Source organism: Zingiber officinale, chromosome 10B (genome assembly GCF_018446385.1).
Source record: "Zingiber officinale cultivar Zhangliang chromosome 10B, Zo_v1.1, whole genome shotgun sequence".
Taxonomy (NCBI): Eukaryota; Viridiplantae; Streptophyta; class Magnoliopsida; order Zingiberales; family Zingiberaceae; genus Zingiber; species Zingiber officinale.
The window spans coordinates 15,385,819-15,457,907 of NC_056005.1; the positions used below are offsets into that span (position 1 = coordinate 15,385,819).

The following is a 72,089-nucleotide window of genomic DNA, read 5'->3' on the forward strand; positions in this document are numbered from 1 at the left end:
TGTAGTGGGGAACATGGGCCACATTCCCCACTATCCCCATTTCCAATAGTCCGATCGACATTAGTGGATCTGAGTGTGATAGAGAGTAGAGTCTTATAAGTAGCTTATCGGGGAGCTGGGCCCTAATTGATATCTGAGTGGAAGTTGGACCCTTAAGATGTCTGATCAATATTAGTTGATCAAAGTATGATGGAAAGTAAAGCCCCGTAAATAGTTGAGCAAATAGCGGGATCCCGATTGATATATGAGTGAAGAGTTGAGCCCTGATTGATATTTGAGAGGGCTAGATTGTGTTGGTACGGGAAGAGTGTGTTGATCCCTTGGCGATCAACTAGGGGGGGGGGGGGGGAATAGTCCTATAAATAAAAACGAATCTTTCTCGAACTTTACAACTTTATTAAAACATACACTTGCATAAAAAGAAATAAGAAGTAACTAGAGACAGAGGCACAAATGGAATTACTTGGTTTGCAATCAACGGATTACTAATCCAAGAAAATTAAAGTTCACTAAAGTCTCTTTCGGACGGAGAAGCCTCTTACAGCAATCAAAACTTACAATTACAAAGCTAAATTTAAATAGAATCAATTACAAGTATTGATTTGAGCTTCTAGGTTCAGGGTTGTATTTATAGTCCTGATCGGGGCACCTAGAAGGGGTTAAAACTTTATGTTGGAGCAATCCCAATGGTCCGCGGGACCATGTGTTTTAGTGTTTGGGCAAAGGGTTTAAGTTAGGTTTACCCTTGTTATTTGATATGTGTACTTGAGTTGTGCAGGACTACAGATGACACATATGACTCAGGTTGACGACTTCGGGTCCGGTGAAGGATGGAGCATCCGAGGGACCGTGGACAAGGCAGCGAGGACAAGGGCCGAGGGAAGCGACTTCGAGGCATACGCGAAGGATGGCATTGGGGACGAGCCGCGGGCTTGGATGCATTCGAGGGACGAGAGCCAAAGGAAGTAGGCTTGAAGGCAAGAGGTCAAGGCTGCAAAGAAGAGTCAAGTGAGTCGTGAGGGTCCGAGTGTGAGAGAAATGTACTCGGGATGGGAAACCCTAAGTTTAGGGTTGTACCAATCGACTGGTACTGGGACCAGTTGACTGGGGGTGAGCACAGAGAGGTTCTGTGCCCGAAATGGCTGGAATCAGTCGACTGGTCTTGGGACCAGTCGACTGGTAGATAGCCGTTGGAGAGCCGTTGGGCTGGCATCAGTCGACTGGTGCAAGGACCAGTCGACTGGTAACGGGCAAATCAGGTTCTGATTTGTTCCAAGCTCTATAAGAAGGAGCTTGGTATGGCCGGCCAAGGTGACGAAATTAGACTTGGTTAAAGCATAATTAGTAGTCACCAAAGTGCTCAAGGTTCCCTTATGTCCAAGTGTTGTTGGTGAGTGTTGTGGTGAGGTTTCTCCACCCACAAGGAGGTTGAGCTAGCCGGAGTTTCCAGGGACTAATCCATCGACGGATTGAGGGATCGTCCACCTTACGGACACGTCGTGGAGTAGGAGCATCATCTCCGAACCACGTTACATTGAACGTGTTAGCGGTTTGGTTTGCATTTCCTTTCTTTGTCTTGTATTTAGTTTAGCTTGTTTGTTTTTATTTGTATTCTGCTGCGCAAGCTAACAATAGTGTAGGAAGCTAACGATTTGGGGGTGCCGTCTATCCAACCCCCTTCAAGCCGACCACTGATCCTCCAACAAGTGGTATCAGAGCGAGGTCGCTCTCCGTCGGACTAAGCGCCGAGGAAGCAAAGATGACCGGCTTGATAGATCCGCCAAAGTTCGAAAGAGGAAGCTTATGGGGCATCACCTTTTGGATGGTGAAGATGAAAAACTTCTTCGAGACGGATTGGGACACAATGATGGTGGTGGAAGAGCCATTTGAAGTTCCTAAAGACAAGAAAGGGAAGAAGCTACGACCACGACATTGGACGGAGGAACAAACCACACGGCCAAAGGCAAACGATAAGGTAATATCAATTTTAATTGATATGTTGCCTAATAATGCTGTGAGTCGTGTAGGTAAATATGAGAATGCCCATGAATTATGGAGCAAAGTGAAGAAATTTCCATGGGAGGAATTTTCACCTGCATAAGAAGAAGAAGAAAAATCCGAAGAAAGTGATGAAGTGGTCCAAGAGGAGAAGAAGGACCAATCGGATGTGGAGCCCAAGGAGATGGTTTTAATGGCTCAAGAAGAGGAGGAGGAGCAACCGGAAGTTAACTCGTGCTCAACTTCCGAGGAGGAGAAGGAGGATGAAGAAGCATCCTTAACATCCTCAAGGGTTGAAGAAGAATCCAAGACGGAGGAAGAAGAGATCTTGGAGGTCAACCTAGTGAGCACCTCCACCGAAGCAAAGTCAAAGGACCACATCATTTGCTTCGGTTGCAATGAGAAGGGACACTACAAGAGTAGGTGTCCAATGAGTAAGAAGAAGGAATCTCCTAAACTCAATTCAATTCCTTTAAAATCTAATTTGAGTTATAGGAAGAAGAAGGAGAAGAAGCACATTAGATGCTTCACGTGTGGAGAACTTGGACACTACCACACAAGATGCTCAAGGAAGGGAGAGTTCAAGAAGTTGGAGCATCTAAAGAAGTGGGAGAAGAAGAAGAGGAGCTCAAGTCAAGGGGGAGCTTCAAGGGTAAGGGAGGTATACCCTAATTTGAAATGTAATTCAAATTCAAACTCTTATGTTCCCATGCATGTTAGGAAAAATAATGTTAATCATTATATGCCCATGCAAAATTTTGGTTTCAAATATCATGATAGGAGTAGGGTAATTGTAGATCAAAACCCTAGGAGACCCATTCATGAAAAATCTAGAAATGGTAGACCTAAGGAGACCCAAGGCATTAATCCCAAGAAGGGGAGACATATTCCTAGAAAGGGTAGGTCTAGGAATGTCCAATTTGGACAAATTAACTCTAGGGTTAGGAACCTAGAGAAGGAGAATCAAGCCTTAAGGGGAAAGCTTGATAAGTTAGAACAATTCCTTAAGAGATTCACTATTGGATCAAAGGGATTGAGTATGGTGTTGGGGAGCCAAAGACCCAACAATGATAGATCGGGTTTGGGATACCGATCTAGTCCCTCCAAGGCCAAAAGGAGACCATGTCCTAGGGTGACACATGATCATGGCAAGGGAGAGTCCTCCAAGGCTAAGGGAAAGTCTTATGCTAGGGTTGCATATGACTATGGCAAGGAAAAGTCATTTAATGGTAAGAAGAAATTAACCAAGGACAAGGTGTCCAAGGTTAAGAAAGTTACGTTTGTAGGCCAAGTGTCACCGGGGGTGGACTGATGTGGCCTAGCCATTGTGGATGAGTCACCTAGGGAGGTGACTAAGGTAAAGAGCTCTAGGGGGAGCTCCAAGAGTCAATTTGGGACCCATGGCCAATGGATCTCAGGTGGGTACTACTTGGGAGTCTAGAGGAGCCATGGAGTGTGCCAAAAGGTTTGGAGATGGATTTGAGTCTCAAACCTAGGGATTTGGCACACATGGTTTATGTTTCATGCAAGAAATATGACATTTGAGGGTCATATAGTATGATAATTGGTTTTGGATGTATAGATGCCATATAAACTAATGCTAGGGATGCATTGTGGGTTGGTATGGGCAAATACATCAAAAGGAAGCCAAAACTAGGACTTTAGGTCAATGTTCAATTGAACCATTTAGCTAGTTTTGGATTTTATGTCAATCTTGGAATTGGTAATAGATACATTTTATAATATATTTTTCCCAAGTAGACAATGGTACAATAGACCTCTCCACAAAATTTGAGAATTTTTGGAGATCTAGGGAATTTCTGGTGCATTTCTGAAGTTGGCCTGAAAAGGCTGATTTTTTCAGAAATAGGGTGCCAGTCGACTGGTACATATACCAGTCGACTGGTAACAGTGTTTTTGAGCACAGAATGTCTCTGTAAGCTCATTTTGTCGATACCAGTCGACTGGTGATGATACCAGTCGACTGGTAACAGTGTTTTTCGACCACAGAATGATTCTGTAAGGTTGTGTCGAAAGGGGCAGTCGACTGATACCAGTCTGAAATTGTTTTCAGTATTAGTTTGTGACCATGTCAACTCGCTTAGATGTATGGGATCCAAGGGGGATTAATACATGAGTTTAGGGTCAGTTTGGATGATAAGTTTTCAACAATTGGGATATTGTTGGAGAACTTTTTGGATGTTAGGTAAAGGGGGAGAAGTAAGGTTTAGTTGGGAAAACCTTTGGTGCCTTTGCGTAGGGGGAGCCTTATGATAGGTTCTTAAAAAGCCTTGTGATAAAATCCTAGCTCAACGGGGAGCTTAGGTGTAGGGGGAGCCTTGTGATAGGTTCCAATGCTTGGTGCATTGTTTCGACGGTTGCCAAGTGTGTAGCCTTGGCAATGTAAGTCCATTCAGCATTATAAGTCCAAGTGTGTAGCCTTGGCATCGTAAGTCCATTCGGCGGAGTAAGTCCAAGTGTGTAGCCTTGGCATCGTAAGTCCATTGTATTAGCATGTTTATTTGCTATTTGTTTTCCCTAACTTAAACGTATTGCCAAACACCAAAAAGGGGGAGATTGTTGGAGCAATCCCAATGGTCTGCGGGACCATGTGTTTTGGTGTTTGGGCAAAGGGTTTAAGTTAGGTTTACCCTTGTTATTTGATATGTGTACTTGAGTTGTGCAGGACTGCAGGTGACACATATGACTCATGTTGACGGCTTCGGGTCCGGTGAAGGATGGAGCATCCGAGGGACCGTGGACAAGGCAGCGAGGACAAGGGCCGAGGGAAGCGACTTCGAGGCATACGCGAAGGATGACATTGGGGACGAGCCGCGGGCTTGGATGCATCCGAGGGACGAGAGCCAAAGGAAGTAGGCTTGAAGGCAAGAGGTCAAGACTGCAAAGAAAAGTCAAGTGAGTCGTGAGGGTCCGAGTGCGAGAGAAATGTACTCGGGATGGGAAACCCTAAGTTTAGGGTTGTACCAGTCGACTGGTACTGGGACCAGTCGATTGGTGGCGACTGATGCACTGTAGCAGAGAGCCGTTGAGATAGCCGTTGGGCTGGCATCAGTCGACTGGTGCAAGGACCAGTCGACTGGTAACGGGCAAATCAGGTTCTGATTTGTTCCAAGCTCTATAAGAAGGAGCTTGGTATGGCCGGCCAAGGTGACGAAATTAGACTTGGTTAAAGCCTAATTAGTAGTCACCAAAGTGCTCAAGGTTCCCTTGTGTCCAAATGTTGTTGGTGAGTGTTGTGGTGAGGTTTCTCCACCCACAAGGAGGTTGAGCTAGCCGGAGTTTCCGGGGACTAATCCACCGACGGATTGAGGGATCGTCCACCTTACGGACACGTCGTGGAGTAGGAGCATCATCTCCGAACCACGTTACATCGAACGTGTTAGCGGTTTGGTTTGCATTTCCTTTCTTTGTCTTGTATTTAGTTTAGCTTGTTTGTTTTTATTTATATTCCGCTGCGCAAGCTAACAATAGTGTAGGAAGCTAACGATTTGGGGGTGCCGTCTATCCAACCCCCCTTCAAGCCGACCACCGATCCTCCAACACTTTATTCCCATCGCATCGGATCGCGACAGCGCGCGTTTGGATAATCTTTCTGGTCCTGACACCTAGAAGGGTTCCGGGCGCCGGACCAGGTCGACACAGCCCCCTGAGTGAGTCACCCAGGGGGCTCCCAGGTGATCTGGGCGCCCAAACCAAGTCAACCTGCATGTTGACTTTTTGGTTAGGGCTCTTGCTCCGGTTCCGCTCGCTTGGGTTCGGGACTCCTGCTCCAGCTCCGCTTACTTGGGCGATTCCTGAAATCTAGAATTGCGTTCACTCGAATCTATTTTCCGGCCTTCTCGAGCAACCTTCCGCTTCGTCTTCTCGTCCATCGGAAACGTCGCGCGCCTCCTCTCGTTTGGCAGCATACTCTTTCGCAGCACCTCGTCCCTCAGACGCATAGAGCCCGCCGACTCTCTCCCGTGTCGTCCTTCTCGCTAGCTACGTCCTTCGCTCGATCTCTTGTGCTTTTAAGTTTCTGCACACTTACCCTCTGTTTGGATGGGGTGAGCGAAGGTTCATTAACGGAAATGGAAGGGAGGGGAATAGGTGGAAAGGGAAGGAAAGTAAAATATTTATATTCTCCTTGTTTGAGAGGGAGAGAAGGTTTATTAACGTAACATGTGTTACCGTGTTTGGGAGGAAAATGTGGGTAATGGAGGTTAAATATATAAAATTACAAAATTACTCTTACTTTTATTAAAACTTAATCGTTCAAAAACCTAATGTATCTTACATACATTTATCGGTTAATAGTCACGCATTCAAATAATTGTAACTCATTTGTTAAAGTCAGCATCGACGTCGAAGTCAGCGTCGACATCGAAGTCGGTGTCGACATCGAAGTCGGCGACATCGATGTTGGAGTCGGCGTCGGCATCGGCGTCAAAGTTGGTATCGGCATCGAGAGAATGTGAGCGTTGGGCAGTGTGAGTAGGACGATTCGAGTGTTTTTCATCGTGATAAAATATACCTAAAATAATAATTTTTAAAATTAATATAATAAAATAAGGATAAAATTAAAACATCATTTTTTTAATTCCATGTACCCTTACTTATATCCTAAATCAGAGCATAAAAAATTATTTCATTTCATGGATAAGAACGATTAAAACTTATTCTTCCTTATCTTTCTTTTTCGTAGCTCACTTCCTTTTAAACATGATTTTAAATTTCCCTTCTTTTTTATCCTTCGCTCCCCTTCGTCATGTCGTCCCAAACAATCCGTTAGACATAGGATATTAAAATATAATAAGATCTAATTTAATCAAAATTATTATAGATACTTATCAAATAAGTTATTTGGACTTACTAACTTATCTTTTGACTGTCACCTGTTCTCGCCAGTTGACGTTTGGACTCCATCTGAGCTCCTCCTCATCCATCATCCACCGTATCAGTGAATCTTTCGATCGGAATACGGTCGAACATACCGGCACGATGGCTGCGATTCCAGTGGCTGATCAGAGCAGAGATCGGCCGGCTGCAGCAAGAGAGAGAGAAGGGGCAAGTGAACGATCTCGCCGACTCAAGGACGGTCGATAGATACGATAACTTTTGGGTTTTACCGTCAGTATCAATTTGGAGAGCAAACTAGCACCATTGGAAGGAAATCCTGTATGCTGTTTGCGAGACACACGGAAGGAAAGTGTAAATGGTCGCTCGGTTGCCGTACGAGCGTATGCTCTCTATCCGACGGGTGGATATGCCCCTGGAGGCCTGGACCCAACATTAGGATTAGGGCGAGGTTTAATCATAGACCTAAACGGCAGATACGCCGCTACTTAAAGCGGCCCACGCAACTCTCATCGCCGACTCTGCCCTTCTTACTTCCTTTCCGGCTACTTGAGGAGGTAGCGGAGACAATCGTCCTAATTTGTCTATATTGCTTCTTTCTGTTTTGATATCTGATCAATGTTTTCATCATTTTGGTCGATGGATCGATCAAAATCGGGTTTTGACGTTTTGATATCTTTGGTTGACATGCAGATATCGTCCTCGAAAGGCAACATGTCGGACGAAGAGCATCATTTTGAGTCGAAGGCAGACGCTGGGGCATCCAAGACCTACCCGCAGCAGGCCGGAACTATCCGCAAGAATGGGTACATCGTAATCAAGGGAAGAGCGTGCAAGGTTGGCATTAATCAGACTTGACCTCTTATTTATTGCTTCGATGTCTTTTAATCATGTTCGTTTGGAAGCACAACTTACTTTTTTTTTTGGACTTACGGTGCTTTTTATACACAGAATTATCTGTTCTGAGTTTGGTATCCTTTTTTTTTTCCTTTTTTTTTTTTTTTTTTTTTTTTTTTGTTTGGTTGATTTACAGTTAACTTGTAATGCTGGTTGCTTGTCTTATATGGTAGAGGATTGTATTGTTTTCTTTTTTTATTCAAATCAGTAGATGTAACTGATTGTTTTAAGAAATTGAAACAACAACAGCTTTTACAATTTTTTCCTTTTTTACTTTTTAATTATGAAGAACGGTTACTTGCATTTCTAGGAGTTACGTTGGTTTAAAGCTTGAGTGTACCATATAAGTTAATATACAAATCTATCCTAATTATTTAACTACAGAAGAAGGGAATAAGTGTTATAGTTTTCACTTATCCTCTATTTCTTATAGTCACAGTAACGAGAAATTAATAGAATTGGCATAATTACATGATTACCCTTTTAAAATTATATACAAATCTATCCTAATTTATAATATTATGTATAAAAAATAGTAAAAAATTCCAACCATCTAGGCTGTGCCTACGCAGCTGAGGTGGTAGGCAGTCATTGTCCGCTCCGTCACTGTCTATTGTCATTTACAACACTGTCTTCTAGGAATGATCCCAACTGTTTTTTTTTTTTTTATGAATGAGGCTATTCAGCCATATCAATCAAATCAACAACAAATTGACATCTGCACCATGTAGGAATTTTTTCTCAAAAAATGTGCCTACAATATGCATAGTTACTACCATCAATGAGTCCCTGCAACCATGTGAATTCAATCAAGTGCATACCAAGACAATTTAGTTTTCCCCACACTTCCTCTACGGGATGTTACCACATGCCTAGTCACATGCATATGCATATGATTATCAAACAGTATTGCATTTGATACCACATTTCCACTGCAGAACATTACCTAGTTTTTATGTGGTACTGGTAGCAAGTAACTTGTCTGTTTAGGAACTCCTTTAAAACTTTGGTTTGAAACATTAAAGTACGATGAACTCGGAAGGAAGACCTAAATGTTGCACTATCCTTTAAATGACCACATATTTTACTGATTGAATCCGGATCAGTCCTAAACAACACCTCAAAACAGTCTTCAGTATTCATGATGATTACAAAGGATTATACAAAAAATATATATTTGAAAGGAGTAGGATATAGAATTTATTGTGCAACAGATTGGAGGCCAACCTTTTAACAGTACTTTTTACAAAAAAATTAAAGTACTCCGCTTATATATGTGGAGAATCTTTGCACGAGCATGATTTTTGAAGACATACAAGGCATCTTTAACTCGAGAATTGTCCTTTTTTGTGAAAGAAGTGGATATTTTGTTTGTTAATATCTGTAACCTTTGGAAATTTGGACATATTTTCTTGCTTGCATATGAGGAAATTGGATGAATTTTAGCAGTTCACTCAGTTCTCACAACAAGAATAGCAAATTTATGTGATTATATCGTACAAATTCTAAGTTGTCTATTCAATTTATATATTCAGTGATTAGTTATTATTATTTTTCTTTTGTTTACATTGTTGATTGCTGCACTAGGTTGTTGAAGTTTCAACTTCCAAGACTGGAAAACATGGTCATGCTAAATGCCACTTCGTAGGTATTGATATCTTCAATGGAAAAAAACTAGAAGATATTGTCCCATCTTCTCATAACTGTGATGTACGTGTCTTCAAATTTTCATCTCTATAAGTTTTTTGCCTAAGAATGCTAATGATGTTTTTCATTCAATTATAGGTTCCTCATGTCACTCGTACTGATTATCAACTTATCGACATCTCTGAGGATGGATTTGTATGCCGTCACTGTGCTTATTATCTCTTGTTTAATCTGTTCATTGGTTAAGCTTGAAGTTTTCCTTCTGCAGGTTAGCCTGTTGACTGACAATGGAAGCACCAAGGACGACTTGAAACTCCCAACTGATGAAGCTTTACTTGCTCAGGTTTTTTGTGCTTGCATTATCAATGTGTTCCTTATTCACTAAGCATTGGCCATTTAGTTGGAACTTCTATGAATCTTCTTCACAAGAGCGCGTCTTATTCTATATTTGTCAATTCTCATCTCATTGCTAATGGCTAGTAGCAATTTTTACCTAGTTTAAACATGGGTTCGTTTGTTTATTTGGAGTTACTTCTATTGTTGCTCCGATATTATTTTACAGTTGAACTGAGTGATATTCTAAATAAAGAATAACCAAATCATTTGGAGCTCTAGAAGCGTAGCTTTTGTTTTAGAATTGCTGATGTTGTGAAATTGTGCTTTATCCTATCATTTCAGCATCTTTTGATTTGGTTGTTCTAGATTATTCTCTGTAGTTTATGCACAAATAACTTGAACGGGTGAATTTATACAAGAGCCAGTTTTTTTGCCCCTTTCTGTTATTGGCCACTGGAATATTTTGTTTATGCATCAATAGTAGCAAGTTGATACTTCAAAGCACACACCATTCAGAAGTATACCGTAATTCATGTGAATTGCCTCACCTATAGAAGACAGAGGTGGTAGAATCAATGATACATCCACAATGTTTTACAGTGCTTTTATTTCTGAGAAGCATGCCATAAGAAAATATAACATCAATTCTGTTTTAATCGACATACAACAGCGAGCAATTCCATGGTTAGGATTAGGAGTGTCTTTGTGGGTTTTTAGTGGTCATATTCCTTGTCATCTAGCGGTTGGAATTTTCTCGTGTATATTTTTCCGAGTAATGTTTTTGTGGATTAGAAGATAACTATCAAATTGTCACCAGTAACTGGACAACTGTGTTGGTGTTTGCAGAATTTCGAACAATAGCTTCAAATGTTCTGAAATACTTGCTACAAAAACCAACTTAAATCTAGCTTGGCCCTGCTCCCTAATTGTAGTTTTTTGCATGATGCAGATCAAAGACGGTTTTGCCGAAGGGAAGGACCTGGTGGTGTCTGTCATGTCTGCAATGGGCGAAGAGCAGATCTGTGCGTTGAAGGACATTGGTCCCAGGTAGATCTCATCCTATAGTGCTTTTGCATTTTAGCAATTGCTACTCTGAGCAACGAAGGCAGTTGTATTGCGGGAGGAACAAATGCCTAATTGCTGCAAGGATTTTAATTCATTCTATCTTGTCTTTTTTTGGATTATAACAATTTGAAGATAAATTAATTATTATTTCTTATCGGATCCGGACTGTAGTAGTCAATCATCGCAATAGAATAGGGGTTGATGCGTAGTACTAATATGGCTGTGGGTCAGGAAAAGGTTAAACGGAGATGTGTTGGACACTGTTCCTTGCACATTTGAGATGAGCATTGCTAAAACAGTGCGTACCAAACTCTTCAATGTATCAATGGTTCTTTGCTTGGTCATTGAGTCATGAATACCGTGAAGTACATGGCATGGGTCCGCTTCGATACACAGATCACCAGCTTGATGCTGTTGCGCTAGCAATTTCATTGACTCTTCTACCAACAATGCCAAACTGACAAGAGATAAAAACTGGCAGTCTGCAGCAATTTAGCCTCTAATAATAAAATGAAACCAGATGTTTTTAATAATCCACTTCTCATAATGTTCACGTGAAACAAATATAAATTGGATTTGCAGAGACCGTGCAGCAGATACTTGGCCACCCAGTGAGACTTGAATCACATGTAGTTAGCTGAACGCCTGGACCTAATTGGCGATGGTCCCCTTTCTTCATAATTGTGAAGGGTAGAAAAGGAGGAACAAGAATTCGAAGTCTCACTTTAGTCAACTCAAAGCATAGGCACTGTGACCCAAGCATGCACTCTAAAGTTGAAAAAAATTGATTGCATGTGATTGATTATGTCTTAAAACTCGTAAAGACTTTGAATTAGGCAAAAAAAAAATAAAAAAAAATTGAAAAGAGCAAACATGATGTCAGCACTAAAAATTAAGGGAGGAGTTCCTGACATAGATTTTCCGATACTCAAATTAGTATATTGGCCGAGCGGAAATAAAAATAGTAGATAAGTATGGATAATCGAGCGTAATTGAGAGTAAATGTGATTTCATGTATCTCGCTAACGGAAAAAACTTTACCTTTATATATTACCTTTCATAATCTTTACAATCATGAAGTGACAGAGAATGTCGAATGTCAGAAGTTGTAGAGTAAAGGAATGTGTACAGCTTGGGAGGCATATTATCACTTCTGTTATTCGTGGGCACCCCTTTTGTAATTTACGTCATTAATGAGGCAGTTGAAGGAATATGTTATCATAAACTGATGGAGTGTAATCATTTTTGAAGAATGTTCTAATGAATGCTCATATTACAATAGAGGAATATTTTATGACAAAACAGTAGTTATTTTGACAGATTATTGTGATTCTTTGACCATGTTGTCTGCCAAATGTATCTTGATCGGATTTTTAAACCGACTGATTGTGTAGTCACCCTTCCCTTAAGCCGCTTGGTTGTGTACTAGGTGATGTCGGAGATCTACTCTAGAAGTAATACGAAGTTAAGTCCTCTAAGTCGGTCGGTTCTTTAGCCGACCATCCATATACTCGGATACTTATCTCTGAGAAATGGAAAATTGAGTCCCAGGAGATTTGATCGGTACTTTAAGCCGATTGTCTAGATGATCGAAGACTTGCCTTTGAAGTGAGAAACTAAGATCTAGAAGTCCGGTCAAGTTTATAAGGAGAGTTGCTTTATATTTATCTTCTGTACGTATAAGAGACTGACACACTGAGTCGTATAAATGACCTGAATTATTACTGATCGATTATACAAAGGAGGATTAACATGTGAGAAAACTCATAGGGTGGACCGGCAGCAGGGTCGACCGGTTACATACTGAGAGACTTGTACTGAGAGGGGAGCTGGACCCTTTTATGTCGGCTAGACGTGTGACCGGTCAGCTCTATGATAGGTCAGACATCCCTTAAATTCGATCGGCTATCGAATGATTTGAGATAGAATAGATGTCTTAATACAGGAATGAAGTACTCGGTCCCCTAAGTATGACCGGCTCACAGGCAGGTCGTCCTACCACCTCCTTTTGACTTTGACTATCACATTACCTTGATTTTGACTGCCATGTTATATTAGAGTCTGTCCGATTATATGCTGAAAAACTTATACTAAGTGGGGAGCTCGACCCTCTTACGTCGATCGAACGTGTGACTGGATAACTTTATGGTAGATCAGACATCCCTTAAACTTGATTGACTATCAAATGATTAGAGATATAATAAATGTCTTAATACGGAAATGAAGTATTAGATCCTCGGACTGATCAACTAAGTAAAATCTTAACTCTTTTTAACTTTAACTATCATGTTATCTTACTTTGACTATAACATCGTATTCGGATCCATCCGTAAGATTCCATATCAGTATGCATATGGTCCACTTGAAACAGAGATAGTATTCATTCTTGTGGATCCTGATTGCTGACTTGTCAGAATTTGTATGGACCTGTTGAAAAATCTCAATTATTTAATCAATCAGTTTAGAATTAATTCAATGGCGAATATAGGTTGTCGATCTATTCACTCAACAAACACTAACGATGTGTATATTTGATCCTTATCCAGATTATAATTGATTCAAATCTGAACAAATCGTTGTCCGATGGTACACCCACACGTGAGTCTTTTGGCTGTGGGGACAGTTGCGAGAGACGTATTTTGAGGTATCAAACTGCACTCAATTTCGCACTGCGAGTTAAACAATTCACAGAAAAATGCCAAAAATTACAGCTTAAGTCTCTTAAACAATGCAGGGGACAGAGATAACATAAGACGGCGTCTCATCTCTGTTCACAAAAATAGAGATTCCATGATTAGCAAGCAACGGGAACTACATGAGGAAGAGTTCCTCTTTTTCAGACATTTTTCACTAATTTAGAAGGGAAGAATCTTGTCTATGAATGAGTTCATCTGGAAGGGATACAGCACAAGCAGCGGCAGCTATGGATTTGTGCTCAAATGATTGAGGAAACGTGGACGCGACAAATGCAAGATGGCTTTTAAATAGGGGCAAAAGATTTCCGCAATTACAGGGGTGTTTTGGTTCCCCACACGTGGGACGATGGGCTAGGAAAATTTCACTCGCTCATCTTTTTTCTTATTCGGTTTGAAAACATTGTATTGTAGTTTTATTTCTGAGAAATAAAAGAAAGTTTTAGTATTATTTTAACTCATTTGAATTTATTGTGGTGAATAATATGATAAATATTTTTATAAATCTAGAATACTAATCCAAGTAACTATATGGTCAAAAGCATTTTGCCCATCCAACACGTTGACACTTTTTGGTATGAAATGCTTAAAAACTTCTAGGAGATTTCAACCATTTGTTCTGGCTATGTCTTCGGAGATTGTATTATCACGCTGATGAAATATGTTTGTGGTTTTAGACCTGCCACTTAGGCAAGTGTCCCTTAAGTGTGCATGCGGGCGCACACCTGAGGCCACGCGGCGCAATAAATATGTATTTTTGGGATTTTTGAGATGTGATTTTTTTTTTATGTTTTTCATTTTTTTTTTTTTAAATTCTTAGTTTGAAGAAGATGTCATAGGGTTTGAAATTTATAAAGGAGCTAGGTTAAAGTGAAAGGACGCTCGTTCTTATTTACTATTTAGTTTTTTCAATGAACCTCAACTATTAAAAAAACTAACAGTTAATCGTAGCCCTGACAATTTTTAGGTGTTAGACTGATAGCGTGTCTTGGTTAGTAAAGTCTTATGAAATTTGAATATTATTTTTCTTTATATAGTTATCGTTCACAATAAAATTATCTAACGATGGCGGAGGAAGATTTTAAAAGAAAATATAATCTACCTAGAACATCCACAATCAATAATATTGAATATATATTTTTTAAATATCTATAATTCTACATCTATATTATTAATTAAATATCTTACTCTTTGAATACTTCAAATTTCATAATCAAATATTTCACAAATAAATATTTATAAAAGATACAAGTCAAATATCTTAAATATATATATTTTTAACTTTTTTTATTAAAAAACAAAGAAACATAAGTCCGGTGATTTTAAATTCCCTTAAAAATATTCTCTTCCAATTAAAATATTTAAGACGAAGATATTTCCATGTCTTTGGAATTTTTTTTACTATATAAACATTGTGTGTTGAAATTTTCAAGAAAAAATATAGATAGTATGTGGATGGTCCAGAAGTCCAGTATCATTTGATTATATATTTATTTGGAAGAATTTTTTTTTATAAATTTATCATAATTAGAGGTCGGATTCTCTAGTTCATATTTTACATATCAAGGATGAGCCACTTATATAAATTGGCAGGAATTGATAATTTCCACTTATTTTATAGGTGAGAGCCATCAATCACTACTAATATATACAAAAGAATCATCCTTCTATCCATAAAAATAGACTAGAGGATCTCAATACCCATAGTTAAAAATTAAATCCGATCTAACTGTGAGTATGTTGGTGAAATCTAAAAATTCCACCGCTGCATATAAATCCGAGAATAAAGTATACACAAGAAAAAAAAATTATGTTAGCTTCATTGACAAAGTATACCCAAGAAAGAACACAATAAATATTTTGTAAAAAAATTACATAAGAAAATTTCGTAAGGAATTTTACCACAGAAATGTACCGAAAGCTCTTTTATTTGGTTAACCCAAATCACGGCCAGCTGCGCTCCAGTCATGAACCAGACAGAGAAAAAGAGACCGGTCTGAGAGAGAGAGAGGTCACACTCTCACAGCGGCATTTTGTAGGCACCCAGCGCCCGCCCCATGTGCGTTCAGCCGTTGCCAATTGTCATCTCTTCTCTCTCCCATCGGCCGCCTGAACCCTGACGCGATACGACAGGTCCTGACATGGACCCGACTGGGGATGCCCAAGCCCCAAGGGCAAAAGGGGTCTGCTGACAATTAAGTGAACAACGGTGGGCGTAAAAAGCAGCACGCCCTCCGCTGTATCTTCCCATCGATGACTTTACCTCCAGAGCATCAACGAGATCTTTTGGCAAAGCTTCACAGGAGACGAACAACCAAACAGCTCATTGCTTCCCCCCATGTCTCTGTACCTGCCACCGCATTTAAGCTCCTGAGGCAGGAATCTCCTTTCGCACTCTCTTTGTCAATATCATCGCTTCTGGGATTGTAGCGCTAGAGGCTTGTGGGTTGCAGCAGGATGCGTTGTAGTTGGATTTGGTGTCGTAAAATCTGAAACTTTCAACATATCGGCTTGGGGAACAAGCAGTGAAAGATGAGGAAGCATGGATGGCAACTTCCTTATCATCCTCTCCAGGTCTACATATATTTTCTTTTCTCTATTTCTGGTTTGGTTGCGATTAGTCTTATTTTTTCGCTTGGCTCTCTACAGGTGGTAGCGATAGCTGTTTTTCTTGCTCTCGGATTTGCTTTCTATGTGTTCTTTGTTCCTTTCGTGGGGAAGAAGCTGTTTCAGTATGTCGTAATGGGGCTCTACACTCCTCTGGTATGACATACTTTTCACGAACTGTTCCTTTCTTTTGTTTTCTCACTTCTTGATAAATCTCTCGATTTTATATCTCCATCATTTGTTTTCTGAGTCCTGTCGTTTCCATCAATTAAATTATTCCATCTAGTTAGGTACAATGTGTTAGACAATCTTCATTGCCCGTCGGAGAATACAAGGAGAGTTGTTGCTGAATTGAAATATACTCAAAGTTTAACTTAAGAAGATGACTGAGCTGATAATCTCATACGGCCAAATAGGAAAGAAGAGTGGCTTGAAAAGCTAGGCTGCCTCGAAAACTTGGCTGAGCTGAGCTATCTGAGTCCGAACTGAGCTTAGGCCGAGCAAAACTACCCAAGTCCGAGCTGAGCTGTCCGAGGCTGAGCTGAGCTGTCTGAGGCCAAGCTAAGCTGTCCGAGTGCTCTTGAGTGAATCCAAGTCGGCTGAGTACTCCCAAGTGGAGCTGAGTCGCCGAGTTGTCGAGTACGAGTCGGCGGAATGCTTCTGCCGAGTCCGAATTCGGTTGAGTTAGCTGAGCGGAGTACTCCTGTGTCCTAGTACTCCCGAATCTGCCGAGCTGAATACTCCCAAGTTTGCTGAGCCGAGTACTTCTATCAAGTCGGAGAGTAAGATGCTAAGGCCTAATTTTGACGCACTTTCCTTAAAACAGATTCGTCTCATCTCCGGCTATGCTTCGAGGTTGTTGTGGGTCGTCTGTTTCCCAAGATACAATGATACACCACGAATATCACCAAGCACTGATGGTCGCAGCGAATTGAATTCGTACCTGAATGCTACCAACATGATCCATCGAATAGAGTGCTCAATAGAGAGAAAGGACGAGGGGAATGCGATGGACATATTTCTTTGCTTCTGGCTCTTCTTTTCTTGCTCTTGGTTACAACCTCCTTATATAGGAGCTTAGACCTTTGCAACATTCAAATGACCGAATAAAAGCCATTTATTGCCATTAATTTGCCCAATTGGAAATGTATGTTGGTTATGGTTTTTTTATTAATTATCGATTAATGCATCCATTTCATTTGACTAGCAAGCAAAAGAATTATTCACATGACAAAATGTTGGTTGATCTATATGGAAAATTTTGCTTTGACCTGTCTGACATTCGACGCGCGCAGGTCGTGCTTTCACACAAGTCAACTTTATTTAGTGCAAACCAAGCTCTGGATTTGCACCCCTTTAGCACTCATGCGTGAGAGAGTCTCTTCCCATACATATGTTCACAACATCAATACATGTGATACAATATAAATGAACAATAAAATCATGAAACTTCGGGACTAAAAATCCATGTACAATGAAGTCTCCTTCGGCCACCTTTTATTGTTTCCATTTAAGTTTTCAACAATCTTCCACATGAATAAAAACAGGGTATGTACATTCAACAGTTAAGTCCAATATAGGATAAGTGGACTTTACCTTTTGAATTTACTCTTGTGAAGATTTGTTTGCTTGAACTGTTATACTGTTTGTATAAGTATTGACATATCTCACCCATGATTCACCCTGATACAACTCAGTTCTTATAAGTGTATTCGTTCTTGACCATGAACAAGCCTGGTTTTAATAAGTGTGTCTTCAATTTTTTTTGAAGCGGTTCCACTTCGTTCTCATCTCTTGGGAGTATTTTACATTGCTCCATCATTAAAAGTCATATACTTAACCTCCATTTTTCATTGGATAGTTTCCCCACTTAGTTAATACAGTTATGTTGTCCCATTGAATCTAGTTCTTGGGATTTCTGTCTGCATATGTTGGGTTTCTTTTGAACCAACGTTTTTTATTGGCATCAAATCTATCCTTCGTGATGAGCTTACAAGTAACTCTCGATTTAACCCTTTAGTTAGTGGATCTGTTAGGTTATCCTTTGAGTTCATATAGTCAACCATGATAACTCTCATTGAGAATAGTTGTTTAATGATATTGTATCTACGATGTATATGTTTAGATTTGTCATGACCAGATGACTTTATGCTCGACCAATTGCTGATTAACTATTGTAATGTATGTAAATTGTCGGCACATCGACCATATAAGAACATCTTAATTATCGTAGCCATTTGGACTTTTCACTACATTTGTCAAGGGCTACAAACTCGAATTTCATTGCGGATCTGGTTATTACTGTTTGCTTAGAAGATTTTCACGAAATGATTACACTTTCCAAAGTGAATACAAATCCACTTGTAGACTTCAAGTCTTTCATGTCAAATATCTAATTCACATCGTTATATCCTTCAATCACAGTAGGATATCTCGTATAATACAGTCTATATTCACGAGTATACCTCAAGTATCAAAGTACTTTTGTTATCCCTTTTTAGAAGTTAACATTGGGATTTCTCGTGTATCTACTCAATTTACTTATCGCGTAAGCTAAGTCTCTCGTGTCATCAGGTATATCAAACTTCTGATCTCTCGAGAGTACTCTATTTGAGAGCTACTTTCTTCTTGATTTTTTGATAGATGTTGACTCGCGTCTATCGGTGTTCGTGCCGATGCAGTATTACTTTTAGTGAATTTCTTAAGAATCTTGTCCATGTAATAGGACTGAATAAGAACAAGTTCTGCTGTTTTAAGAATTTCGCTCCGTAGAATCATATAAGCTAGGTCTATATTTTGCATGTCAAACCTTGAGTTCAACATGTCTTTAATAGATTTGATTATCTTATCATTACTGTAAGTATACCATCTACATATAAGCACAAGATGACATAATCATTCTCTGTGACTTTCATGTAGACACATTTTTCCAATTCATTGATTTTGAATCCACATTCCTTTGTGACATTATTAAATTTTTCATGCCGTTGTTTGGTGATTATTTCAAGCTGTATAATGACTTCATCGATCTATAAATCTTGTTTTTAAATCTTCGCGCAGAAAATCCTTCAGGTCGCTTTATGTAGATTTCCTCTTCTAAATCTCCATTTACAAAGGTTGTTACAACTATTTAATGTAATTCCAGATTCTATAGAGCGACGATAACCAATAATACTTTGAAGTTATTTTCTACATCGGAGAATATGTATCAAAGTAATTAAAGTTTTTTCGTCGTCGATAACCTTTAATTTCCAATCTAGCATTATACTTATCAATTGTGCCGTCTAATTTCATTTTCTTCTTGAAAATTCATTTGCAATCTAGTCGTTTACTTCCTTGAGAAAGATTCACAAGTTCTTAAGTGTGATTTTACAAGATAGAGTTTATCTCAGATGCGATTGTCTTTTTTGAGTGAGGTATATCAGAAGAGCTTATTCTTTTGAGTAACTTTAGGACTCACTTGCAACCTAGTAGTTTACTTCTCTAAGAAACATATGCTCAAGGAACGAGACATTTTTCGATTATACTCATACACAAACAACTGATACACAGTGCTATTATGTGCATATCCAATAAATATGCAATTAATAGTTTTTGGTTATATCTTAATCCTTTTCGGATCAGGCACCAAAAACTTTAGCAAGACATCCTCACATTTGCAAATATTTGTAGGACAGTCGTCTTCCATTCCATAATTCATAAGAGTTCTTATCTATTTTTTTTTGGATACCTTATTTAAAATGTAATTCGATGTTAACACAACTTTCACTATAAGAACTCCAACGGTCCAGCTCAATCAAAGAGCATTCATCATCTTTTTTAGGTATGATTCTTTCGCTCAGCAACCTCATTTTGTCGAGGAGTATAAAGAGTTATTTCGTGTCTGATCCCATGTTCAGCACATAACTCAGCGAACGGTGAACCATCTTTATCTTTTTTTTTAAGTTGGTTTCAACCTCATTCTTATAGAGAATAAATTTTTCTATAGTTTCATTCTTACTTTTGAGAAGATACATATAGCAGTATTTCGTATTACCATCTATAAAAGTGGCGAAGTATTTATTCTCACCACATGTCAGTGTACCATTTAGGTCGTACACGTCGGTGTGAATTAACCCAAATAGTTCGTTGTTTTTTTTAACATGTTGAAAGGATGACCTTGTCATTTTCGCTTTAACACAAATCTCACACTTGTCTTTTGGGTGAAAGTGGAATATAAGTATACTTTGTATGTTAATCAATCTACGTAACATATCGTAGTTAACATGTCCTTGTCTACCATGCTACAAACACGAAGACTCGAGTATATAAATAGAAGATTTTTCAATTTTATTAACCTTAGGCCTAATAGCCATTACACTAAGCTTGAATAACTTAACGGTTATATAACTCTTTCCTGAAAACACTCCATTTTTAAATAGAACAACTTTGTCCTACTAAAAAATAATACGGAAGTCATGCTTGCTCAAAAGTGATCCGAACACTAGATTCTTCCGAATTTTTGAAACATACAACACATTGTTTAGAGTGAACTCCTTGTCCAAGGTTATCTTCAACGCTACTTTTGTTTAACCCATGATGTCTGCAATTACTGAGTTCCCCATGTATAACTTGCCCTTATCTTTGATGTCTTTAAAGTTGTGGAGTAACTCTTTATTGCAGCATACATGTCTAGTGGCACCGGTAATGATTCACTATTGTCGCGGGTTTAAATTTATCAGATTCAGTTTAGAGACCACTGCGTAGAGGTCGTCTATTTCTGATCTCTCGTTCAGGTTGACCACCTGCTTTTTTTCAACTTTATGCACTTCGAAGATTTGTGATCGACTCCGTCACAGTTGAAGCATTTCCTAGAGAACTTCTTGCTTTTGCCTTCTCTATGTTCTATCTTTGAAGACTTGGGATTCTTTCGTTTCAAATTTTGATCGTGCTTGACTACATTGACTTTAACAGTATAGTTTTCTCTCTAAACTCTTTTCCTCAATGCGAAGTCTAACAATGAATTCTTCTGTGCTCATCTTCTTCCGCTTATGCTTTAGGTAGTTCTTGAAGTCCTCCATAATTGCTGCCACCTGGAAGGTTCCACTTAGCACTAGGCCTTATGGGTGAATCTCTTGTAGAATCACCTGAATCTCTTGGACTTGGTTGATAACCATCTTGGAGTCAACAGTTTTTATAGTCCACGAATCGGCTTATAATGAATTTCCCTTATCTTCCGTTTTTTACTTCATGTCCAGAGACTCCCACAACTCCTTCGTCGTTCTCTTCGTGCTATACACAGCGTATAACGAGTCGGCAAGCCTGTTGAGGATGTAGTTTGGGCATAAGTACTCGAAATGAGTCTATGCCTCCAATACACTGATGGTCTGGACATTAGTAGCATCCTCATGCGTGGGATGTTCCTCTTTGAAGAACTGAGCCAGATTCAGTGTAGTCAAGTAGAAGAACATCTTCTACTTTCACATTTAAAGTTTAACCCAGTGAACTTTTCTAGCATTTCCTCGTGGTTGATTGAAACAATTCCAATCGGGACGGAGGGATCTTTCATGTGATGAGTCTGTTGCACCTGAACACGACCATCTCAACGGAAATAAATCTAATTTAAGATGGTTAGACAATCTTAGACAATGAAGATTGCTTGATGGAGATTACAAGGAGAGTTGCTTTGAAAAGACTTAACAGTCTTTCTAGCAATTTTTCTTTTCTTTAGAATAATTTTTTTTTGTTATTATTCTTTATCCCCTACTACTAAACCCAAGACAAAGTCTTGGAAATCTCGATTATTCTTTTCATATACCAGAATGACAAACCCCCACCAAGAAGGCTACAATATAGTTCGTCTACCCCTCTTCAATGGAGAAGATTTTAGCTACTGGAAGAAGATGATGGAATGCTTTCTGAAGTCGATATCAACATGTGGTTCAACAATTAAAAGGGATACAAGTCACGTAGTAAAAATGGAGAATTATTAGAACCAGAAGAATGAGATCATGATATGAAGAAGAAGGCTCAGATCGACTTCAAAGCCATAAACACCCTCTAGTGCGGCTTGACAAAGGAAGAACTAAACTGAGTCGGGCCCTTCGAAAATGCAAAAGAATTATGGGATCGATTAGTCAAACTACACGAAGGAACCGACGACTCCAAGATAACAAAAAAGGTCTTCTTCTGAATCAATTATTTAATATTAAAATGATACAAGATGAAACAACAACTCAACTACACGCACAAATTAAAGACAATCAACGAATTCCACCTCGTCCACCATCATCTAGAAAACCGCGATGTAATAAGGTATGCGCTAAACTCTTTCCCTCGAAATGCATTATGGGCATCAATGGTAGATGCCTATAAAGTTTCGAAAGATCTTTCAATTATAAAATTAGATGAACTTTTTTTGCGAATTAGAATTATATGAACAAACTAACACTAGCCAAGACGAGAAAGATATAGCTTTATATGCAAGTCAAAACAAGATCAAGGAGGCTAAGTTCAAGTCAAAGTCAAAACAAGAACTTGAGAGCGAGTCAAATTCGGATTCAAAGAACAAAGAAGAAATAGTAAACATGGTAAGAAGAATGTTTACTAAAAAGAAGTTCAATAGAAAGAATCTGAAGAAAGTACAAAGCATCCCAACTATATCAAAATCGGAGATAATCTACTTCAGATGCAACAAGAAGGGTCACTACAAGCACGAGTGCCCCAACTTAAAGGGGGAGAAGACCAAGTCTGCAAGAAGGAAAGCACTTAAGGAAACGTGGGACAAATCTTCATCTGAGTAGTCGGATATGGAAGAACCGAAGCAATCAAGTCATCTTGCACTTATGGCTATGAACAACGGATCCGAGTACGAGTCGAGCCATGAATCTGTATCCGTTTTAGAAGGACCAAAAGAGGTAAATTTATTTTCAGAATTTAAAATACGCAAAATTATTAAATGTTTATTAAGAAATTAACTAAATCCGAGCCTCAGAATGATTTGCTAATTAAGGAAGTCAACCACCTTAAGGAGCAAGTCAACTTAAATCTCTCAACTGACCTTGTTCAAGAGATAACTTCAACTCAAGTTGTAAAACTTGTGGAAGAAAATTCCAACTTGAAAGGTCAAGTAGAAGGACTCAAGAAAACATTGGAAAAGTTCAACTTGGATTCCAAGTATTTGAATATGATGCTTGGATTTCAACGAGCTGTGCATAACAAATCTGGACATGGATATGAAACTAACTCAAACAACAAATCCTATATGTCTATGTTAAGTTAAAATATTAGAAACCTAGTCCAAACATGGATTCCGAAAGCTTCTCTAACAAAGCAAGTATGATCAAACCGATATTTTGTATTAAAAAATAATATTTATTACTTAAAACATGAAATCAATTTTTTAGGGGAGGTGGCAAACTAGTTGTCACCTCAATAACATAACTTACTCGTCTAGGTATTTAGGACCAATATATTAGGGAAAATTTTAACTTAGTTCCAGAAATTGGGATGATAGTAGGTTAGGGAAGTTAAATCGAAAGCATGTCTAGGAGAATCATATGTGTTCAACCTAGTGCAATCAACTTAGTGAAACTAATAGAAGATACCCTTATCTAGTCTGAACTAGTTGGAGCAAGACTTAGTCTTAAGTCCTTTGGGCAAGACTATTTTGAGAAGTATTTAGAAAGTGGTCCACTGTTGATACTCAAGATGACCATATGTCTCACCATTGACTGAAAATTTACTCTTAAAAAACTTACTTGAGTAATCGAAAGCTGAGTCTGAAGCGCATATTAGTTAAAATTATTCCTTAAAATTAACAAACAACTAAAATTGAATTGAAATTAAATTAAAATTAAAATTAAAACTAATTAAAAATAAAAATAAAAATAAAAATAAAATTAAATAAACTAATTAAAAATAAAATTAAAACTAGAATTAAAATTAAATTAACTTAAAACAAATTAAAATAAAAACTAAAATTAAATTAAAATTGAAACTAAAATTAAATTAAAATTAACTAACTAAAATTAAAATTAAATATAACTTAATTAACAACTGACAACTTAAATAAACTAAAACCAATTTTAACTTACTCAATTTTTAAAATTTTAACTCCTAATCAATTATCAACTTAAATTGAAAAGATAATATCAAACTTAATGCAGTAAATTATCTAACACAATTAAAATAAATATTAACAGTTGACCAAACCCTCGATTCGGTCGACCAAACTCTCAACATTTTACTTGTGTAATGGCTGCCTCGGTTGACCAAAAATCTGGTTCAGTCGACTGATAACATAAATCAACCTATCATTAATATATCGGTCGACCGATTCCTTTAATAGATCGATTGAATACTGAACAACTCTTTCTAATTGGGTGATAACTCCAAAACTTTTAAGGGATCAGTCGATCAAGCTTTATATAAGCGAGACCTGGGCATAAAGCTTGATTCATCCAACACCTTTCTCCTCTTTCGCCTTTTTCTCTTTACCCCGTTGCCTATAGGCTTTCTTGAAGTCTTTTTACAACCCCATCATGCCTCGGTACGATTTCAATATCTTTATTCTTCATTTAAGCTATGTTTATTTATACTCTGTATTCTTAATTGTAGCGAAAAAATACGTAACATTGCACAAAAGGAGGCTAGCCCCTTGAATCTCAGCCAAAATCCTAGGTTTTCCACAGAGGACCTATACCAATCCTTTAACAAAACTTTCTTAGTTATAGAAACTTGATGCCTTGATCTTCTCTTCTATTAGACCTACTGTCCTAGTATTATAGATATAATACAACATTATTTTGTAGATAGTCTAGTCTTCTATAGACATGCATACAATCCCACACTATATACTGAATTCTATCATAATCTGTGTGAGATTAATGCTCATCGTTATAAGACTAGAGTTGCATCAAGGGATATGATATTTGATTTTAACATATTCCTTCGTTTCTTACGCATGCACACTTCGCTTAACCAGAGTTTTCCCTATCTGTCATACCCTAATATTTTACTTGATCCATTCTCTCATTTAACCCTCGATATCATGTATGCCGACTTTTTCCAAGGCCCTCAACCAACGAAGATGTCATCAGTACCTCTTAGTCCAAAAGACAACACACTTTACAAGATGGTTGTCTCATGCATTCATCCTCTTTCATTTAGAAATTAGGCAGTCCTGCGTCCAGTCCATCTCTTCCTGATGTATGCACTTAAGAATAAACTGGATTTGGATTTTGGTTACTGGGTTTTTAAGTCCATCATCTACTATTTAGGATATAGTACCTCATATAAGGTCCATATGGCTCACTGTCACATCCTTACCGCTTTTATAGCAAGCATCATTAGGGGTAGGAGTCGGACTTGGAGAGTTGATAGAGTTATCTAACTTTGACTTAATGGGTATCCATCAAATGTCCTTGGCTGGGATCAAGGCTAGTTCTCAAGGTTTGGTATATAAGCGCACTCATCGTGTTACGTTCGACCTGCTGGAGAGGAGGTCAATATTGAGGATGTACCTATAGCTATTGAGGAGCCCTATGTTCCACTGATGACTCAGGAGTTCTCTCTGACTCCATACTTTGATGCAGCTTAGGAGACATCATCTATAGTTCCTCCACATACTAGTGATCCTTTTAGTCAATTTTGAGATGACATCTTTGGTCATTTCGACTTTCTTTAGACCATGATTCAGGATCAATACATTTCTTTTCAGGGGCAGCTTGCAGATTTCTGCCAGGACATGATTGAACGAGTAGGTACTTTAGAGGCACAATATAATAGGATGTTTGACTATTTTTGAGTTGCGCGCGATCCTCCATCTCTGCCACTTGATGCATGATTTAGCATACTTCTAGACTATTATTTCTAATGTTATGCTTAACCTTTTGTTGACATTTTGATTATGTCATTATGTATTCAGTATTAATGTTTTATCATTTTCTATATGCTCATTCTCTTTGTAGAATAGGAATTTATTGTATCATTTTTAATTGTTAATTTTCAAAAGCTTCTTTTCTTTTATACCCATGTTTTACAGAACTTAGGTTTTCAAATATATCAGGATGGAATTAGCTTAGGTAATATTGTAGAAAGCATGATCTGATAGCTTTAGGAAACCAGCATCTCATAAACACAATACGATCTCTTGTTTGTGTATTATAAAACGTAGAATGAGGTGAGATGCTTAGGCCATAGTCTAGATTTCAGATGTTTTTATCAATGTAACGATATAAATTCGGGCTTTAAACTTACATTGATCAAGTTGGGTGATCTTCAAAACTAACTAGAATCTAAAACACTCAACTTGACTGACTTTAGTGACAAAGACTGATATCTTATGGTAAACAACCAAAAGCTAAAGTTAGACATTTCAAAATAAGAACTTTTTCTAGATGTTTCCACTATGCATGCTTGGACTTTAGGATATTTTTTTAAGGGGAGCACTAACATCAATTTTGGAAGAAACTTATTTTCAAATTAAAAAAAAACTATTTTTGAAACTATTTTTCTTTAGAAATTTCAAAATCTATTTAGAATTTTAAAACTTAGAAATTTAAAAATTTATTTCAAATCTATTTCGAAAAACTTGAAAAATATGGGGGAGTTTATCTTAAGGAGGAGAAAATTAAGGAGGGACAATAGTTTTGGAAAATAATTTTTGCTAAAAAATTTCGAAAATAAGTTTTGAATTAAGAATTGAAATTTAAAATTCTAAGGGAAAATAATTTTTGCTAACAATTAACTTCCCCTGAATTTAACTTCTCTCCCTTTGACATACATCAAACATTAGAGTTACAACACAAGCATCAATTTTGACAAAGTTTTAAAAACTTTTTGAATTACTACCAAGTTTTGAAGTGCCGAAGTTATAAGTATTTGAAAAACAATATTTGAAATTTTATAATTTTGGCTGTCCAAGAAATTTAAAATTTTCTATGTAAAATTTTGAAATGATAGTTCAAAATTTTGAAACAATATTCTGAAGGAAAAATAGTTATGGAAAATATTTTTTGCTAAAAAATTGAACTTAAATTTTTAAGAAAATATTTTCAAGTTTTTCGAAATAGATTTGAAATAGATTTTGAAATTTCTAATTAGATTTTGGAATTTTTAAAGAAAAATAGTTTTTTTTTTAATTTGAAAATATGGAAATACGTTTCTTCCAAAATTGATGTTAGTGCTCCCCGTTAACACAAATCCTAAAGTCCAAGCATGCATAGTGAAAACATCTAGAAAAAGTTTTTATTTTGAAATGTTTAACTTTAGCATTTGGTTGTTTACCATAAGATATTATTTTTTGTCACTAAAGTTAGTCAAGTTGAGTGTTTGGATTCTAGTTAGTTTTGATTAAGAAAGATCAACCAACTTGATCAATGTAAGTTTAAAGCCCGGATTTATATCGATGCACTGATAAAACATCTTAAATCTAGGTTATGACCTAAGCATCTCAACCCATTCTACGTTTTACAATACACAAACAAGAGATCCTATTGTGTTTGTGAGATGCTGGTTTCCTAAAGCTATCAGATTATGCTTTTTACAGTATTACCTAAGATAATTCCATCTTGATATATTTGAAAACCTAAGTTTTGTAAAATATGGGTATAAAAGAAAAGAAGCTTTTGAAAACTATCAGTGAAAAATGATACAATAAATTCTTATTCTACAAAGAGAATGAGCATATAGAGAGTGATAAAACATTAGTACCGAATACATAATGACATAATCAAAAGGTCAAACATAACATTAGAAATAATAGTCTAGAAGTATGCTAAATCATGCATCAGGTGGAAGTGGCAGAGGATCGTGCGTAATGCGAAAATAGTCAAACATTTTATTCCATTGTGCCTCTAAAGTATCTACTCATTCAGTCATATCCTGGTAGAAATCTGCAAGTTGCCCTTGGAAATAAATGTATTGATCCTGAATCATGTTCTAAAGAGAGTCGAAATGACTAAAGATGTCTCAAAACTGACTGAAAGGATCACTAGTATGTGGAGGAGCTATAGACGATGTCTCCTGAGCTGCATCAAATCATGGAGAGAACTCCTGAGCTATCAGTGGAACATAGGGCTCCTCAATAGCTATAGGTACATCCTCAATATCGACCTCCTCTCTAGCAAGTCGAATGTAGCACGGATGAGTGCGCTTGTATATCAGACTTTGAGAACTAGCCTTGATCCCAGATAACTCTATCAACTCTCCACGCCCGACTCCTATCCCTAATGATGCTTGCTATAAAAGCGGTAAGGATGTGACAGTGAACCTTATATAAGGTACTATATCTCGAATAGTAGATGATGGACTTAAAAACCCAATAACCAAAATCCAAATCCAGTTTATTCTTAAGTGCATACATCAGGAAGAGATGGACTACCTGATCTTAAGATGAATGCATGAGACAATCATCTTGCAGAGTGCGTTGTCTTTTGGACTAAGAGGCACCGATGACATCTTCTTTGGTCGAGGACCTTAGAAAAAGTCGGCTTACATAATATCGAGGGTTAAATGAGAGAATGGATCAGGTAAAGTATCATGATATGATGGATAGGGAAAAATCCGGTTAAGCGGAGGGCGCATGCGTAAACGAAGGAATATGTCAAGATAAAATATCACATCTCTTGATGCAACTCTAGTCTTATAATGATGTGTATTAATCTCACACAGATTATGATTGAATTCAATAATGCATGTCTACATAAGACTAGACAATCTAAGGAATAATGCTGTATTATATCTATAATATTAGGACAATAGGTTTGATAAAGGGAAGATTAAGGTATCGTGTTTTTACAACTAAGAAGGTTTTGTTGCTAAAGGATTGGTGTAGGTCCTCGGTGGAAAACCTATGGTCCTGGCTAGGATTTGAGCTAGCCTCCTTATGTGCAATCTTACATATTTTTTTGCTACAATTAAAAATACAGAATATAAATAAACCTAGCTTAATTAAAGAATAAAGATATTGAAATCGTACCAACGCATGATCGAGGGGTAAGAAAACTTTGAGAAAGCTTAAAAGTGGTAGGGTAGAGAGAAAGAGGAAAAAGTGTTAGATGAGTCAAACTTTCTACTTGGGTCTCGCTTATATAAAGCTTGATCGGTCGACCAATAAATGGATCAGTCGATTGATCTTTTAAAATTTTCAGAGTTATCGCCTAATCAGAAGGAGTTGTTCGGTATTCAGACGACCAATTAAAGGAATCGGTCGACCGATATATTGATGATAGGTTGATTTATGTTATCGATCGACTGAACTAGATTTTCGATAAACCGAGGTAGCTGTTATTGCTGGATCGAAAGCGCTAGGGGGGGGGGGGGGGGGGGAATAGCTCTTGTGGCTATTTCGTATTCGTTCGATTTAAAACAGAGTCGAAAATACGCAGTGGAATAAACTAAAGGAAACAAAGCAACACACAAAGACATGAGGAGTTACTTGGTTCGGAGCCTGTGATGACTCCTACTCCAAGGCCCGCGATCGTTGATCGCTTCCGGTGGGCAACAACTATAAGCTCGAAACAATAGTACAGAATTTGAGTTACAATGAGTGCAATAATAAAAATTATACCGAACGACAGAATCTTAAAGTAGCGGAACTCCGGATCGTCGGAAACTTGTAGCAGCACTTCAGGGTGTTTTTGAAGCAGCGCGTTGTAGCTTGATCACTTAGATATTGTTATATTGAGATGTTGCCTCGACCCCCCTTTTATACTGTGCTGGAGGCGCCTCCAAGGCTGTCCGAGGCGCCTCCAGGCCGCCGAGTCGCACGCGTGGATCAGCTCTGATCTGGTCGCACCTTATCCCACTGAAGGCGCCTCAAGGCTGATCCAAAGCGCCTCCAACGCCTGGTCCAAAGCGCCTTCAGCCTGGTCCGAGGCGCCTCAGCTCTGCTGCGCTGGCTTTTTCTGGCTCGCACCCGAGGTGCCTCCAAGCCTCATGGAGGCACCTCGGACACTGTTCATCCGAGGTTAAATGTGCTTCTTTGTTCTTGCAAAATGTGTTAGTCCCAAACACAAACCCTGCAAAACAAAGTTAGCATAGTAATATGATAAATGATATAATCGACAATCATCGGACTGTCCGGGTCTGACTTCGGATTTCCAACCGAAAACCCTAGGTCGACCTGACACCTACTGTTCCTTCTACGGGGAACGCGTCCTCACCTACTCCACTCAGGAGATTTACCTGTTGCCAGTACGATCCTTTAGATCGACTGGACTTTTGCTCCGCGTTCGAAACTTCCGGACTTTCTGCTGGACTTCCGCTTCCCAGCCCGTCCAGTCTTCCACCTGGTTCGTGACACCAGGACTTTCCACCTAGGTTACCACCCCCTAGGACTTTTGCCTGAAGCTCTCGGTCCGCCAAGACTTTTCGCATAGAGTTATCACCCCATAGGATTTTCCACCTGCCTAACCGCAGTTAGGACTTTTGCCTAAGTACCACTTAGGACTTTCCTGCAAGCTCCATGAACTTGTTAGATCATAAGACGACTTAACTTTAAACCCTTTGCCATTATCAAAACTTGGGTTCGATCGTCTGATGCTTCCCGTACCAATAGTTACACGAGTTAAATGTTGGGGGTTGGGTTGACCGTATCGAGGGTTCGATCAACTGATAATATATATATATTTTTAATTGTGTGAGATGATTTACTGCATTAAGTTTAATATTAACTTTTCAATTTAAGTTGATAATCGATTAGGAGTTAAAATTTTAAAAATTGATTTTAGTTTATTTAAGTTGTAAGTTGTTAATTAAGTTAAATTTAATTTTACTTTTTATTTTAGTTTTAATTTTAATTTAATTTTTGTTTTAATTTTAATTTGTTTTATGTTAATTAATTTAATTTTTAATTAGTTTTATTTAAGTTTAATTTTAATTTTAATTAGTTTTAATTTAATTTCAATTCAATTTTAGTTGTTTGTTAATTTTAAGGAACAATTTTAACTGATATGGGCTTTAGACTCAACTTTAGGTTAATCAAGTAAGTTTCTTAAGCGTAAATTTTCAGTCAGTGGCGAGGCATATGACCTTTTTGAGTGTCAACGGTGGACTACTTTCTGAATATTTTTCAAAATAGTCTTGCCCAAAAGAACTTAATACTAAGTCTTGGTTCAACTAGTTCAGATTAGATTGGGGTATCTTCAATTAGTTTTACTAAGCCGATTGCATTAGGTTGAAAACATATAATTCTCCTACACATGCTTTCAACTTAACTTCCCTGACCTACTATCATCCCAATCTCTTCTGGAACTAATTTAAAATTTTCCCTAATATATTGGTCCTAAATACCTAGACGAGTAGGTTATGTTATTGAGGTGACAACTAGTTTGCTGCATCCCCTTGAAAAATTGATTTCATGTTTTAAGTAATAAATATTATTTTTTGATGCATAATATTGGTTTGGTCTTACTTGCTTTGTTAGAGAAGCTTTCAGAACTCGTGCTTAGACTAGGTTTCTAATATTTTGAATTAACAGAGACATAGGATTTGTTGTTTGAGTTAGCTTCATATCCAAGTCTAGATTTATTGTACACAGTTCGTTGAGATCCAAACATCATATTCAAATACTTGGAACCCAAGAACTTATCCAATGTTTTCTTGAGTCCTTCTATTTGACCTTTCAAGTTGGAATTTTCTTCCTCAAGTTTTGCAACTTGAAGTTCCCACTTGAACATGGTAAGTTGAGGGATTCAAGTTGGCTTGCTCCTTTAGGTGATTGATTTCCTTAAGTAGTAAATCATTCTGAGCCTCAAATTTAGTTAATTTCTTAAATAAATATTTAATAATTTTGCGCATTTTAAATTTTGAAAATAAATTTACCTCTTTTGGTCATTCTGAAACGGATACGAATTCGTGGCTCAACTCAGACTCAGACCCATTCTTGGATCCTTCGTTCATAGCCATAAGTGCAAGTTGACTTGATTGCTTCGATTTTTCCATATCCGACTCCTCTGATGAAGATTCGTCCCACGTTGCCTTAATGCTTTCCTTCTTCTTGCTGACTTGGTCTTCTCCTCTTTTAGGTTGGGGCACTCGTGTTTGTAGTGACCCTTCTTGTTACATCCGAAGCAAATTGTCTCTGATTTTGATGTAGTTGGGATGCTTTGTACTTTCTTTGGATTCTTTCTATTTAACTTCTTTTAAGTAAATATTCTTCTTACCATGTTACTATTTCTTCTTCGTTGTTTGAATCTGAATCTAACTCGCTCGCAGGTTTTTTCTTTGACTTGGACTTAGCCTTCTTGGATCTTGTTTTGACCTGCATATAAAGCTGTATCTTTCTCGGCTCGACTAATGTTAATTTGCTCTATTCACAAAAAAAGTTTATCTAATTTTATAATTGAAAGATCCTTCAAAACTTTATAGGCATCTACCATTGATGCGTGCATTCGAGGGAAAGAGTTTAGTGCATAGCTTATTACGTTGCAATTTTCTTGATGGTGGCTGATGAGGTAAAGTCCGTTGATTATGTCTTTAATTCGTGCGTGTAGTTGAGTTGTGGTTTCTCCTTGCATAATTTTAATATTAAATAATTGATTTAGAAGATCTCTTTTTGTTAGCTTGGAGTCGTTAGTTCCTTCGTGTATTTTGACTAGTTGATCCCATAATTTTTTTGCATTTTCGAAGGGTTCGACTCGGCTTAGTTCTTCCTTTGTCAAGCCGCATTGGAGGGTGTTCATGATTTTGAACTCGATCTGAGCCTTCTTCTTTGTATCATGATCCCATTCTTCTGGTTCTAATAGTTCTCCATTTTTGCTAGGTGGCTTGTATCCCTTTTTAATGCTGAACCACATGTCGATATCGGATTTCAGAAAGCATTCCATCCTCCTCTTCTAGTGGCTAAAATCTTCTCTAGTGAAGAGGGATGGACGAACATCTGCTGTAGCATTCTTGGTGAGGGTTTGTCATTCTGGTATATGAAAAAAATAACCAAGATTTCCAAGACTGTATTGAGTTTAGTAGTGCGGGATAAAGAATAACAATAACGAAAAAATTATTCTATGAAGAAAAGAAAATTGCTAGAAAGTTTGTTAAGTCTTTTCAAAACAACATGCTCTGATACCAATTATTAGATCGTGATAGACGAGAGAGAGGGGGTGAATCTTGTTCGTTTGAAATATTTTCTTTTCGTAAAAACAAATCAAAGTAAATAGCAATGGAAAATAAAGAACACCTTTGTTTTTACTTAGTTCGTTGTCCCATGACTACTATTTCAAGACCCGCGATCCTTGACCGTACTCATTGGGCAGACCACTAATAATAGTTCTTCCAGAGGAAGCAAATTCGTACAAGTATGAATACAATGAATATTCAAGTATGAAAAGAATTTACCAACAATACAAGTATGATGATTTAGCAAAGTTGTTGGAGAGCTTTCGGAGCAGATATATCGTCACTTGCATTGCATGAATAGTAGCAGCACAGAAGAGACAGAATGAATCGGAGTGAAAAGTTGTGTTCGGCTCGAGCCTAGACCTTCTTTTATAAGCTTCATTCGGTCGACTGAAAAACCCTTCGGTCGACTAAATTTATCAGTCGACTGAACCTCCTATCGGTTGATTGAACTCCGTGTCTTTCGTTGTTCACCTCGATCCGATCTGTCCGATCTCGTGATTTCCGGTGTTCGGTTGACTGATCAAGTCTATCAATCGACTGATTATTGAAAATTCCTTTTTCGTTAAGATCCGATCTTCTGCGTCATCAATGCCATTTAATGTTGGATCGACTGATCCCTGGGTTTTGTCAATCGATACATCGGAATACCAAATGTGCTCTACGTGACCTGAACTCTGTGTCATGTCAGCTTAGTTTTGTCAGCTTAGTTTTGTTGACTGAACCTTCTTTCAATTTCTGCAAAACAGAGTTAGTTTGATATAACAATAATATTCCTGTAAAATAGAGTTAGCACAGTATGAAATAATGCATGAGTTAAAAAAGACAGTAAGACTTATCTTGATCTCAACTTGGAACCTTCCATTGGTTTCTTTAGTTGGATCAGCGCTTAAGGTTTGTCCCTTCGGACACGACCTCACCACACTACCTCCAGTAGCTTGGCTCAACTCACCTGTTAAACATCGGGTCCTCCAGACCTGTTTGGACTTAGCTGCTCAGCATCGGATCGGCTACCAGGACTTCCACTTGACTTGATATCTGGTCCTCCAAATCTATCGAATCAACCTGCCATATGTCAGGTTCACTTGACCCATCTGGACTTACTGCTTGGTTCCACGATTTGTTGAGATTTTCCTTGTCTAGCATCGGGTCCTACTGACCTATTAGGACTTTCTGAGTTGAGCATCCTGCACACTAGATTAACTTATCGGATAATAATAAGATTTAACTTGAACCTTTGATAACATCGAACATAGGTTCGATTACAGTGCTCTTTGCACCAACAAGAACAACTGCAATTCATTGATCCTTGAGCATATGATAATGTCTCCTGGGATAACTCAGCTTGTCACCTCTGGTTATCTGTGGCTCTTATAAGTGCAATTACTATAACAGCTCCTCGATATATTTCATCAACCAGGCAGACCTTTATGAGATGGTGTTCATAAACAGATAAACCAATTTGGATTGTATTGGACGTTAAATCTTTGATAATATATTTATTCAAAAGCAAGTTCCTGACCGTTACCATGTTTTTATGTATGCATGAAAGGTCATGATGTATGATCTTTGTAAATATTTGTGATTATTGATTTTAGATGGTACTCATTCCTCATATGTTGAACTTTCAGGTGGTCTTACTTTATAAATTTAATGAAAAATTGCATATAAATATCAAACAGTTTTCAGCTGCCTTATATTTTATTTATATCCAATTCCTCAATTTGAAGGGGAGTTTGGTGCAACGGTAAAGTTGTTGCTGTGACCAAAAGGTCATGGGTTCGAATCCTGGAACAGTCTCTTGCAAAAAGCAGGGTAAGACTGCGTACAATGGATTTTTCCTCGGGACCCCGTATAGCGGGAGCTTCATGACCGGGCTGCCCTTTATCCAATTTCAGAGACAGAGAGGAGTATACTCTGATGCCTTCTGTGTTTTTATTTTTCAGGTTATTTCTGTATTCTTTCTATACACGTGGTGTGCAGCAACAGATCCTGCTGATCCTGGCATTTTCAAACCTAAGAAGTCTCTTAAAGTAGGGGACTACAGAGAACAAACATTTTCCAAGGAGTCTAAACCAGAAGATTCAACCAAGGAACTAAATGCTGAAACAACCAGTGCAAAGCAACTCGATGGGAGTGTCAATTCAGCTAGGAATGAATTGAATTCAGAATTTGAAAGTGAACGATTGCCTGGATGCACTACCACATTTTTGGCAGTAGTTTTGAGCTGGTGTGGCTTGTCTTTTCTGTGTAATTGGTGTCAATCACAAGAGCAGTCTTCTGAACACCAACTTAGTGAGCAAGGCATGTTTTACTGCAGCCTGTGTGAAGTTGAGGTATGAGATTAAAGATTATATGAAGTTTCTTCTCTAGTCTACAGACCTATTTTTAAGGAAAGTCCACAGTCCATTCTCTTATCCTTAACATTGTTTGCTTCTATAGTTTCTATTATGAAATCAGTTTAAGAATCTAGAAATTTATATTCTGTTGGAATATTTGTATTGCTATTTGTTGGGAGTCTTGAAAATTATTATCGATGATGGTTGACAACTGGTGTTCCTTGAGTTGGAATGTGCAATTATACATCCACTCTACTTTTGCTTTCAGGAAAATGAAAGCTACAGTTTGCTACTAATGCCTTTTTAGTTCCAGCTTTATCATCCGCTTCTATTGCTGTTGCATAGTAAGTTGTTTCCTTGAAAGTGATTCAGAAGGTATGGTGGCTATACTGACAAGAAAACTATCTTCCATTATGTCCGAGGCATCAAAAGTCATTGTCTCATCCTGATCAATAAATTTAAATTTCCATATTGCCTTGGGTTCTATTTCTTTACCATTTCCTGTTTAGGTAATTTTCCATATTACCTGATCAAAGTCATGTATGGACTGAGGAACTGTGCAATAACTCATTGCAAAATTACCTTTCAGATTGCAGGTGATAAGTTGCAATTTGTAGGCTAAGCAATTTAAGAAGGGAAGTCTAAAAAGCAATGAGGGTGCTTCCCATGTAGCGCAATAGGATATTATTTGAAAAAAAAAAATTAGGGCAGTTAAGATAGTATTTTACAATTTTCAATTGCATGATCAAAATTAGATAAGCACTGTATGGATGCATAACTAAAAAAACGATTACTAATTCAGATTTTGGGTTACTTAAGGAAAATGAGATATTGAGATGTCTCGATCATGATAAGTCACACATGCTTTTCAAGAAAATAAAATTCTTATGTTCTTTATACTAGCTTGATTCTTTTCTAGTACTTCCTAACTGTATGTATTGCAGGTGTTAAAATATAGCAAACATTGTAGAGTCTGTGACAAGTGCGTTGATGGATTCGATCATCACTGCAGGGTCAGATATTTCTCCATTCACAACCTTAAATGTTTTGTTCTCTTGTGGTAATATATGATACCCATTTTATCTTGTAGTGGATCAATAACTGTATAGGAAGAAAAAACTACAAATGGTTCTTCATCCTCATGGTGTTTGCTCTTCTCTTGGTAAGCACAAATATTTCCTAGCATTCAGATAGTTGCATTTGTCATAGTGAGTGATACTATTTTCTTAGGCATAAATAGTATCATCTGTGTACATCAGTTTAGAAGATACTATTTTCTTAGTACATGAAGGACCTGATTATAGAATGCATTTTATGTCAGGTCCTTTTCATTCTGATTGACTATTGCTTTGTGCACCTTGAGACAGCTTATTCTGCAGTGGGCAGTTGGGATACTTGTGCTGGTACTGTGTTTCCTTGAGCGAAAGCGATTTTCTGCTGAAATTGTTTCAAAGCTGGGCAGTAGCTTTTCTTTGGCACCATTTGTCATTGTGGTGGTGAGCACTCAGGAGAAATTGAATGAACACTAGACATATCATAATGAGGAATTATCAAGGTTCTGCTTCTAATTTAATGCCGTGTCTTAAATTGCAGGCTCTGTCTACTTTATTAGCCATGGTTGCTACTCTACCAGTTGCACAACTTTTCTTCTTCCACATTCTTCTAATAAAAAAGGTACACACTTTCTTCTTTCTACTCTGATGCAGCAAACACTTTACTAGTTACACAACTTCTACACTCGAATGAAAGAAAAAAAAATACACTAGTGCTCCAATATCTTTATTCTATTTTAGGATATAGCAAATATTGACTATTTTCATAAAGATTTCATATTCTTTATATTCATCCATATGCACGGAGCTGTGCTGAAATCTACAAGCCAACTGAATTTTCACAACTTGTAATTTGGATATAATAGATTTTCTGTAGAGTCTGAAATAAATAGCAGTATAGGAATCATGTAGTGTTGTTGGTTCATCAATGCTGGAGAAAGTTAACTCTTTTAAACTACCTCTAATGCTTTGCATGGATGTGCCACAGGGACTCAGTACGTATGATTACATAATTGCTTTGAGGGAGCAAGATCAGGAGCAGGAGCAACATGCTGTTGGTGGTCAGCAAAGTCCACAAATGTCCCAAGTGAGCTCTTATACTGGACTTAGCAGCACCAGTTCGTTCAATGCATTCCATCGGAGTGCATGGTGTACTCCGCCAAGATTATTCCTTGAAGATCAGGTATTGTTTTCTTGGGTTCATTCTCTAGCAGTGGCTTGTGCACACATAATTGACCAAAATTAAGATACTTTTGAAGAATCTTTCCGTGAAGACCATTTTTTCACTGCTTGACGCGAATCAATTTGATCCAAAAGTTTATCTTCTTGCCAAGATGAAAAACAGTTGTTCATGGCTTGCATATGAGCTATATCTTCCTTGTTAAATCCTGATTCTATCACAGCCACTTAGCTATTCCTGAGACTCTCCACCAAAAGTTTCATGAGTACTAGTACTCCAAGCACCCAAAGTTCTAAGTGGAATGCATCTTTTGGTTCTTTATTAAGTAGAGAGTGATATGGGTTGATATCATAAAGGACACACAAAAGGAACAATCATTATTGATTGTTAAGATGCCATGTTCGGGGATAACTGGTATCAGATTGCACTTTGTATTCAAGTATGAGGTTGGTTCAAGCTAGTTTTGAACAGAGAGCTCTTTTGGGTGGTGGGCCATGAGCTGCAATAAGAAAATTAGTAGATTTTGGCTGAGGAGAATGTCATGAAGTGACTAAGGACATTTGACTCAATATTGGTTCGGATTCCATGTCTGTTGTTGCATAGATGTACAGAATCACCCCAAACTTCCAGGATTTGTGTTTTTGTCCATGCTAGTCTATAATTGAAGGGAAGATATCTATATTTAGGCCTAACTTAAACTGAAAAGTGATATTTGTATAACTAGCAAAAATACATTATTCTGTTTGTGTTTTTAGCTTTTGTTTTAAGACTCATGGGGTTCCTCCTTTTCCCAGTTTGATGTAGTACCCCCAGAAATTGGCTCATCTGCATATCATACAAACAAGAAGGTGATGGAGGAACCAGTCAAGAGGAGAAATCCTGGAACAGTAAAAATTAATCCGTGGACACTTGCACGCCTAAATGCTGAAGAAGTTTCAAAAGCTGCTGCCCAGGCAAAGAAGAGATCCAAGATACTGCAGCCGATTGTTAGACGAGAAACTTTGCAGGAACAAGACACAGAAAGTAGTATTGGTAGTGCCAGTGACAGAATGACCCTGGGGTCTGATAACTGGAGGCAAACTAATAAAAGGGGAATGGTTCCTGTGGATCTTCCTCTTGAGCCTCTAGCAAAAATTTCTGCCAGTGCAACTGACAGCAATGCCAGTGACCTGGCTCCTGAGACATCCACCAGTTTAGCACCTCTGCAGCTTGAAGCTAGGAATGCTTTTGGACCAAACATGCCAATGCCGTCAGCCAGAGCAGTTTCCTCCTCCCCCGAGAGCAGTTTGGATTCCCCTGATCTACATCCATTTCGGATATCCTCATCAGGTACCGAGGAAGTACAAGGCATGAATTCTTTTTCATCTTTAGGCAATGCTCCTCCCAAGGGTATTCAGCTGTCAAGATCAACCAGTGATGGATACGAAGCATCTGGAGGTGAAGATAGTGATCGGATTCCGTCAAGAATCATTCACAGATCATCAAATTGGGCAAACATTGTTCTTGGCTCCGAACATAGTCAGATAACAGATGATTTAAAATCATACCCTAGACAACATTAATGCATCATGCATTTTGAAACCTATGTTAATCTCGGATTGGATTAGACTAGTTTATGGGATGGCCATTTTTTTTTTGTCAAGGAGATGGCAAAGGATGGAATCTACGAGCCTGGATTTTGTCTCTCGCAAGAATTATTTGATATTGCAACTTGCAACTATTGTTTGATATGTCGTGTCATTACTTATTCTACAATCTGTGTTGTCAAGGCTGAGCCGGGAGATACACATGCTGAGTAATTCTCTGCTACAATTACTTGTTCTAAAATCTTTGTTAAGGCTGAGTGGACTATTTTATGATACTATGGCGGAAGCGGTTTGGATCGCTAGGGGGAGGTTTGCCGTTCGGATCGCTAGAGGGGAGGGATAAATAACATGTAAATTAAAAATGATCTTTTTCTCTGGTTAATGACTTAACAATGATACACATATTACAAATAAGATGAACACATAAAAAGGAAAGAAGCCATGAGAAATTATATGGTTATAACCTCCATGTTGTTAGTCTAAGAATGATGAAAGTTCCATTATTTTCTCCTTAAGAAGTGATTTGAAGGTGAAGAAGTCTTTTACAATGGTTACATATGATAATAATAAAATTGAACTGAAAGAAAATGAATACAAGTGTTTGTGTGTATTGTTCTTTGAGCTTTAGTCCTATCTATAGTCTTCTTCTCGATCTGACCATCATGTTGACGTAGCATCTTCAGTCGATCATACCTTATCTGGTCGCTTGGATGATGTTGACATGTCCTTAGGCTTTATCTGCTTTGACAACGGTTCAATAATGACTCTGGATATCTTAGCCCCTTCTAGTCGACTGGAGGATCTCCGGGTGCTTGGAGACTTGCTGATGTGACTATTTTGATCTGTTTCAACGACTTTTGCTGACGTAGCGATAACATTCTGTCGCCTAGAGTTTTCCCATCATCTAGAAATGGTCAACCTTAGACTTGACATTTACTGACTTCACCTTCTTGGTAGCTTGGATGATTCGTGATTGCTTGGACATGTAGTTGTCCAGACATCGTCTTGTGCAGTCTTCTTTTCGACTTTTCGTCTTTCGAATGCACCAAATCCTTCTTGCTCACTCCTATGTGTCCTTACTCCATTGGAATACTCTTCTATAGCTCGTCCCTCAGATCTGTCAAGTCCGTCGGCTCCATTCTGTACTATCCTTCTTGCTTGCCTGCGTCTTCTACCATCCGGTACCTATATGTTTTTTTAAGTCCTTGTACATTTAGACATACAAATTAAAACACAACAAGGTCTAATGTTAAACTTATTTGACAACACATCAAAACACACTAGAGGTTCTAACATTCTCCCCCTTTTTAAGTTCGTCAAATTAAGTTTAAATTACGATAACTTGAAATAAAATAAGCATTGTGTAAATAAGTTAACATAATGAAAATAAATTGAATAATTTCAACTCCCTTACATTTGTGCTTAATTTCTTCCCTTTGACGACAACAACAAAAATGTAATTCGAGATAAAATTTTGAAAAAATATGTCAAAATTACAGAAAAAAAATATCAAGTGAAAACTCAATATATTCTATGACATAACATTAAGTTTAATTAACATTTTTTTCAGAAATGTTCTAATTTCAATATACTTATTTTTTCAAAAAAGAAAATTTAGAAAATTTTCTAACCATAAAAAAATCATGAAATTTTGATTACTTACAAAACACTTATCATATTTTTAAGAAAAATAATTTTCAAGAAAATTTTTAACAGAATGTGCTGAAATAAAAGACTTATTTTTAATTATACATAATGATTCAACCATTTGTTAAAAAATATTATTCCTTGACTATTCTAAAATTTTCTAAGTCATCAGAATAGATTTATACCCAAAATAAATTTATTTCTATTAGATTTATCAAATATTTCATTAGAATAAAATGTTTTGGTACTTTTTTAAATTGACTCCCTAGGATATCTAAAATTACATTTGGTCCTCTATACTCTTGACTAAATTCTGTTCTCTGATTTTTTAACATCATATTGAAATTATTTGACCCAATAAAATTTTTTTCCTAATGCCAAGTTATGAGTTTGTATTTATTCCTTTAATTTTGTATTTTTATCCTTAACTTTTTCAAATTCTTCAATTGAACCAGAAATAGCTAATTTATCTTTTAATTCATATTTAATCTTATGTAGTTCCATGCATTTATTTCTGACCTTACACAATAATCTAGATAATATTTTAATAGTATCATATAATTGATCTGAGGAAAAATATCTTATCTTATTTATCATGTCAGACTTATAGGTTGAGGCTATTGTTACTCTCTTCACTTGATGAACAATTGACTCTTCATCTGTTGCCATTAATGCAATACTAGCTATGTGCTCAATTTCTAAATCCTCTGACGATGAGGTGTCACTTCATGTTGCTTTTAGAATTATTTCATTGGGTTGAGTTTACCTTGTCTTTGCCATTTTCTTTGGACTTTCTCTTAAGCTTAGGACAGTTGTCCTTGATGTGACTCTCATCATAGTTGAAGCATCTTACATTCCTTTTCTGCTTCTTTAAAAATTTGGTTGCTTGTATCATGCCAAAATTGTTGTCTTAAAATATTTTTTTCATTTTTCTTATCTCATTTTTCTTATCAAGTATGCTTGTTCATCTTCATCCATTAAAGACTTTGAATCTGATTCACTCTATTTTGCTTATAGAGTTATGTTGTAATTCGTCTTCTCTATTTATTTTATATATGTACATTTAGATTTGTGCAATTCCATAGTAGAAAAGCTAAGTAATCTTCTAAAAATACTTACCTCGAGATTCTTCGAAATATAGTACGAATCTACTATAAACATTCATTCCCTAATGTCATTTAAAGCATACCTCAAAGTGTCCCGATTTGACACTATTTCTTAGAGATTTTGGAGATTTGTTAAGATATTATTGAGCCTACCATATAGTTGTTAAGATATTATTGAGCCTACCATGTAGTTGCATTGCCTTTTTTCTCTTTTCTAATCAGAGGTTGCTAAGTTGATTCCTTAGTAGATCCTGTCTGACTAGTTTTACCATCGAGATGCCTTCATGGAACACTAAAAATTTTCCGTATAGTTCTTTGGTGGAGTTATAAGTGTTAATCCTATGTAATTCTTGCCCTGATAATATGCTAAATAGGTGGAATTCGGCCTTACCATTTCCATGAATTCCTTTCATTGCTTTTTGGTCCATCTAAGTTCCTTGATTTCTCACTCTTGGGTATTTCCAAGCCATATTTTATACAAATTATAATTTCAAAATAAGTTTTAAAAAATACCTCCATTTTTTTTTCCATATTATGAAGTTGCCTTCGAATTTTGGTAAATGGATACTTGATCTAGTCATTCCTCCCATTTTAGTTACTTAGTTAGCAGTTAGTCCTTTTGAGCGTTCGACTCTGATACCAATTGATAGTGCGATGGAAGCTGTTCGGATGGCTAGAAGGGATGGGTGAATCTTGACCTATAAGTTAAAAAAGATCTTTTCTTTTTCTAATGACTTAGTAAGGACATATACATTAAAAATAAGATGAACACATAAAAAGGAAAGAGGGCACAAGAAATTAATTACTTGGTTACAAACTCGGGTTGTTAGTCCAAGAATAATAAAAGCTTCACTATCTTTTCCTTCTTTGGAGATGATCTGGAGGCAAAGAAGCTTCTTACAACGGTTAAGCATGAGAATAATAAAACTGAACCGAAAGAAAATGAATATGATTGTGTTGTGTATATTGTTCTTCAAGCTTTAAGTCTATTTATAGTCTTTATCTCAATTTGACGGTTATGTTGATGTGACATGTTTGATTGATCGAACCCTATCTAGTCGCTTAGACGATGTTGATGTGTCATCAGGCTTTATCCCTTCAACAATGACTCTGGATAACTTATCCCTTTCCGATCGCCCGGAGGCTCTTTGGTCGCCTAGAGACTTGTTGACGTGATCGTTCTAATCTATTTCGACGACTTCTGTGGGATCAAAAGAGTCAAGAGACGGGGATGAATCTCGTTCGTTAAAACTTTTTCTTTTTATTTTATCTTTTCATAAAACTGAATTAAAGTAATAGCAGAATAATGTAAAATGAATAAGAACACGGTTTGATTTTTCTTAGTTCGTAGTCCAGCAAGTATTACTTCAAGGCCTGCAATCCTTGATCGCTTCGATGGACAATCCACTATAGCTCTTCACTTCAAAACCTTTTAGAAAAGAAGCATACTTGTACAATGAAAGAAGAGGATAGTAACAACACTACTATCTCCTTTAAATAAATGCAAGTGAAAATAAGTATACTGACAACAAGATGTAGGAGATGAAGCGTCATTGTCGGAGACTCTCTTGGCGTCGTAGTAGGAGTACTTGCAAGAACAGAAGTAACCGAAGCAGATTGGACAACTAGAGAATTGTTGATGAGCCTCAGACCTCAATGCTTGTTTTTATAGGCTTCGTTTGGTCGATTGAAATACCATTCGATCGATGGATCCTTTCCATTGACTAAACCTTCATCCGTCGACTGATCTTCACGCCCTTCCTTGTTTGCTCCGATCTGATCAATCCCATAAATCATGTTGTTCGATTGACTGAAAAATATTTTCCATCGACGGAACCCTAGGGTTTCCTTCCCTATGACAATTCGATCGTATTCAGAACTTCTTTCCAAAAGGAGTTTGGTCGACTGATTCCATTGATCAGTCGATAGAACCGAGGTTTCCATCTTTGTAGAGATACATTGATCTTATTGTGCTTATCTACCTAGATGGGTCAATTGATCGTATGGTTTGGTCAATCGAACCCCTCAATCAACCTGATTTCCTATTTTCTACAAAATAGAATTAGCATAATCAGAATAATATATAATAGTCCTGTAGAACAGAGTTACATACCATATGATAGTATGCATGCGTAATATAGACAGTTAGGATTGTCTTGATATCGATTTAGAAATTTTTGTTGGTTTCTTTAGTCGGATTATTGCTTAAGTTTTGTCCTGACTGGGGCACAACCTCATTTTTGGGAATACAATCATGGATGAATATGTAGAACAATTATTATGGGTGATGTCTCCCGGGATGAACAGTACAAAAAACGCTTAACAAATTTAAATTTTAAAATTAATAAGATAATTTAATCAACTTAATTAATTCAAAATTAAAATTTGAGATATATGAATTCTTTCGATCCCAACACTTACCACTTTACTCCACTCCACTCTAAGAGCTTACCTTAATTTATCCACCAAACATCGGGTCTTCTAGACCAGTTTAGACTTCATCTATTCAGTATTTGATCGGATTGATCCACTAAAATTTTTCCTGCAATACTAAATTAGAAAAATAGCAATAATTGTAATGTAATGTTAGTAAAATTGTACTTAGGTTTATCAAATTCCATTGGTTCGGTTGACCGAAAGACTCCACATTACATAGAGTTACCTCCCCTTAGGGTTTTCCCTTACTTAGAGTTTACTTCTTCAAGACTTCTCATTACATAGGGTTACCTCCCCTATGATTTTCCTTTGATCAGAGTTCATTTCTCTAAGACTTCTCATTACCTAGGGTTACCTCCTCATAGTGTTTTCCTTTGCTTAGAGTTCACTCCTCCAAGACTTCTCATTATATGGGGTTATCTCCCCCTAAGGTGCTTAGAGTTCGCTCCTCTAAGACTTCTTATTACCTAGGGTTACCTCTCCTAAGATTTTCCTCTTGCCAAGTATCTGATCACCTTTGACCTGCTTGAACTTTCTAGTCACTCGGTAGACTACTTGTCCTTGTTAGTCATCTAGTCATCTTGATTTGCTTGGACTTGTTAGTCACTCGGTAGACTATTCACCCTTGTTGGTCATTTGGTCAACCCTAACTAGATTCCATTAAGTATATTGTTAAACAAACATTAAAACCCTGGGGTCGATTGTACTAATAAGCTTTTGCTAATGTGGCAATGACATCTGATCGCCTAGAGTTCTCCTGGTCACTTAGAAATGGTCAAATTTAGACTTAACCATTTGTCGGCTTCACCTTCTCCAATCACCTAGATGATTCATGGGCATCCGGACATGTAGATGTTCACACATTGTCTCGTGTAGTCTTCCTTCCGACTTCTCATCACTCGGATGCACCGAGTCCTTTCTACTTGTTTCCGTGTGTCCTTCTCGCTTCGTCGCAGTACTCTTCCGCAGTACCTTGTCCCTCGGATCTACCAAGCCCGTTGACTCATTTTCTATTCTATCTTTCTTACTCACTTGCGTCTTCTGCCATCAAGTGCTTGCATATTTTCCTAAGTCTCTACACACTTAAACATATAGATTAAAACACAATAAGACTTAATGTTAAACTTATTTGACAATACTTCAAAACACCACTAGGAGTTCTAACATGTGATACACATATTGAACTAATCATATGCTAACAATTCAACAATTTTGATGTTGTGGATGCCTTTTTGTCATTATAGTATAGGTTAGGTCAAGAGTGCTATTTATGTTTTCTACTTTTTTAAAGTTAGCAGCAAGTATCTATTTTTTTTGAGCTGATTAATTCTGGAATGGCATGTCCGTCTTCACAGAAGTTTTCTACCAATCATAAAAAAAAAAAAAAAAAAAGGAAATATTATGGTATATTCAGATAGCCCACGTTCTCAAGTCTGTTACTCATTAGAGGATAAATCCTCTTTATCAAACTGAGATCAGGGTCTTTTCTGCATTCTTGAGAAGATAACAATGAAGGGAAGAGGGTGGACAACGAATTAATTTGTCCACAAAAACCATCCATTTTCAATTGATAAGAATCAAAATCTACAGGGCCGGGCCAGCCACCCTAATTACTCCATTAGGAAAACTAAATTTTTGGATTATTAAAAAAAAATCAACCCAGGTGCAAGATTTTCTAAAAGTCATTCCGAGCTCGTCGAATTGCCACTGCTACTAGTATTAATTAGCTTGCCGTTTGCGGATCAGTGATTACTGGGGCCTGCGCCGTCGTTGATGGCGGCATTGATGGCCGCCTTGAGCGCAGTCCTGAAGTTTGAGTCCGCCATAATGTTCCTGACCACCGCGTCGAACGCAGAGGGCGTCAGGCCGTCAGCAGTTGGTTGCCCCGCCGCCAATTGGGCAACATCGCCACCAACCATGGCGGACGATGGCACCTGGAGCTGGGAAGCCAAGGCGCTGTTTTGAGCTTGCGTGAGGTCCAGTGTCACGGTGGGAACCGGGGCAGAGGCGGAGATGCTGACGGTGCCGCCGGAGGCGAAGGGGATCGCCGGGTTCATCAACACGCTGCCACTTTGCACGGAATTCGACAACATCATCCTCGCCGCAGCGGAGGTGGCGTTTGCCATCATTAAAGCCGGCGGCGGCAGTGGGTGGCTGTGAGTCCCTTCGTACGTGACCACCAATACCGACTTATCCTCCGCGCACCTTTGCAGCTACAAATTCATTATCGATTAAATCAAATGGATATATAAAACACTGAGAATTAATCGAAAAAAACAAAAAAGAAAAGAAAAAGACGATCACCTTCTTTCGAACGGGACATTGATCGGCCATCGTGCAACGGTAATAAGCACGGGGGGCCGGATTTCCTTTAGCCTTCTTCTGCCCATACTTCCTCCACTGGCAACCATCCTGATTCTGTTCAATCGAACTCCATCACATCAGAATCAATATAATTAAACATAATCGATCAACAAATTGTTCTTATACCTTGTTTTCTTCAGTTTTGAGTCGAACAGAGACGCGAACTTTTTTCGTCGCGGTTCCTTCTGGCTCCCTGTCATTGGAATCACGATTGGACGGCGCAACAACTCCGCCTCGATTGCTTTGGAGACGTTCGTCGTAAGCGATTCGCCTTCGGAGGTAGTCGTTCATGATGGTGCGGTGTCTCAACGCCTCTCTCAGCTCTTTGTTCTCTTCCTTCACCAGTCGTAGCTGGGTCTCCAAGAACGGCGGCGGACGATTTCCATTGACTTGGTCGTCCTCTTCCATCTCTGACTCGACGTCGTCGGCCGCCGAATCGTCCGTGCTCGCGAAGAACACCCGCAATCTAGTCTGCAGAAAATATACAAATTGCAAGATTTTGTAGATGATCGATGCTTATTTATGACACCGATTTACAGATATATAGATGAGAAATCATTGCGTGCGATGATCGACTCACGTCGACTGGGGGCTTGACCATGTCGTTGGATGCCGTCGTCTTCTCCGTACAATTCACTAATTTACAGAAATAGAAAGAGGTAGAGACGGCGGAGGCGGAACAAGACTCGGTTAATTGCTTGAAATTAAGAGAGAATATGGAGAAAATTTTGAGGGTTTATAGGACTGCCGTTGGAGGTTTACGTACGGTAGCCGATTCGAAGTATTCATGGCGCTTGATAATTTCTAAGAATTTGTTGACTAAGTCATTCAGAAATTTGACTGAGCTTATCAATTATTTGTCTTGTCTTGTGCAGTTGTATTCTTTCGATTCGGATATTCAATTCATTGACGTCATCAGTAATTCTATCTTGATTGGGCTTGTTAATTATGATTTTAATGATTATTTAGTATTTATCCTTTACAAAAATATTTAATATCAATTTGTACTTTTAAATTTACATCCTGCAATCGCGGATCGTAGATAGTATATTTATATTTATTGAATTAAATTTATATGATATAAATTTTTTTAATTTCTGTGTTAAAATAAAAAGTTATTGAAGATGCAGAATAATTATATAGTTGATCGTGCACGTTAATAAATTGACAACGGCTTATGTAGAAATTGGGATTAAGTTAAATTTATACTATAATAAATTGACAAAAAATTGGAAGTAACTTTTGTATTTTGGATTTATTTAAAACTGAGAAAAAAAAATTAATGCCTATTTCTTATCGTTAAAATTATATATTGTGAAAATAATTTCAACCTTGTTGAATTCTTTGGTCTGAGAAATTCCAAAAACATGATTGAATTTCGAAATCCTAAATTTTTTACATAAGAATTTCTGAATTCTCAATGTATTGCCCACCTAGTAGAAGAATATATAGAGTTGGAAATGTTTTTTAAAAGATGCTAGAAATGAAGAATATCACTCTTTTTAAAAGATAATACTGGAAATGTTTTTTAAAAATAAAATCTAAATTTAAACATTATATAAAAATCAGACTTTGGTTTTATCTGTTTGACTTGGTAAACTAAACTTACAGGCTTCATTTTTTTCTGAGAAAATAGTTTAATCATTTTTAAATATATACTTTTTGGTGTTTAAATGTCATACTGAAATTTAATAAAAATAATTTTCCTCTTATTTCGTCAGGTGTCCACTTTTGCATCTCATGAAGAAAGTTGGCTAGTTTAACTCAATTTATATTTTTAGTATGGATGTAAACGAATCGAATCGAGTCGAATAGTATTAGACTCGAGCTCAGCTCGTTTAAGTTATATTCAGGCTCGAGCTCGGCTCGAGCTTGAATCGAGCTTTTATCACAAGGCTCGAGCTCGGCTCGTTTTAGAATTATCAAGCTCGCGAACAGTTCGAGCTCGACTCGTTATTAGCTCGATTATTAAAGTTAACGAGCCTAACTCGTTAAGCGAGCTCGGACTCGTTTTCGAGCTTGTTTAGAGCTCGTTTTTGGCTTATTTTAGAGCTCGGTTTTGACTCATTTTAGAACTCATTTTTTAGCTCATTTTAAAATTTATTTTAAGGCTTGTTTTAGAGTTCATTTTTTTGGCTCGTTTTAGAGCTCAGTTTTTGGCTCGTTTTAAGGCTTGTTTTTTTGGCTCGCGAGCCTATAAACGAATATGTTCACGAACTTACGAGCCGAATATCCTTAAGCTCGAGCTCGGCTCGATAAAACTATCGAGTTCGAAATCGAGCTCGAGCTCAGCTCGATAAAATAAACGAACGAACTCGAACGAGTTTTTTACCAAATCGAGCTCCGAATAGCTCGTGAACGTTTGGTTCATTTACATCCCTAATTTTTGGGTTATATCCAAAAGTTCTTATGCCAATTAGAATCGAAAAGAATTTAAATATTTCCATAATGATATGATATTATACACTTTGGACCTAAATCCTCATAGTTTTGCTCTTGGACTCTACCCAAAAGGTCTAATGCCAATGAAAATATCTTTTTCTTATAAACTCATGATCTTTTCTATGTGTTTTCAATGTTGTATTATGTTTACAACCTTACGACCCCAACACTGATGAGTGAAGCAAAGCAGATGAAAGTCCTGGTGCATGAAGCCAGGTAGATGAAAAGTTCTGGTGAATAAATCCAAACAATTAGGAAGTCCTAGCGAGTAAATCCAGATAATTAGGAAGTCTTAGTAAGTGAAATCAGACAGATGGAAAGTCCTGATGAGTGAAGTCAGAAAGTTGGAAAGTCCTGGTGAGTGAAACCAAGCAGATGGAAAGTTCTAGTAAGTGAAGTCAGACAATTGGAAGTCCTGGTGAGTGAAAGTAGGTAGATGGAAAGTCCTGGTGAGTGAAGTCAAGTAGTTAGAAAGTCTTGATAAGTAAAGCCAAACAGTTGGAAAGTCCTAGTGAGTGAAATTAGATGGTGAAAAGTCCTGGTGATGGAAGTCATGCATTGAAAAGTCCAGATGAGTCAAAAGTTGACTGGACACCTATGTTTATAAGTCCAAGTGGATCATGAAGAACTAAACACTTGGTACGAGAAGAAAAGTCCAAATGGATCATAGGTTAACCGAACACCTGGAGTTTGGAAATCCAAGTGGGTTATGGAGAACTGGACACTTGACCTGAGAAGAAAAATCTAGGTAGGTCAAAAGTTGACTAGAGACCTGGTGTTTGGAAGTCCAAGTGAGTTGTGCAGGACTGGACACTTGGCACGAGGAGAACAATCCAAGTGGGTCAAAGGATTGACCGGACACTTAATGGAGAAGTCCCAATAGATAACGGTTGACCTAATATTGTGTAAGGGAATCTTAGACTTGGATTAAGTAAGTTAAGGTTGGAGAATCGATTGGGATAATTGATTGACTCTAAGCTAATCGATTAGGCAATCGATTAGGAGGTTCTTGTGAGAATACAGAAAAAGCTGAATCGATTAGTTAATTGATTGGGTATAGCCTAATCGATTGGACCAATCGATTATGGTCAGGAGATTCACGAAGAGGAATTCAAGAAAATAGGACTAAATCGATTGACCCAATCGATTCAGTCACTGCTAATCGATTGGGTCAATTGATTAGGCAGAGTATTTGTCGTGAGAGAGGGAACCAATTGAGTTAATCGAGTAAGGCCTTTTTACGAGTGGGTAGATATACAGAATCGATTGAGTAATCGATTAAGGTTTTTGAATCGATTCGGATGACTCACCAATCGATTAGGATTCGGGGAAAAAAATATTTTTGTAGGTTGTTGACTGTTGGCTAATGTGGTAATTCGTTTAAGGAGAAACTTAAGTGATTAAGACGCCTGAGGTAACCCTAGAAAAGAGTTTTTCGTGACCGTTCTCCATAGAACTCTACATAGCTAGTTCTTGAGATTTGGGGAGATAAGTACTGTTGCATTTCTCACTTTCAAGAAGCATTCCAAAGCAAGAAAAGCTCAAGCAAATCAAAATTCAAAGTGCTAAGTTGTGTTTCGATTTGCATTGACATTTGTTTCCTTGTTTTAAGTTGTATTATTATTCTTGAACTTGTACGAGGCATCTCTGTTTCCAGATTGTTTTTGAAAAAAAAATATTTTCATAATGTAGATGTATACACTATATAGATCCTTGGATTAATCACCTTAAGAAGTCCCCAGGACGTAGCACAGATGGAGAGTGCATGGTTCTGTGGCTCAAAGGTCCAGGGGTCGATCCCCGGTGTGTCACTGCCTGAGGTTAACGTCTCCGCCATACACTTTTCACCTGTGTACCTATATTTACCTCCCTCCATATCCATGGGACCATGTGACAATTCCACATTTTTTTTAGATTAATCATCTTAAGAAAATGAATACTAAATAAATTCTTTATATTAACATTGAAGAATTTCCTTCAAATATTATACTATAAAATCATCTTCATCGAAACAAGCCACCTATTCACCCCCACATCTAGCTCCCCTTATCCCAACACTTGCTTCAAAAACTATGCAGTGGCATTTTATTAGAATTTACACACGCATAAAAAGCTCTTAATAACAGCAATTCATCAGGTCTAGATTTTTATTTTTGTTTATATTTTTCTTATCTTCGGCCTGTAATTAGTGAATAATTTAAAATGTATATAATAACATCGAAATTTCTGGGATATCTAATGAACAATAAGGTAAATTAAAAATAAGCTAAGGACCAAACCAAATGGTTAAAACTGTAACTATAAGGGCTAATAATAATCAACATAGTAGCCACACTTTCATTATTCAGTTAAACCCCAACGATCTAGAAAAACCACTGGCAAAAATGTCTCAGGGGAGTTAAAATTTTGATTTGATTTTAATTTCAATTTTGCGTTAGTCTATCAAGAATATGAGCGAAAGGAAAAGATAGAAATAAAGAATGTAGCTATGAAAGTGAATATATCAGTTAATGCTTAATAGTATATCGATAACGTCCGATGATGCGCCAAATCAGAGTCTTGAACCCCCTTGGACCAAAGCCAAAGATCCATTTCAACACTGAGCACCTGAACACAAAACATGAGAAGCAATTCAAAATTAATTTACAGTGATGAAGATGACCTTTAACAAGGAACAAAAAATTTAGTTAACCCTCTTTAACTCAAATTTTGTAAACCAAGGGAATGCCTACCTTCTTCGCAAACTTTGATTCTATGAGATCTCTCATTTTTTCCACAGCATAAATAGTGCAAGCGCGAATCTCAATCTCCTCCTCACTGCCGGAAGATATTTCGATCTTTGAGTCGATTGAGTTAGACAAAGTCGAGCTGTATTTCAGCACACCAAGTTGCTCCAGCACAGCAGGAACAATATAGTCCGCGAATATTGTGATTGAACCAATATCGTAGAATTTTCCATGTCCTTGACCCTTGAAGGCACCCCACACATCAGCGACAAAGATCTGCGCTCTCTTGTATAGAAAAACTTGACGACCCTTGTATAGAGAATGATCTCGGAAACCTAATTGTCCACAACACTTAAGTATTCAGTAAGGATATGCCACATGGAAACTAACAAAAACTGGAATTGAGATCATGCTCAATGCTCAGATACATTTGTTAAAGTCAGTTTACACAGGAATAATATATTACCAGGAAAATGACGCGTCACAAGTGTAACTAAACGTGCAGCAGAATTTCCAGCTGCCTTTACAAGATTAGCTGCCTGCCCTTCGTAGCTTCTCTCAAGTTCAATTCCTACCTGTAACGATAGAAGAAAAGGGAAGTGATGACTGGAAACTTAGCGATCATGTTAGTTTTCTGTTGCAAAAAGTCTGTTCTCCATCCACACTAAACAATCAAAATACTTGAGAATGATTGCAAGTCACGAGGAAACACATGGAAAAAAGATAATGCCAATCATGAACTAACTCATTAACTTATTAAGCTCCATCACAATGGACTAAAAATGTTTTCCCTCAAGTTAAAACCAACCAAATTTATCTACGCTTATAACACCATGAGCTAACAATTTACGATGTGAGATTAAATGAGAATGTTACAATCTCATCCACTTTAGATTTGACGTCAATGACAAGATCCAAGCTCAAACCCATAGCTCAAAAATTAGCCTTATACCATCACACAGTCCTTTACAATAATCCCACCATATCTTATTAACAATTTCACTTTGATACCAATTTGACAATACATACATGAGAGAATGGACCGTCAACTTTTCAGAATCAACTACTACAATAACAACAACAAGAAGTCTTATCCCACTAGGTGAGGTCAACTAAACTTTTGATACAAAATACTTAAAAGTAATAATAGTTCACTTATCGAATTTATAACCTGCATTAGTGCACAACTTTGGGTGGTGCTAAACAAAGGTGTCACACTAACAAGACAATTGTCCTATAATTCATGCCCTTATGCTTGAGACACATTAAGCTCATTAAAGATGAAAACAATAAAAAATTCAGAATAATATTCCTTTTCTCTGATGGTCAACAGATAAAAAAAAAAATGCATATCATTTTTGCTTTGCTTTTATACCATTTAATTTTCACAACTTACCTGGGCAACTATTAACTGATTGATTGTATCTTCAAATTCACAAATGAGAGATAAACCCATTAATTTATCATACTCAACAATAAAGGTTATCACCTCATGCAACAATCGAATTCGCTCCTCCTCCAATGGCAGTGGGCGGGGCCAATTTAACAGTTCACGAAGTTGAGGGCCTAATATATGCAAAGGATAGAGTTCCATGACTTATTCAGTGTTCAAGAACAGAATAGTTTGCTAACAAAAATCAATACAATAATAAGGAATTAGGTTTAGATGAAACATGCCCAAGACAATAAAATATATACATATCCAGAATAGCTCTCCCTACCATCGTAAGTTTGTAAGCGATCAGCATCAAGAACAGAATTATCCTGCTGAAGTGCGGCCTTCAAGCCTGATGCCAGATGATCATAGCTTAACTCTTCATCTACAAAGTTGCAGTACCATATGCACCAACTTCAGTAGAAGATTGTGGGATATAGAAAGCGGAACATAGAAAGAATTTGCTATGAACAACTTCATAAATCAAGAAAGCAAGACATTTGCAAGGAGATGCTACATCTTAGGTGGCTCACTAATTTGCAAGTACTTTCAAACAAAATCTGGAAGACAAATAATCCTATATAGTATATGTTAAATGTTGAATCAAAAACTCTTGGTTCAACTACGTATCATGAGCAAAACATCACATTAACTATACCAATAGGTTTAACTAATATTCTAGTCCCATAGTTGGACAGAATTTGACTTTATAGAAACGTAGAGCCCATAGAGTGTTCCGAGGAAATGCCCAATTGATGGATCAATTTCCTATTTAATTGATTTCTTTGTATCAAGGTTAGAGACAGCAAAAAGGGTTAATTTAGGTCAGGTAGTGGCATTTATAACAACTTGAACTACATCCAAACCGTTGTGGCATCAAGTTATTGGGCCATTTGACAAGTTCTAGATGAAACTAAAACATAAGTTCCATAAGAAAAGGTAGATGAGACTGGAACTAGAAAGATGGTGGAAACTACTAATGTTTGCAGTGTTGGAACTTGCTGAACATACTCTCCGGTTATACGGATTCTACATATTTACTCATAAAGACAAGATAGACAAACCAAGTGGAAATTTAAAACGTGGGTAAAAATAACCAAACATAGAATATTATGAAGATTTCCAAGTATATCTCAGGTCACAACATAAAGATCATATTTATCATTCAGTATGAAGGTGAATAGGAAGGAGAATTAACCTTTATGAATTATTATCTTATAAATAGAAACAATTTGATTACCACAATATTTAAATATATTTAAAAATACCAGTCAATAATTGAACAGAGCGTGAATGCATGTGCTGAAATCGGATAAGAGTTGAGAATAAAACATGAAAGTATGTCAATGACTTGAAGACAAAACGTACCTGGCCAAAAACAGAAGTTGATAGCATCTAGAACAAGCAGGTATTGAACAGTTAATGGCCCACCATCAAAGTAGTGGATTCCTTCAAAATCCCATTCAACTTTTGGTACTGAACCTTGAATGCGATCAGCTACATTCTCGATCTCTATTTAAAAAGGAAGTGAAAGGAAAAAAAAAAAAAAAGGTTAAATTTGGTTGAGAGAAAATATTCCATAGCAGAATTAAGACGAAAAATAAGGGAAAGATAGTGGCATATTTTTATCAGTGGTTGGTATGGCTTATTTTGCAGCAATTGCATTTTATCTCTATTTAAAACTACAATGGACGTGATTTGGCATTTTTGCCGATACTGCCAGCAGCAAACAAGGAATCCGTGGTTGCTGCAACTGATCCGGGAAAGTATCGTTGTAAAAAACTAGAATGCATTTCAAATGCCTAAAAAGGTTTTTTTTATATTCAATTATGTTCATTTTATATCATTTTATTTCCATTAGATCGGACGGAAGTGAAGAAGAAACAATTATCCGATAAACACAATATTTACTTTCTTTCAATTCCATCCCAGAAAATAAAATGGATGAAAAAAATATATATTTGACAATACCATTTTAATAACCAATTCGACTAGGCTTCATGTAGAACAGAACCACAAGAGGGAACATATTACATCCAATTGAAAGGAGAGAGGAGGAAAATAGATCGCAATCGTAATGGGAACCACGCTAAGGTACAGCAGACCTTTAAACAACAAAAAGAAGTCCAAAAAAGGTGAGAAGGTTACCTAAAGAGTCGACCTTGACGTGCTTAGCGTGGCTCGCGACCCAGGCTGAAGTTTGTCTCACTTCCTCCATTCGACCAATTCAATCGCCAAATTTCTAACCTTATTCTTATTCTCCTCTCTCAAACGTAAAGCGGGGAGAGGGGACAATGCAACGGCGGCTAGGGCGAATCTAGGCGCACGCTGAATCACTCGAGTCGGCTTCCTCTTATGGCAATGACCAAAATGACAGAAAAGCCCCAGACAGGTCATCATCTGCCAATCACTCGGAAGCAAGTAAAGGCGGGAGAGAAATATAATGTGAAAAAAATATCCTTGGAAGATGGAAAAAGGAAAAAGAAAAGATGAGGTCGCCGTTGCAACCACGACCTCGTGGCTAGCTGTGGTTGCGGCCGCAGCCTCGCGGGTCAGCGGAGAGGCTGCGATCATGATCTGAGGAAAGGGTTTCGACTCGTGTTAATTCTATCCTTTCTCTCGTTCGAACCTTGGAGTAAATAAATAAGGTAGTACGTGTCTATTTCATCGTGGACCTTCACCTATATACGTTTGGCTCGTCTTCTCAAACTTCGGCGTGTTCTTGCATAGCAGTGGCGATCCTCTTCCAGTTGCTGTCACCGTTACTCCGTCTGGAGCAGTCGATCGAGCAACACGATGAAGTTCTGCTAGGGAAAGATAAATAAAGAGAAGAGAAGAGAAGAGAAGATGCTCACAAATTAATGGCGTTAGCGCCAGCATCTGCCGACGGAGAGGAAAGATTCACCGGAAGAAGAGGGTAGCTCTGTCTAGGCCCTAGGGAGTATTCAACAATCAACAGCAAAAGAAGGTCGGGGAGGAGTCCAGACTTTAGTTTCTCAAATTTGGCTGAAATTAATTTAGTAACTAGTGCAAAGTTTCAAGGTGACTTAGGTGGCATCCACAATGGGAGCTCATTGCCGACGTGGAAATGGGAGCGAGCTCCCTCGATTTACGCAAGTTGGAAGCCGCACCTTCATTTATTTTTTATTATTTATTTATTTTTTAAAATTTTTTATTAAATGTTTTTTTAGTTTTTTTTTAACATAGAATGTAAAAATATAATTTAATTTTTAATATTATTCTATGTTATGGATTTAATTTTATAGATTTAAATTTTATAAAAATTTAATTATATATATTATAAAATATACTCAAGAGATAAGAAATATATATAATTAAAAAATGTACGATCTATAAAGGAGTTGTTGAGAGGCTTTTAATATTGTAAAGATGTGTAAGATTTTTTACTTTTGGGGTGGGAGCTCTTGGCAGGCCAGGGCTAGAGGTTGAGCAGTCCAGGGTTATTGTCTAGGGCCCAAAATTTTTAAAAGTCCATATATATATATATATATATATATGTGTGTGTGTGTGTGTATGTATATTTTTAACAATTAGGTTAAGTTTTACTATTTTACAGCTTGTAATTCCTCAATCAAGTTTCCATTTGCCACTCCTTTGTCGATTTCCACCTCGCTATGCACCTCTCAAGTCTCACCACTGTGTCTCCTTCATTCTCTAATTCTCTCTTGGCTTCTCTTTTCTGAGTCTTCTCTTTCCCAAGAATCCTAACAAATTTAATTAATCCTTTTTTCAATTTTGTCTACTCTGCCTGTGACTCTGAGTCTTCGTCACTCCGCTAGGTTGCGCGGTTGCACCAGTGCTCCTTTGCCTATGCTCTACACGATTGCACCTCCTGGACATTGCACCTGAAGGTTCTGAACCTTTGCGGCTTGCGTTGTGACTTGCGAGTAACAGCGAGTCAACGAGTTACGACAACCAACGGTTGTGCAATCTACAGATCTACTCATCTTCAACTCTTCGTCTACAACTGCAAGTGCAAGACTGCATGTCTTCAAACTCTGCATGGTCTGCACCTTCATTCTCCATCATCGGTGGCTGAGGCTTTGTTCACAATGTTATTAACTTAATTGTTAATCTATTCATTGAATAGGATTTTTTGGTTAACTAATTAATTGTAAATTTAGAATTTAATATTGACTTAATTGTTAAATTAACAAACAGGTGCTTAGCATCGTGAGTTGTGTCTTGAGTCAGTGACTCAGTGACTACCGACTACTGTACTATAGTCTACCGAGCCCAAGGCACTTAAGTTGCTAAGCTTGCTAATAATTTTGATCCAGGTGCTATTATTCCTTTTATACTAAAACTTAGTTGATTTAAATTATAGTTTTACAATTGTTATGGTTTTGTGAATTATAATATGTTATCGAAAAAAACATATTTCTGGATGCGAAAAAAGAAAAAGAGAAAGAGAAAACTAGAACAATTAATTTAATCGGTGTTCTTAATAAATTCTTTGTTAAAAATACAAGTTCTAATGAAAATATAAAAATTTTAAATAGGGATAATATAGATGAGTCTAAAGAAATGCATGATGTTAATGATGAGTCTAACGAAATTCATGATGCTAATGATGATAGAGATAATTTAAGAGAGCATGAAAATGTTACTAATGTAGTAGATAATGAGAATACTAATATTGATAAACAATTTATTCCTCCACTTGATATATATATGATCTAAGGAATTGAGATAATCTTGATAACAATGCGCGTGATATTTTAGTTGAAAAGGGGCATATAAGAAAAATGAATCTCACATTTCCTTTTGATCACTACTCTAGACATTTTTTAAATGCTCATTATTTTAAAAAGTTACCTAATTGAGAGGTAAGAGATTGAAAATGGTTGATATATAGTAAACATGTAGATAAAGTTTATTGCTTTTGTTGTAAGTTATTTAAATTAGAAAACAATAGAAGTTCTTTAGCAAATGATGAGTTTAGAGATTGGAAACATATCAGTGAATGACTTAAAGAACATGAAAATTCTATTGAACATATAACTAATATGAACTCTAAGAAGGAATTAAAAATAAGATTAGATAAAAATGAAATAATTGATAAAAATCTACAACAAGAAATCTCTAAAGAAAGAGAGCATCAGAGAAAAGTTTTTACAAGAATATTAACAATTGTAAAATTTCTTTCTAACATTGTTTGACTTTTCGGGTATCTAATGAGAACTATATCAAGAAAGTAATGAAAACTTTTTAGAGTTGATTGCAATAATTGTTGAATTTGATGTTGTGATGCAAGATCATATTAAACACATTCAAAATCATAAAATTTATCATCATTATCTTAGTCATAAAATTCAGAATGAGTTAATTTTTCTTTTAACTAATAATGTTAGAAGTATTATATATCATTAAGAAAATTAAGAAGACAAAATATTTTTCAGTAATTCTTGATTGTACTATGAATATAAGTCATCAAGAACAAACGACTTTCATAGTATGATGTGTTAATATGTCATCTGACAATGTGAAAATATAAGAGTATTTTTTAGAGTTTCTAAAAGTTAATGATACATTTGGTTTTGGACTTTTTAATGAATTAAAAAATATGTTAAAATCACTTGATCTTAGTATTGAAAATATTAGAGATAAAGGTTATGATAATGGTTCTAATATGAAAGGAAAACACCAAGGAGTTCAAAAGAGGCTGCTTGAAATAAATCCAAGAGCGTTATACATGTCATGTGTTTGTCATAGTCTTAATTTGATACTTAGTGATATGACACATTCTTGTATTAAAGCAGTTTCTTTTTTAGAGTAGTCTAATGCATATATACATTGTTTTCAAGTTCTCCTAAAAGATGAAAAATTTTATTTGATAATGTGAAAGGATTAACTGTTAAATCTTTTTCAAACATGCGTTGGGAAAGCCGTATTAAAAGTGTTTAAGCTATTAGATTTTAGGCTCGTGAAGTGTGAATGCATGCTTTATTAGAGTTATAGAACATTTGTGATGATGCAAAGTCTAAAAGTGAAGTTGAAAGTATAGTTAACTCAATTGAAAGTTTTGAATTTTTTTACTTGGTATGGTTATTTGGTATGACATTTTATTTGCTATAAACATTATAAGTAAGAAGTTACAATCAAAATCTATGTGCATTGATTTTGCTATGAAATAATTAGATGGTGTAATATCATATTTTGAAAAGTATAGGAATGATGGTTTTGCAAGAGGTTTGTCTATTGCTAAAAGTCTTGCATCTGATATGAATATAGAGTCAATATTTTCAATGAAATGCCCTATTTTTAGGGAAAAAATAATTTGATGAGAAAGAAGATGATGAAATTTCACTATCACTTAAGAATTTTTTAGAACTGATTATTTTGTGATTGTTGTAGACATGATAATTTCTTCTTTGAAATGTAGATTTGATGAAGTAAAAATATTTAAAAATATATTTAGTTTTTTGTTTAATTTGAAAATATTAAAATCATTGGATAATGATAAGTTGAGAAAATATTGTGTTAATCTAACATTCACTTTTACGCACGAAAATTCATTAGATATTGAGTTGATCTCAATGATTTGTTTATAGAATTAAAAATATTACAACTGACTTTGCCAAATGAGATAATGTCGGCAGTTGATATTCTTAATTTTGTAAAAAATATAGATTATTATCCAAATGTTGCAAATGCTTATAGAATACTGTTGATTATACTTGTTAGCGTACGATCGGCTGAAAGAAGTTTCTCAAAATTAAAATTGTTGAAAACATACATGAGATCAATGATGTCTCAAGAGAGATTAAATGGATCAACAATTTTATCTATTGAAAAAGAGATTTTAAAAAATCTTGAAATTAATAATATTATAGATAATTTTGCATCTAAAAAAGTTAGAAGAAGTCATTGTAAATGATTTTTTACTTTATTAAAAAAAATTGGGGCATATTTTTATTGTTTTTCCCCGAGCCTCATAAATGTTATAACCAAGGCTAGCTCTTGGAGAGCTCCCATGAATATGGACTCACCAGTCAAATATTTGTGAGTCCCACGATCATTTTATTAATTTACATATAATTTTATATTTAAATAAAATTAATTATATTTTCTAATTCTTCCATTTAATATATTTTATCTATCATTTATTCATAAATATTTTTTTACTTAATATTTATCTATATATTTTAACAATTATTCAATATAATTATTGTAATATTAATATTTTATTAAACAGAAGCAATATATACAATATAAGATATATAAAATTTTAAAAAGAAATAGTACAATATACACGAATACAAATATTTCACAAATTTGAAACTGAAATCAAGAAGTACAAACAATATTAAGTTAATATAACACATAATAATAAACCATATAAATTACAAACAATAATTAGTTAATAAAATAAACAAATTCACTATATATTTAATATTTTCTTCAACTGCTCACATATCGCTAGATGGTTCTAAAGTTGTTTATCTGTTATGCCTCATGTATCTATTACGAGGAGTTAATGTGCTTAGATGCTACTGACTGTTGTACAGTTTGATTTAATTCATCAATTAGGCGTACTCTTTCCTTGTCTTTCCTCTTTGCTGTTTTTTTGTCTCATTAGATGAGATCAGACTTCTCTATTATCCACATCAACAATTGTGTTAGGATTAGAATAGTCAGTATGTGCACATGATGATTCTAATGTCCTTGCTTTCTTTACAACTCGTCGTCCTGAGGATTGTGGAGTGTGCATCAGACTATGTTTAATAATCCTCCACACATTCATATTGGAAAGTAAATTTAAAAGTACTCTTGTATTCTTCATGAACCCGCACCATTAAATCCTTGTAGTTCCATCCGCTTGGTTAATCATTATACCATTTATTGTAGATTTCATTATATATATTCTTGATCTTTTTCACCGAAGCACAAAGTGATTTTGCTTTATTCGTAGTTCTCTTTTTAGCTCCCTTATCTCGATTGGTATTGTAATATGCCACCACCCGTTTCCAAAAAGACTCACTATAGAATAGTCAGTATGTGCACATGATGATTCTAATGTCCTTGCTTTCTTTACAACTCGTCGCCCTGAGGATTGTGGAGTGTGCATCAGACTATGTTTAATAATTCTCCACACATATTCATATTGGAAAGTAAATTTAAAAGTACTCTTGTATTCTTCATGAGCCCGCACCATTAAATCCTTGTAGTTCCATCCGCTTGATTAATCATTATACCATTTATTGCAGATTTCATTATATATATTCTTGATCTTTTTCACCGAAGCATAAAGTGATTTTGCTTTATTCGTAGTTCTCTTTTTAGCTCCCTTATCTCGATTGGTATTGTAATATGCCACCACCCATTTCCAAAAAGACTCACTATTGTGGGCATTATCAACTACTGAATTTTCGTTCATAATTGTATAGGTTGCTGCAAGGAGCTTATTATCTACTACTGCCCACACTATTTGCTTGCTATGATCTCCATTTTATTCATTGTTTGTCATTGTTGCTTGATCGAGAATAATATTTTTAAGCCCCATTTTAGATGAGAATGAAGAAAATTGTGAATCAGGGATTGCATGACGAGTTTCTATACCTTTATCACTGCCACTTGCATCAACATTAGCTCTTCTCAATTTATTTGATCGAATCCCCAGTGATTGAAGTAATTTTATAAGATAGAGCTTGTATGAAATATTAATTACTTTGGCAATATTCAGGGGGGGGGGGCGTGTATAAAACTGAGCTCGAGGATTGACACTCAAAGAATTTGGATAACTTTAAAAACTATGATAATATAGTGGTAGGTATGAAAAAAGTTGGAAATATGGTGGGTATTGGGATTGAGAATTTTCCTACCAAAAATAATGTAAGAATTGAGTAAGTAGAAATTCTTAATTTCACTTCATTTTAATTTAAAACTTTTAATAAAAAAATAATATATCTATAATTTTATTTTTATTATATTATGTATTACTACATATTGTTTTTTTTCATTCATTACCTTTGAGGATCAGTCATGGTCTTATAGACTCTACCAAAAGTCTGGACAAATTTATTGCTTCATCAAAATGTGTAAAAGATCATAGTTGCACTTAAAAGCCGAGTACTCTACTGTTGAGTTAGCAAGACAACCCTTCAAAATAAAAGTTGGATATGTAGATATGATTGAAATAAAAAACTAATTGAATTAGACTGTGCGACCCCATCAAAACATTGAACTAAGAACAAATCTTTCTTGTTGATTTATTGATCAATTAGAAAAAAAATGTATAGATCATAGTAATAGAAAAAGCACCAAATTCTTAATAGAAATACCAAAATTCCGATGGACCAACCGTTTGTTTATATATTTTTTTATTTAACCCGAGTTAAGGAAAAAAAACATCTTCTATGATAGTAAACCCGACAATATAAACACGTCATTTGACTAAAGTGAATTGAAAATCAAATCCAATAATACAATATAGGATAGGGTTCATCATTTGAATTTTCGTCAATATTTCAAGAGTCGAATAAATTCCTAAAATAATGATCAAAATTTTTATCTATTTCTCTTAAATTTATGATATGTAGTGATTATTTTTGTGGTGGAAGATAGATGAAAAAAATGATGTATATATAAAGAAAAAATGAATATTGTCTAACGTTTTAAAAATTGAACATGGGCAGTGTTCATTGAATTTAAAAAATAACAAAAAGTTAAATGAAGTAATTATTGCTGTGGGCCCGCCCACACATCCACCCCACATTGTTATAATTTTTAGTTCTTTTTATGTTGTTTTTTTGTTTTTGTTTTACAAAAATTATTAATCACCGGTCAAAAGGCCAGTGATTTCTAAATATCCTTATCTTCTCACCTTCTAAACAACCACTCTCACCCTTTAATCACTTCATGGTCAATTATAAACTGACCTTATAATTTATCACCTTTCACATAAGAATAAGTTGTGAAGGCCATCAAGAATAAGCATAATTACTTTTTTTCTACAAAATGAATATTTGAGATAGAGAATATTTGGAGAAATATCCCACCCAAAATCCCTCATCATAGATGCCCTTAGAGCATCTGCTAAGAGCTCCCATGACTGATGTGACAATGTAAGGGAGCTCCATCTCATAGTAGGAGGAAGTTTCTTCGCTTTTCTACTCTTTGTTATTGTTTTTCTAATTAAACAATTTTTTAATTTTAATTTTTATTTTAAAAAATAAAAATAATAAATGTCATTGAACAATGATTAAAAACTTATTGTTTTATTTTAAAAAATATCTATAAATACATCTTCAACTTTTTATTTTTTTCATTCATCCTATCACCCTCTTCACTTTCTAGTTCTTCTTTCTTTCTTTTATTCTCATGAAAATTTTAGTACTTCTTTTACAATTCTTTTGAATTCTTCAAATGGGGAAGAGAATATATCTTTCTAAAATACTTGCATTCATCCAAATATCTAATATTCTCATTTTTCCTCTTACACACAATACCCTTCAAAATTTTAAAATATTTATATGTTCCACAATATCTTCCAAAATTTCCAAATTTCCAAAGTTTTCAAAAAAATTTGATTAATCTGAGTAATGTCGTCCCATCTCCATTTAGTATGTATCCATCCCATGATTGGTCAGTCATGGGCAACCAATATGGGATGACTTCTATGCTTTACGTATTTTTTGCTCCTCAATCATTAGTCATGCTTTCGAATAAATCAAGAAGGACTACTGTTGAGTCATCTGTTAGTGAAAATAAACATGTAATCCCATCATTTGTTCCAGCACTCAGTGGCCACTACACTCATCACAAGAAAAGTATGAAGTTTAACCGGAGAAAAATGATTTGAAATGAACATTTTGATCCCCCGATGAAGATGTGATCCTTGTGAAGCAGGGACGGATCCAGGAATGAGAGATGGACTGGGCTGATCTCGCATTGGGCGAGTCTGTCAACATGTCTGAGGTCACTTTGTATGAGCACATGTATATTACCATTTCTCTTTTATCTATATTTCACCTATTTTAAATTTTTATTGAATAATTTTTTTCATTATTTATGAAATTATTAAATTAATTTATGGATAATGATATATAATTTGTAGACATTGAAAATTTGAAGGTGGTGAAAGGTTTAGCCACTAATGTAGTGTTAGAGAATGTGTCGTTAATGGTGTGGTAGAGATAGTTAGTTAGCGAGAGTGGCGCGAGACCGTGCTCGAGTGTCTCGCATAGGACCTCCATCCATAATTGTTCGGCTCCGGCATAACTCATAAGGGCCAATGTGGAGGACACATCTACTACATCATGGCAGCCGAGGGTGACCATGTTGACGACTATGCCTCGAGAGAGGGCCTAGCTACGGAGGGAGTTGTCGTGGCCGCGAGTGAAGGCTTACGTGTGAGACAATGGGAGCGAGGCTGCATATAAGGAAGAGAATAAAATTTTTTTTTTTTTAAAAAAAGAGAGAGAATGGATTTTCTTAGAAATTCCCTAATTCATTTTAAATCATCGAATCAATTTAATCAAATTAAATTTGATTCAGTGGAAACTTTATCAAATCAAATCCAAATCAATTTTGATTTCAACCAACATGTGGCAAAAAGGCGATTCACTCGCCCCCAGTGCCCCCGCCAACCCGTCCCTAGGCCAACACGGAGGAGGTAAATCACGGGTGGCTACTAGCCATTAGTGCAAATGGCCAAGACATGGGGGAGGTAAATCAACCAACATGCTCCTTATCTTCGCACATACTCGATGTATTTTGTTTGCCCCAAATTTAATTTTAAATCAAAAAATGATTAACCAGATTAGGTAACGTCAAATCTGGGGCAACCAATCCGACCCCATAAAAGTTTTCCACCGAGTGCCACGTTAAATTGAGAAGAGCTAGTGATGAGCGGTCAAGAAGTCTACCATCCCTTGATTGCACATCTCATTTGGAGTAAAAAATTTCTACAAATATGTTGTAAATAAGAATTGAACTGTGGATGCATAATCCAAGACAAATTCAATTTTAATTAAATTAGTATCTTGATTTTGTCTTCCATCATTTATTTAATTAATTAATTTATTTATTTATATATAAACTACAGTTAATAAGCTAAGAATAATATAATTAAGAAAGTTTTTTAAAAAATAATTTTAACAAAGATATATCATATAATTTAATCATTATTATTATATTAAATTTCTAATAATTTTTAATGCAAATAAAGCGACATGAGGGCTGGGCTATAGCCCAGTATAGCCCTCACGTGGCTTCGTCTCTGTTGTGAAGTAATGGGTCACTATCAGCATTGACGCAACTATTGGTATTGACTAGACCGATCATGCTTTTTGGAAATGCATAGTTGATTCCTATAACAAACATTGACCTGATAGAACTATACCGAGAAGCTATCAATGACTAAAATCACATTACTATAAGTGTGCGCTGATGGTAAATAGATTTTCTGTAACCTACAATAATTATTATACTCGTTGTCAAAGTAGTTAGAGTAATGAGAATGTGCCGGAGAATGCACTGAATATGTCGAAAGCCAATAACAATAACAAAGACAGTATATACATGTGTGGAGGGTTTTCAAAGAGTATGAAAATATTCTCCATAATCAGTTGATCATTACTCTAGCAAGAAGGCAATGACATCTAAATCAAAGTCAAAGAGGGTGATAAAATGGAACAAAGCATCGATAGAGATTGACAAGATATTAAAGAATATCAAATGTAAAAAAAAATTATAGGAAACCAAGATCTTTTATAAGGATTATGAAATTCTTATGAAGGATACTAGTAAGATGACACTAGAATAACTTCATATACATGAGAAAATAGTTGAAAAAATTAAACAAAGATATAAGTTGATATTTATATATAATTATAATTTGTCTTTTATTTGATGTATTATAATATTTATGTAATTTGTTTTTAAATTATTAATGTTATTCAATGTTAACAATTTATGGATTTAGATTTTATAAAATTTTAATTATATATAATGTAAAATATAATGAAAAAGTGGGATCCATAAAGAAGTTGTTGAAATGTTTTTTATATTGGAGAGATGAGTGAAATTTTTAACTTTTGACATGTGACATTGTGGGAGCTCCCATCGTTGGAGAGCTTCCATTGTTGATGTGGCAATGTAAGGGAGGTCCCTCCCATAGTGGGAGGGAGCTCCTTCGCTTTTTTAGAGAGTGGTTCTTTGTTTAGGGAGCCGTTCATTGCTCTCTTTTATTTTAATTAAAATGTTTTTTTAATTTGATTTTTATTTAAAAAATAAAAACAATAAATGTCATTGAACAATAACTAAAAATTTGCCATTGTTCAATGGTAAAAATTATTTTTTATTTTAAAAAATATCTATAAATGCATCTTCAACATTTCATTTTATCATTCATTCTATCACTCTCTTCACTCTCTACTATTTTTTTTCCTTTCATTCTCTATTTGTATTCAAGATAGATGAAAATTTTAGTACTTTTTTACAAATCTTTTGAATTCTCCAAATGTGGAAGAAAATATATCTTCCCTTGCAATTATTCAAATATTCAAAATTCTCATCTTTTCTCTTACACATAATACCCTTCAAATTTTTAAAATATTTTATATGTTTCACAATGTCCTCCAAATATTCCAAATTCTTAAAGTTTTCAAAAAATTTTGATGAATCCAAGTAAAGTCACCTCAACTCCATTTGGTATGTATCCACCCCGAGATTGGTTAGCCATGAACAACCAATTTGGGATACCTTCTCTACTTTATGTATTTTTCTCTCCTCAACCATTAGTCATGCTTTTGAATGAATCAAGAAGCGCTATTGTCAACCTATTTATCAACAACAAATAACTTATAACGCCATTATTTGTTCCAGCAACTCAGTGACCACTACATCATCACTAGAATGCGTGAAGTTGAACTAGAGAAAGATGATTCAAAACAAATATTTTGGATTTAATGTTACTCAATGTTAACAATTTATAGATTTAAATTATATTAAAATTTAATTATATATAATATAAAATATAATGAAAAAGTGTGAGACTCATAAAGGAGTTATTGAGAGATTTTTTGATAGTGGTGGGATGAGTAAATTTTTTAATTTTTGGCATGACACGTGACATTATGGGAGCTCTTGGAGAGCTCCCATTGTTGGAGATGCTCTTAGAGCATCCGAATGGGCGCTTGATGATGTGGCAATGTGAGGTAGTCACTCCCATAGTGGAAGGGAGCTCCTTCGCTTTTCTGTAAGGAGCAATTCCATGTTTAGGGAGTTGCCCCTTGCTCTTTTTTTTTTTAAATTAAAATAATTTTTTTAATTTTAGTTTTTATTTAAAATCAATAAGTACCATTAAACAATGACTAAAAATTTTCCATTGTTCAACCATTAAAAATTATTTTTTTATTTTAAAAATATATATATATGAATATATCTTCAACCTTTTATTTTTTCATTCATCCTATCACTCTCTTTACTCTCTATTTTTTTCTTTCTTCCTTTCCTTCTCTATTTGTATTCAAGATGGATAAAAATTTTGGTACTTCTTTTATAAGTCTGTTGAATTCTCCAAATGTGGGGAAAAAAATACATCTTTCTAAAATACTCGCATTCATCCAAATGTCCAATATTCTCATTTTTCCTCTTACATACAATATCCTCTAAAATTTTTAAATCATATATTTTACAATATCCTCCAAAATTTCCAAATTCCCAAAGTTTTCAAAATTTTTTGAAGAATCCGAGTAACGCCGCTCTAGCTCCATTTAGTATGTATCCATCCAAAAATTGGTCAACAATGGGCGGCCAATTTGAAATGTCTTCTCTACCTTACATATTTTCTCATCCTCAATCATCAGTCATACTTTCGAATGAATCAAGAAGGGCTAATGTCGACCCATTTACTAGAAACAACAAACCTATAACGCCATCATCTGTTCTAGTAACTCAATGGCCATCACACTCATCACAAGAAGAGCATGTAGTTGAATCGGATAAAGATGATTCGAAATGAACATTTTGGTCTCCCGATGAAGACATAGTCCTTGCAAAGTCATGGGCCACGATCATCACCAATGTAGTCATTGGTAATAATCAGAAGGATCATGCTTTTCGGAAACATATAGTTGATTATTACAACAAGCATCAACCCCGTTGGAACTATGTCGAGAATTTATCAGCAGCTAAAATCATATTACTATAAGTTTGCACATTTGGTAAATGGATTTTCTGCAACTTGCAATATTTTTTATACTCATCATTAAAGAGATTAGAGTGACGAGAATGTGTTGGAGAACACACTAAATATGTGAAAAACCAACAACAATAACAAGTATTTCAAGTATATACATGTGTGGAGGGTTCTCAAATAGTATGAGAAATATGTTCCATAATCAATTGATCATTACTCTAGAAAAAAGGCTAAGACATCTGAATCAGGGAAGGATGCTTTACATCAAATCTAGACATGAGTGTTGATGTGGATGCTTTTGAAGTTCGCATTCATTTGACAGGGCAAAAGATAGCGAAGAGGAAGGGTGATCCTGCCCGATAGTCGAGGTGATGGAAGCTGGGGATGTGGCGCTCCGGTTGACTATGTGTTGACTCCTCGCGACCCTACAACCACAACTGTGTTAGTGTCGAGTCAGGGAAGAGATCCCCGGTGATGACCCTCTAACGCTCAAGTCAGTCATCGGCGATATGTGGAAGCAAAGCAAAGTAGTGAATAGTAGTAGAAACAGTAGATTATCTCATACCTCCGCTGAAGCTTGGACCCCCCCTTTATATAGAGCTCCTATAGCATGCGTGCACGCTTCCCCAGGTGTGCATGCTTCTCGAAACTTTCTCTGAAGAGATGTATCAATAAAGTGCCCCTGACACAATACCTTAACGAGCCGAGCATATCTCTGATGTGTCAATGGAAGCTTCTGCCGTACGATCTTTTGTCTGAACCGGCCGCTGACCATGCCACCTATCAGTGGCGCATGCTCCCAAAAAGATAATGTCTAGCTAGCGGTGTCTTTTACTGGGTCGAGCGGGATAGCCGCTCGAAGGATAACCGCTCGGCTCGGATTCTTACTTTCTGCTCGGATGAGTGTATTATCTGGCCGAGCGGGAAAGTCGCTCGGCCGCCCTTCTATTCGTGTAGCTTGGTCATAAATCCACTCCGTTCTTATAGCTCTATATAAGGCCGAGCGGGGAAACCGCTCGAAGTGCTTTTGTAGATACCTAGCAGTCTTTCTGAGTGTCGGAAGCTTGGAATCTTGCTGAGATGTTATGATGTCGGATCGGGTCTTCCTTATCCCGATCGAGCGAGCATGCTACCCGATCGACCAGTGATATAGGGACGTTTGACCACCTTGACTCTGGCCTCCACCATGGCACTGACCTCCACCATGGCAACGGGGTGGGATCTTCCCTCCCTTATCACCGCATCACAAGTCTCCCCTTTAAGTCTAGTCGAAGGAGGCTGTAGTTTGACTGACTGGACCAGTGTTCGCCGATTAGCCTTCATCATTGTATAGACTTCGGTCCGGATGTACCTGATCCTCGTCGATCGGCCTTCTGAAAGTAGTCGCTCGGTCAAGCATGCTCCTTTGATCCAGTCGGGAAAGTAAAGGCTTACACCTAGAAGACTTCTTCCTCCGTTTATCTTGGGCAAACGTAGATGGGACTGACGTCACCCTAATTTCTCGAGAAGCATGCAAATTCTTTTTCATTAAGGCAGAGCGGGTTCCCATGCCACTCTTAATTGCCGTCTAGTGATAGCGTGCCACGTGTTAGACCCGCAGTCGTCGCATGCCTGACGTGACAGGCATTGATGGCGACATTTGGCAGTTTAAATTCAACGATCGAATCTTCGCATAGGTTTTCATGACCTAGATCGGACGGTTCCGGTCGACCGAGCCCGGGGTATATAAGCTCGCCACCTCACCGCGTTCTTCACCTTCATTCTCTTGCACTTATGTTCTCCGGCGACCTTCTGCGTGTTGTCGACCACTTCTCCTTTTCTGCTCTGGCGATCCTCGCCCCGTAAGCTTCCTTCTCTTATTCGCTTTCGGTCTCCGGCCTCTCCTTGTTCTTGGTGTCTTTCCAGTGATCTTTTTGCTTCTTCGTTCGCATTTCCTCCGCTATTTTTGTTTTCTATCGCAATGGCAAGCTCTTCTCAACCGTCGGACCCCCCTCCCGGACTCTGGTACACCACCATGGAGACCAGGTTTGATTCAGGCGACGTTGAGAGCCTCAAGAATGTTTTTGAGATTTCTGCTGATCATGAGATCATTTTGGCTTCCACATCCGATCGGCCAAATGAGCCGCCGACCGACACCATCTGTCTGTTCAGGGACCAATTTGTGGCCGGTCTCCGCTTCCCTATCCATCCCTTCATCATTGAAGTCTGTAATTATTTCAGCATTCCCCTTCCGCAACTTGTACCGAATTCCTTTCGCCTTCTGTACGACGTCATCGTGTTGTTTCGGCTGCACGACATCCCTCTGACTCCTCAAGCTTTCCACTACTTCTATTACTCTTAACAATCCGAACTGGGTACCTTTCTGTTTCAGTCTCAGATTGGGCTGGTGTTTTTTGACAAAATGCCGACTTCCAATAAACATTGGAAGAAATATTTCTTTTTTGTACGCCTCCCCGAACGGCCGAGCGTCTGGACCCGCTGGCAGGTCGACCTACCACCTCAACCCCGACCTGAAGAAATACAAGAGCCGCTCGGACTACCTTCATGCCGCATCCATGCTGGCCGGCTAGAAGTACAACATCCACAAGTTGCTACTTGAGGGTGTGCCGTACATCTTTGGCCTGAGTCCAATTCGCACTGGGCTCCCGACCAGCTTAGGTAAGAGGTTTCATGTACGTTTTTACTTTGATTCTAACTGATTTTCTACTTCTTTTGCAGCTGAAGTCATGCTGCGTGCTTGAATGTCCGACCTTGCGAAACTTCAAAATGCTGAGATCGAGGCGGTTGCTATTGAGGAATTGGTGAACCACGGCCTACAGCCGATCGTCTCTCAAGATGAGAGTGTAACGACTCCCTCTCTGGCTAGTGGAGGGGCAACTAGCCGAGCCCCCAGTGTTGAGGTTACAAGCAGCTTGAAGCAACCAGTAGGACAAGTGCCTATCGTCCAATCGGAGAGTTCAGGCTCCTCTGGCGAGCCGTTGTTAAGGCGCAAGAGGCGCCGAACAGAGTCTTCACGCTCTGTTGCCTCAGCGATGAGATCTGCCAAAAGGGTCGAGGTCAGCATCTCGAATTCCTCCGCAGTTCCTAAGACCACGCCCGAGATATCCTCCGACCAGATTCCTTCAGTGGCCGAGCTGTCGTAGGAGCCTATCGCCACGGAGCCCCTGTCTTCCATGCCGTTATAGCAGCCATTGAGGGTTAAGCAATCGGCCATCCTCCCGGCATATGCGCCCTGGTCGGCCGCTCCAGAAGCCTAAGCCCGCTCAGCCCCGGGCAGCCAACGATCAATCACGGTGATTCTCCATCTGCCAACGAAGGAGTACAGCGAGCCGAGCGCCCGGTCGCTCACCCTTGAGCATCAAGTCATCATACGGGGTCCGCTCGCCCAAGTCTGGGAGGAAGCCTGAGCC

The 72,089-nt window shown here is 36.9% G+C and overlaps 4 protein-coding genes across 6 annotated transcripts; 2 read left to right on the top strand and 2 right to left on the bottom strand.

Moving 5' to 3' along the window:
- The first annotated feature begins 7,252 nt into the window (after positions 1-7,252).
- LOC122028513 (eukaryotic translation initiation factor 5A-2-like) lies at positions 7,253-10,961 on the top strand. Of its 2 annotated transcripts, none has more exons than XM_042587349.1 (6): positions 7,253-7,412; positions 7,549-7,692; positions 9,340-9,462; positions 9,538-9,594; positions 9,668-9,742; positions 10,685-10,961. In XM_042587349.1, the coding sequence occupies exons 2-6, from the start codon at positions 7,570-7,572 to the stop codon at positions 10,784-10,786; spliced, it is 480 nt and encodes a 159-aa protein (XP_042443283.1). In that variant the 5' UTR covers positions 7,253-7,412; positions 7,549-7,569; the 3' UTR covers positions 10,787-10,961. The 2 variants fall into 2 exon arrangements, with proteins under 2 accessions (XP_042443283.1, XP_042443284.1); XM_042587350.1 differs by having other exon boundaries at positions 7,347-7,409.
- Positions 10,962-15,559: 4,598 nt separating this feature from the next.
- LOC122029421 (probable protein S-acyltransferase 22) lies at positions 15,560-39,499 on the top strand. 2 transcript variants are annotated; one of them, XM_042588399.1, is made up of 9 exons: positions 15,560-16,067; positions 16,143-16,256; positions 35,147-35,536; positions 36,484-36,552; positions 36,630-36,701; positions 36,919-37,035; positions 37,133-37,213; positions 37,580-37,774; positions 38,566-39,499. In XM_042588399.1, exons 1-9 carry the CDS (start codon positions 16,026-16,028, stop codon positions 39,331-39,333), a joined length of 1,848 nt encoding a protein of 615 aa, XP_042444333.1. In that variant the 5' UTR covers positions 15,560-16,025; the 3' UTR covers positions 39,334-39,499. The 2 variants fall into 2 exon arrangements, with proteins under 2 accessions (XP_042444333.1, XP_042444332.1); XM_042588398.1 differs by having other exon boundaries at positions 15,561-16,067; positions 36,907-37,035.
- A 6,609-nt stretch (positions 39,500-46,108) lies between these two features.
- LOC122028969 (probable WRKY transcription factor 31) lies at positions 46,109-51,189 on the bottom strand. The gene is made up of 4 exons (XM_042587938.1): positions 51,079-51,189; positions 47,037-47,381; positions 46,851-46,964; positions 46,109-46,759 (listed from the first exon to the last, which is right to left on the bottom strand). The coding sequence occupies exons 1-4, from the start codon at positions 51,187-51,189 to the stop codon at positions 46,289-46,291; spliced, it is 1,041 nt and encodes a 346-aa protein (XP_042443872.1). The 3' UTR covers positions 46,109-46,288.
- Positions 51,190-51,741: 552 nt separating this feature from the next.
- LOC122028511 (queuosine salvage protein-like) lies at positions 51,742-55,901 on the bottom strand. Its single transcript, XM_042587345.1, has 7 exons — positions 55,662-55,901; positions 54,882-55,025; positions 53,800-53,898; positions 53,568-53,644; positions 52,545-52,653; positions 52,085-52,413; positions 51,742-51,959 (listed from the first exon to the last, which is right to left on the bottom strand). Exons 1-7 carry the CDS (start codon positions 55,729-55,731, stop codon positions 51,867-51,869), a joined length of 921 nt encoding a protein of 306 aa, XP_042443279.1. The 5' UTR covers positions 55,732-55,901; the 3' UTR covers positions 51,742-51,866.
- Positions 55,902-72,089: the final 16,188 nt, after the last annotated feature.

Bases quoted from the DNA above. Each gene is read 5' to 3' on its own strand.
- LOC122029421 (XM_042588398.1), top strand. From the start codon at position 16,026: ATGAGGAAGCATGGATGGCAACTTCCTTATCATCCTCTCCAG. The intron at 16,257-35,146 runs GTATGACATACT...TTTATTTTTCAG, and splicing joins TGGGGCTCTACACTCCTCTG to GTTATTTCTGTATTCTTTCT. The intron at 35,537-36,483 runs GTATGAGATTAA...TATGTATTGCAG, and splicing joins GCAGCCTGTGTGAAGTTGAG to GTGTTAAAATATAGCAAACA.
- LOC122028969 (XM_042587938.1), bottom strand. From the start codon at position 51,189: ATGGCGGAGACGTTAACCTCAGGCAGTGACACACCGGGGATCGACCCC. The intron at 47,382-51,078 runs GTGATTAATCCA...TATTTTCTGCAG, and splicing joins CGTCCTGGGGACTTCTTAAG to ACTAGATTGCGGGTGTTCTT. The intron at 46,760-46,850 runs GTGATCGTCTTT...ATGAATTTGTAG, and splicing joins AATGTCCCGTTCGAAAGAAG to CTGCAAAGGTGCGCGGAGGA.
- LOC122028511 (XM_042587345.1), bottom strand. From the start codon at position 55,731: ATGGAGGAAGTGAGACAAACTTCAGCCTGGGTCGCGAGCCACGCTAAG. The intron at 55,026-55,661 runs GTAACCTTCTCA...CTTTTTAAATAG, and splicing joins CGTCAAGGTCGACTCTTTAG to AGATCGAGAATGTAGCTGAT. The intron at 52,414-52,544 runs GTAATATATTAT...GTGGACAATTAG, and splicing joins TGTGACGCGTCATTTTCCTG to GTTTCCGAGATCATTCTCTA.
- LOC122028513 (XM_042587349.1), top strand. From the start codon at position 7,570: ATGTCGGACGAAGAGCATCATTTTGAGTCGAAGGCAGACGCTGGGGCA. The intron at 7,693-9,339 runs GTTGGCATTAAT...TTGCTGCACTAG, and splicing joins TCAAGGGAAGAGCGTGCAAG to GTTGTTGAAGTTTCAACTTC. The intron at 9,595-9,667 runs GTATGCCGTCAC...TTCCTTCTGCAG, and splicing joins ACATCTCTGAGGATGGATTT to GTTAGCCTGTTGACTGACAA.